Genomic DNA, 69,652 nt, shown 5'->3' on the forward strand with positions numbered 1-69,652 from the left:
TCCGAAGCCAAGCGCCGGTGGCCGGCGTCTTTCGGCTGAAGCAGCGCTTCGGAGCGTACGGCTGCCGCTCCGCTGTTTGGTGCGCGAAGCAGCCGCTTCTCCTGCTCCGGGAGCCGGACAGAGCGGTAGATTGTACGAGGGCGAAGAACGTTGCCGCAGGAAGACGACATTGTGTGCACAGCCTTGCGACTGCTAGACGACGGTGGCTAAAGCTCCCTGCCTTTTCAATGCACTGCTGGCATGCTTTATTGAAGGTGTTCCGAGACAACTTTCCTGGGTTTTGACTTCGTCCTGATGCAGCCCCTCCTGGGAAATTGGTGCTCGTCCCAGAAGGCTCGAGATGCAGAAAACTCGATGGCAGCTGCAGAAATGAGGGACTCTGTTGAAGTGTGGAGAAGCAAGAACGTAGACAGCGCCTTGTGTTTGGGAGTCAGCAGCTGCTGGACTTCTGCGATTGCTTTCACTGTGCACTGAATGCCAGGACGGCACGTGCACGCTGAAACAACGAGCTGGGCAAGAGTAATCGAAAGATCACGGCCGTCAGAAAACAGCTTATATATTGCCCTGGAAAGAGCAATGTTTTTGGAGTTTGCAATAAAATCGTGTTTCTGGGCAAGGGAGGCATAAGTGCGCTGCGCTCCTAAGCTATCTCCCTGCGAGACACACTGCCAAAGCTTTTCGCTAGGATGCAGTCTAGTGCAGACGCACACTACGGCTCTCGGCTGCTGTCCGAAGCCAAGCGCCGGTGGCCGGCGTCTTTCGGCTGAAGCAGCGCTTCGGAGCGTACGGCTGCCGCTCCGCTGTTGTGTGCGCGAAGCAGCCGCTTCTCCTGCTCCGGGAGCCGGACAGAGCGGTAGCTTGTACGAGGGCGAAGAACGTTGCCGCAGGGAGACGACATTGTGTGCACAGCCTTGCGACTGCTAGAGGACGGTGGCTAAAGCTACCTGCCTTTTCAATGCACTGCTGGCATGCTTTATTGAAGGTGTTCCGAGACAACTTTCCTGGGTTTTGACTTCGTCCTGATGCAGCCCCTCCTGGGAAATTGGTGCTCGTCCCAGAAGGCTCGAGATGCAGAAAACTCGATGGCAGCTGCAGAAATGAAGGACTCTGTTGAAGTGTGGAGAAGCAAGAACGTAGACAGCGCCTTGTGTTTGGGAGTCAGCAGCTGCTGGACTTTTGCGATTGCTTTCACTGTGCACTGAATGCCAGGACGGCACGTGCACGCTGAAACAACGAGCTGGGCAAGAGTAATCGAAAGATCACGGCCGTCAGAAAACAGCTTATATATTGCCCTGGAAAGAGCAATGTTTTTGGAGTTTGCAATAAAATCGTGTTTCTGGGCAAGGGAGGCATAAGTGCGCTGCGCTCCTAAGCTATCTCCCTGCGAGACACACTGCCAAAGCTTTTCGCTATGATGCAGTCTAGTGCAGACGCACACTACGGCTCTCGGCTGCTGTCCGAAGCCAAGCGCCGGTGGCCGGCGTCTTTCGGCTGAAGCAGCGCTTCGGAGCGTACGGCTGCCGCTCCGCTGTTGTGTGCGCGAAGCAGCCGCTTCTCCTGCTCCGGGAGCCGGACAGAGCGGTAGCTTGTACGAGGGCGAAGAACGTTGCCGCAGGGAGACGACATTGTGTGCACAGCCTTGCGACTGCTAGAGGACGGTGGCTAAAGCTCCCTGCCTTTTCAATGCACTGCTGGCATGCTTTATTGAAGGTGTTCCGAGACAACTTTCCTGGGTTTGACTTCGTCCTGATGCAGCCCCTCCTGGGAAATTGGTGCTCGTCCCAGAAGGCTCGAGATGCAGAAAACTCGATGGCAGCTGCAGAAATGAAGGACTCTGTTGAAGTGTGGAGAAGCAAGAACGTAGACAGCGCCTTGTGTTTGGGAGTCAGCAGCTGCTGGACTTTTGCGATTGCTTTCACTGTGCTCTTAATGCCAGGAAGGCAGTGCACGCTGCAACAACCAGCTGGGCAAGAGTGGGCAGAAGAGAACGGGCGTCAGACAGCAGCTTACATAGTACCATGGAAAGAGCAGTGTTTTTGGAGTGTGCAGCAAATCCGTGTTTCTGGACAAGGGAGGCATAAGCGCGCTGCGCTCCTAAGGTATCTCCCTGCGAGACACACTGTCAAAGCTTTTCGCTATGATGCAGTCTAGTGCAGACGTACACTACGGCTCTCCGGTGCTGTCCGAAGCGAAGCGCCGGTGGCCGGCGTCTTTCGGCTGAAGCAGCGCTTCGGAGCGTACGGCTGCCGCTCCGCTGCTGTGTGCGCGAAGCAGCCGCTTCTCCTGCTCCGGGAGCCGGACAGAGCGGTAGCTTGTACGAGGGCGAAGAACGTTGCCGCAGGGAGACGACATTGTGTGCACAGCCTTGCGACTGCTAGAGGACGGTGGCTAAAGCTCCCTGCCTTTTCAATGCACTGCTGGCATGCTTTATTGAAGGTGTTCCGAGACAACTTTCCTGGGTTTTGACTTCGTCCTGATGCAGCCCCTCCTGGGAAATTGGTGCTCGTCCCAGAAGGCTCGAGATGCAGAAAACTCGATGGCAGCTGCAGAAATGAAGGGCTGCGTTGAGTTGTCGAGAAGCAAGAACGTAGACAGCGCCTTGTGTTTGGGAGTCAGCAGCTGCTGGACTTTTGCGATTGCTTTCACTGTGCTCTAAATGCCAGGACAGCATGTGCACGTTAAAACAACGAGCTGGGCAAGAGCAGGGAGAGAGCACGGCCATCAGAGAGCATCTGGCATCTTGCCCTGGAAAGGGCAGTGTTTTTAGTGTGTGCTGTAAAATCGTGTTTCTGGGCAAGGGAGGCATAAGTGCGCTGCGCTCCTAAGCTATCTCCCTGCGAGACACACTGCCAAAGCTTTTCGCTATGATGCAGTCTAGTGCAGACGCACACTACGGCTCTCCGGAGCTGTCCGAAGCCAAGCGCCGGTGGCCGGCGTCTTTCGGCTGAAGCAGCGCTTCGGAGCGTACGGCTGCCGCTCCACTGTTGTGTGCGCGAAGCAGCCGCTTCTCCTGCTCCGGGAGCCGGACAGAGCGGTAGCTTGTACGAGGGCGAAGAACGTTGCCGCAGGGAGACGACATTGTGTGCACAGCCTTGCGACTGCTAGAGGACGGTGGCTAAAGCTCCCTGCCTTTTCAATGCACTGCTGGCATGCTTTATTGAAGGTGTTCCGAGACAACTTTCCTGGGTTTTGACTTCGTCCTGATGCAGCCCCTCCTGGGAAATTGGTGCTCGTCCCAGAAGGCTCGAGATGCAGAAAACTCGATGGCAGCTGCAGAAATGAAGGACTCTGTTGAAGTGTGGAGAAGCAAGAACGTAGACAGCGCCTTGTGTTTGGGAGTCAGCAGCTGCTGGACTTTTGCGATTGCTTTCACTGTGCACTGAATGCCAGGACGGCACGTGCACGCTGAAACAACGAGCTGGGCAAGAGTAATCGAAAGATCACGGCCGTCAGAAAACAGCTTATATATTGCCCTGGAAAGAGCAATGTTTTTGGAGTTTGCAATAAAATCGTGTTTCTGGACAAGGGAGGCATAAGTGCGCTGCGCTCCTAAGCTATCTCCCTGCGAGACACACTGCCAAAGCTTTTCGCTATGATGCAGTCTAGTGCAGACGCACACTACGGCTCTCGGCTGCTGTCCGAAGCTAAGCGCCGGTGGCCGGCGACTTTCGGCTGAAGCAGCGCTTCGGAGCGTACGGCTGCCGCTCCGCTGCTGTGTGCGTGAAGCAGCCGCTTCACCTGCTCCGGGAGCCGGACAGAGCGGTAGCTTGTACGGGGGCGAAGAACGTTGCCGCAGAGCACCGGGCTTCTGCGCACACCCTAAGGACTGCTAGAGGACGGTGGTGGCCGCTCGCCTGCCTCTTCAATTCCCTTCTAGCATCCTTATGGAAGGTGTTCCAGGACAAATTCCCTGAGTTTAGAATTCCTCCTGATGCAGCCCCTCCTGGGAAACTCGTGCTCGTCCTCTGAGTCTCCGACATGCAGAGACCTCGATGGCAGCTGCAGAAATGAAGGGCTGCGTTGAGTTGTCGAGAAGCAAGAACATAGCCAGTGCCTTGTGTTTGGGAGTCAGCAGCTGCTGGACTTTTGCGATTGCTTTCACTGTGCACTGAATGCCAGGACGGCATGTGCACGTTAAAACAACGAGCTGGGCAAGAGTAATCGAAAGATCACGGCCGTCAGAAAACAGCTTATATATTGCCTTGGAAAGAGCAATGTTTTTGGAGTTTGCAATAAAATCGTGTTTCTGGACAAGGGAGGCATAAGTGCGCTGCGCTCCTAAGCTATCTCCCTGCGAGACACACTGCCAAAGCTTTTCGCTATGATGCAGTCTAGTGTAGACGCACACTACGGCTATCCGGAGCTGTCCGAAGCCAAGCGCCGGTGGCCGGCGTCTTTCGGCTGAAGCAGCGCTTCGGAGCGTAGGGCTGCCGCTCCGCTGTTGTGTGCGCGAAGCAGCCGCTTCTCCTGCTCCGGGAGCCGGACAGAGCGGTAGATTGTACGAGGGCGAAGAACGTTGCCGCAGGAAGACGACATTGTGTGCACAGCCTTGCGACTGCTAGACGACGGTGGCTAAAGCTCCCTGCCTTTTCAATGCACTGCTGGCATGCTTTATTGAAGGTGTTCCGAGACAACTTTCCTGGGTTTTGACTTCGTCCTGATGCAGCCCCTCCTGGGAAATTGGTGCTCGTCCCAGAAGGCTCGAGATGCAGAAAACTCGATGGCAGCTGCAGAAATGAGGGACTCTGTTGAAGTGTGGAGAAGCAAGAACGTAGACAGCGCCTTGTGTTTGGGAGTCAGCAGCTGCTGGACTTCTGCGATTGCTTTCACTGTGCACTGAATGCCAGGACGGCACGTGCACGCTGAAACAACGAGCTGGGCAAGAGTAATCGAAAGATCACGGCCGTCAGAAAACAGCTTATATATTGCCCTGGAAAGAGCAATGTTTTTGGAGTTTGCAATAAAATCGTGTTTCTGGGCAAGGGAGGCATAAGTGCGCTGCGCTCCTAAGCTATCTCCCTGCGAGACACACTGCCAAAGCTTTTCGCTAGGATGCAGTCTAGTGCAGACGCACACTACGGCTCTCGGCTGCTGTCCGAAGCCAAGCGCCGGTGGCCGGCGTCTTTCGGCTGAAGCAGCGCTTCGGAGCGTACGGCTGCCGCTCCGCTGTTGTGTGCGCGAAGCAGCCGCTTCTCCTGCTCCGGGAGCCGGACAGAGCGGTAGCTTGTACGAGGGCGAAGAACGTTGCCGCAGGGAGACGACATTGTGTGCACAGCCTTGCGACTGCTAGAGGACGGTGGCTAAAGCTACCTGCCTTTTCAATGCACTGCTGGCATGCTTTATTGAAGGTGTTCCGAGACAACTTTCCTGGGTTTTGACTTCGTCCTGATGCAGCCCCTCTTGGGAAATTGGTGCTCATCCGAGAAGGCTCGAGATACAGAAAACTCGATGGCAGCTGCAGAAATGAAGGGCTGCGTTGAGTTGTCGAGAAGCAAGAACGTAGACAAGCGCCTTGTGTTTGGGAGTCAGCAGCTGCTGGACTTTTGCGATTGCTTTCACTGTGCTCTTAATGCCAGGACGGCATGTGCACGTTAAAACAACGAGCTGGGCAAGAGCAGGGAGAGAGCACGGCCATCAGAGAGCATCTGGCATCTTGCCCTGGAAAGGGCAGTGTTTTTAGCGTGTGCTGTAAAATCGTGTTTCTGGGCAAGGGAGGCATAAGTGCGCTGCGCTCCTAAGCTATCTCCCTGCGAGACACACTGCCAAAGCTTTTCGCTATGATGCAGTCTAGTGCAGACGCACACTACGGCTCTCCGGTGCTGTCCGAAGCCAAGCGCCGGTGGCCGGCGTCTTTCGGCTGAAGCAGCGCTTCGGAGCGTAGGGCTGCCGCTCCGCTGTTGTGTGCGCGAAGCAGCCGCTTCTCCTGCTCCGGGAGCCGGACAGAGCGGTAGCTTGCACGAGGGCGAAGAACGTTGCCGCAGGGAGACGACATTGTGTGCACAGCCTTGCGACTGCTAGACGACGGTGGCTAAAGCTCCCTGCCTTTTCAATGCACTGCTGGCATGCTTTATTGAAGGTGTTCCGAGACAACTTTCCTGGGTTTTGACTTCGTCCTGATGCAGCCCCTCCTGGGAAATTGGTGCTCGTCCCAGAAGGCTCGAGATGCAGAAAACTCGATGGCAGCTGCAGAAATGAAGGACTCTGTTGAAGTGTGGAGAAGCAAGAACGTAGACAGCGCCTTGTGTTTGGGAGTCAGCAGCTGCTGGACTTTTGCGATTGCTTTCACTGTGCACTGAATTCCAGGAAGGCACGTGCACTCTGCAACAACGAGCTGCGCAAGAGTAATCGAAAGATCACGGCCGTCAGAAAGCAGCTTATATATTGCCCTGGGAAGAGTACTGTTTTTGGAGTGTGCAGTAAAATCGTTTTTCTGGACAAGGGAGGCATAAGTGCGCTGCGCTCCTAAGCTATCTCCCTGCGAGACACAATGCCAAAGCTTTTCGCTATGATTCAGTCTAGTGCAGACGCACACTACGGCTCTCCGGAGCTGTCCGAAGCCAAGCGCCGGTGGCCGGCGTCTTTCGGCTGAAGCAGCGCTTCGGAGCGTAGGGCTGCCGCTCCGCTGTTGTGTGCGCGAAGCAGCCGCTTCTCCTGCTCCGGGAGCCGGACAGAGCGGTAGCTTGCACGAGGGCGAAGAACGAAGCCGCAGAGCACCGGGCTTCTGCGCGCACCCTAAGGACTGCTAGAGGACGGTGGTGGCCGCTCGCCTGCCTCTTCAATTCCATTCTAGCATCCTTATGGAAGGTGTTCCAGGGCAAATTCCCTGAGTTTTGAATTCTTCCTGATGCAGCCCCTCGTGGGAAACTCGTGCTCGTCCTCTGAGTCTCCGACATGCAGAGACCTCGATGGCAACTGCAGAAATGAAGGGCTGCGTTGAGTCGTCGAGTAGCAAGAACATAGCCAGCGCCTTGTGTTTGGGAGTCAGCAGCTGCTGGACTTTTGCGATTGCTTTCACTGTGCACTGAATTCCAGGACGGCATGTGCACGTTACAACAACGAGCTGGGCAAGAGTAGGAAGGGAGCACGGGCATCAGAGAGCATCTGGCATATTGCCCTGGGAAGAGTACTGTTTTTGGAGTGTGCAGTAAAATCGTGTTTCTGGACAAGGGAGGCATAAGTGCGCTGCGCTCCTAAGCTATCTCCCTGCGAGACACACTGCCAAAGCTTTTCGCTATGATGCAGTCTAGTTGCAGACGCACACTACGGCTCTCCGGAGCTGTCCGAAGCCAAGCGCCGGTGGCCGGCGTCTTTCGGCTGAAGCAGCGCTTCGGAGCGTAGGGCTGCCGCTCCGCTGTTGTGTGCGCGAAGCAGCCGCTTCTCCTGCTCCGGGAGCCGGACAGAGCGGTAGCTTGCACGAGGGCGAAGAACGAAGCCGCAGAGCACCGGGCTTCTGCGCGCACCCTAAGGACTGCTAGAGGACGGTGGTGGCCGCTCGCCTGCCTCTTCAATTCCATTCTAGCATCCTTATGGAAGGTGCTCCAGGGCAAATTCGCTGAGTTTTGAATTCCTCCTGATGCAGCCCCTCGTGGGAAACTCGTGCTCGTCCTCTCAGTCTCCGACATGCAGAGACCTCGATGGCAACTGCAGAAATGAAGGGCTGCGTTGAGTCGTCGAGTAGCAAGAACATAGCCAGCGCCTTGTGTTTGGGAGTCAGCAGCTGCTGGACTTTTGCGATTGCTTTCACTGTGCACTGAATGCCAGGACGGCATGTGCACGTTACAACAACGAGCTGGGCAAGAGTAGGAAGGGGGCACGGGCATCAGAGAACATCTGGCATATTGCCCTGGGAAGAGTACTGTTTTTGGAGTGTGCAGTAAAATCGTGTTTCTGGACAAGGGAGGCATAAGTGCGCTGCGCTCCTAAGCTATCTCCCTGCGAGACACACTGCCAAAGCTTTTCGCTATGATGCAGTCTAGTGCAGACGCACACTACGTCTCTCCGGAGCTGTCCGAAGCCAAGCGCCGGTGGCCGGCGTCTTTCGGCTGAAGCAGCGCTTCGGAGCGAAGGGCTGCCGCTCCGCTGTTGTGTGCGCGAAGCAGCCGCTTCTCCTGCTCCGGGAGCCGGACAGAGCGGTAGCTTGCACGAGGGCGAAGAACGTTGCCGCAGGCAGACGACATTGTGTGCACAGCCTTGCGACTGCTAGACGACGGTGGCTAAAGCTACCTGCCTTTTCAATGCACTGCTGGCATGCTTTATTGAAGGTGTTCCGAGACAACTTTCCTGGGTTTTGACTTCGTCCTGATGCAGCCCCTCCTGGGAAATTGGTGCTCGTCCCAGAAGGCTCGAGATGCAGAAAACTCGATGGCAGCTGCAGAAATGAAGGACTCTGTTGAAGTGTGGAGAAGCAAGAACATAGCCAGCGCCTTGTGTTTGGGAGTCAGCAGCTGCTGGACTTTTGCGATTGCTTTCACTGTGCACTGAATGCCAGGACGGCACGTGCACGTTAAAACAACGAGCTGCGCAAGAGTAATCGAAAGATCACGGCCGTCAGAAAGCAGCTTATATATTGCCCTCGAAGAGTACTGTTTTTGGAGTGTGCAGTAAAATCGTGTTTCTGGACAAGGGAGGCATAAGTGCGCTGCGCTCCTAAGCTATCTCCCTGCGAGACACACTGCCAAAGCTTTTCGCTATGATGCAGTCTAGTTGCAGACGCACACTACGGCTCTCCGGAGCTGTCCGAAGCCAAGCGCCGGTGGCCGGCGTCTTTCGGCTGAAGAAGCGCTTCGGAGCGTACGGCTGCCGCTCCGCTGTTGTGTGCGCGAAGCAGCCGCTTCTCCTGCTCCGGGAGCCGGACAGAGCGGTAGCTTGCACGAGGGCGAAGAACGAAGCCGCAGAGCACCGGGCTTCTGCGCGCACCCTAAGGACTGCTAGAGGACCGTGGTGGCCGCTCGCCTGCCTCTTCAATTCTTTTCTAGCATCCTTATGGAAGGTGTTCCAGGGCAAATTCCCTGAGTTTTGAATTCCTCCTGATGCAGCCCCTCGTGGGAAACTCGTGCTCGTCCTCTCAGTCTCCGACATGCAGAGACCTCGATGGCAACTGCAGAAATGAAGGGCTGCGTTGAGTCGTCGAGTAGCAAGAACATAGCCAGCGCCTTGTGTTTGGGAGTCAGCAGCTGCTGGACTTTTGCGATTGCTTTCACTGTGCACTGAATTCCAGGACGGCATGTGCACGTTACAACAACGAGCTGGGCAAGAGTAGGAAGGGAGCACGGGCATCAGAGAGCATCTGGCATATTGCCCTGGGAAGAGTACTGTTTTTGGAGTGTGCAGTAAAATCGTGTTTCTGGACAAGGGAGGCATAAGTGCGCTGCGCTCCTAAGCTATCTCCCTGCGAGACACACTGCCAAAGCTTTTCGCTATGATGCAGTCTAGTGCAGACGCACACTACGGCTCTCCGGAGCTGTCCGAAGCCAAGCGCCGGTGGCCGGCGTCTTTCGGCTGAAGCAGCGCTTCGGAGCGAAGGGCTGCCGCTCCGCTGTTGTGTGCGCGAAGCAGCCGCTTCTCCTGCTCCGGGAGCCGGACAGAGCGGTAGCTTGCACGAGGGCGAAGAACGTTGCCGCAGGCAGACGACATTGTGTGCACAGCCTTGCGACTGCTAGACGACGGTGGCTAAAGCTCCCTGCCTTTTCAATGCACTGCTGGCATGCTTTATTGAAGGTGTTCCGAGACAACTTTCCTGGGTTTTGACTTCGTCCTGATGCAGCCCCTCCTGGGAAATTGGTGCTCGTCCCAGAAGGCTCGAGATGCAGAAAACTCGATGGCAGCTGCAGAAATGAAGGACTCTGTTGAAGTGTGGTGAAGCAAGAACAAAGCCAGCGCCTTGTGTTTGGGAGTCAGCAGCTGCTGGACTTTTGCGATTGCTTTCACTGTGCTCTTAATGCCAGGAAGGCACGTGCACGCTGCAACAACCAGCTGGGCAAGAGTGGGCAGAAGAGAACGGGCGTCAGACAGCAGCTTACATAGTACCATGGAAAGAGCAGTGTTTTTGGAGTGTGCAGCAAATCCGTGTTTCTGGACAAGGGAGGCATAAGTGCGCTGCGCTCCTAAGGTATCTCCCTGCGAGACACACTGTCAAAGCTTTTCGCTATGATGCAGTCTAGTGCAGACGTACACTACGGCTCTCCGGTGCTGTCCGAAGCGAAGCGCCGGTGGCCGGCGTCTTTCGGCTGAAGCAGCGCTTCGGAGCGTACGGCTGCCGCTCCGCTGCTGTGTGCGCGAAGCAGCCGCTTCTCCTGCTCCGGGAGCCGGACAGAGCGGTAGCTTGTACGAGGGCGAAGAACGTTGCCGCAGGGAGACGACATTGTGTGCACAGCCTTGGCAATTCTGGAGGACGGTGGCTAAAGCTCCCTGCCTTTTCAATGCACTGCTGGCATGCTTTATTGAAGGTGTTCCGAGACAACTTTCCTGGGTTTTGACTTCGTCCTGATGCAGCCCCTCCTGGGAAATTGGTGCTCGTCCCAGAAGGCTCGAGATGCAGAAAACTCGATGGCAGCTGCAGAAATGAAGGACTCTGTTGAAGTGTGGAGAAGCAAGAACGTAGACAGCGCCTTGTGTTTGGGAGTCAGCAGCTGCTGGACTTTTGCGATTGCTTTCACTGTGCACTGAATGCCAGGACGGCACGTGCACGCTGAAACAACGAGCTGGGCAAGAGTAATCGAAAGATCACGGCCGTCAGAAAAGAGCTTATATATTGCCCTGGAAAGAGCAATGTTTTTGGAGTTTGCAATAAAATCGTGTTTCTGGGCAAGGGAGGCATAAGTGCGCTGCGCTCCTAAGCTATCTCCCTGCGAGACACACTGCCAAAGCTTTTCGCTAGGATGCAGTCTAGTGCAGACGCACACTACGGCTCTCCGGTGCTGTCCGAAGCCAAGCGCCGGTGGCTGGCGTCTTTCGGCTGAAGCAGCGCTTCGGAGCGTACGGCTGCCGCTCCGCTGCTGTGTGCGTGAAGCAGCCGCTTCTCCTGCTCCGGGAGCCGGACAGAGCGGTAGCTTGTACGGGGGCGAAGAACGAAGCCGCAGAGCACCGGGCTTCTGCGCACACCCTAAGGACTGCTAGAGGACGGTGGTGGCCGCTCGCCTGCCTCTTCAATTCCTTTCTAGCATCCTTATGGAAGGTGTTCCAGGACAAATTCCCTGAGTTTAGAATTCCTCCTGATGCAGCCCCTCCTGGGAAACTCGTGCTCGTCCTCTGAGTCTCCGACATGCAGAGACCTCGATGGCAGCTGCAGAAATGAAGGGCTGCGTTGAGTTGTCGAGAAGCAAGAACATAGCCAGCGCCTTGTGTTTGGGAGTCAGCAGCTGCTGGACTTTTGCGATTGCTTTCACTGTGCACTGAATGCCAGGACGGCATGTGCACGTTAAAACAACGAGCTGGGCAAGAGTAATCGAAAGATCACGGCCGTCAGAAAACAGCTTATATATTGCCTTGGAAAGAGCAATGTTTTTGGAGTTTGCAATAAAATCGTGTTTCTGGACAAGGGAGGCATAAGTGCGCTGCACTCCTAAGCTATCTCCCTGCGAGACACACTGCCAAAGCTTTTCGCTAGGATGCAGTCTAGTGCAGACGCACACTACGGCTCTCCGGAGCTGTCCGAAGCCAAGCGCCGGTGGCCGGCGTCTTTCGGCTGAAGCAGCGCTTCGGAGCGTAGGGCTGCCGCTCCGCTGTTGTGTGCGCGAAGCAGCCGCTTCTCCTGCTCCGGGAGCCGGACAGAGCGGTAGATTGTACGAGGGCGAAGAACGTTGCCGCAGGAAGACGACATTGTGTGCACAGCCTTGCGACTGCTAGAGGACGGTGGCTAAAGCTCCCTGCCTTTTCAATGCACTGCTGGCATGCTTTATTGAAGGTGTTCCGAGACAACTTTCCTGGGTTTTGACTTCGTCCTGATGCAGCCCCTCCTGGGAAATTGGTGCTCGTCCCAGAAGGCTCGAGATGCAGAAAACTCGATGGCAGCTGCAGAAATGAAGGACTCTGTTGAAGTGTGGAGAAGCAAGAACGTAGACAGCGCCTTGTGTTTGGGAGTCAGCAGCTGCTGGACTTTTGCGATTGCTTTCACTGTGCACTGAATGCCAGGACGGCACGTGCACGCTGAAACAACGAGCTGGGCAAGAGTAATCGAAAGATCACGGCCGTCAGAAAACAGCTTATATATTGCCCTGGAAAGAGCAATGTTTTTGGAGTTTGCAATAAAATCGTGTTTCTGGGCAAGGGAGGCATAAGTGCGCTGCGCTCCTAAGCTATCTCCCTGCGAGACACACTGCCAAAGCTTTTCGCTATGATGCAGTCTAGTGCAGACGCACACTACGGCTCTCGGCTGCTGTCCGAAGCCAAGCGCCGGTGGCCGGCGTCTTTCGGCTGAAGCAGCGCTTCGGAGCGTACGGCTGCCGCTCCGCTGTTGTGTGCGTGAAGCAGCCGCTTCTCCTGCTCCGGGAGCCGGACAGAGCGGTAGCTTGTACGAGGGCGAAGAACGTTGCCGCAGGGAGACGACATTGTGTGCACAGCCTTGCGACTGCTAGAGGACGGTGGCTAAAGCTCCCTGCCTTTTCAATGCACTGCTGGCATGCTTTATTGAAGGTGTTCCGAGACAACTTTCCTGGGTTTGACTTCGTCCTGATGCAGCCCCTCCTGGGAAATTGGTGCTCGTCCCAGAAGGCTCGAGATGCAGAAAACTCGATGGCAGCTGCAGAAATGAAGGACTCTGTTGAAGTGTGGAGAAGCAAGAACGTAGACAGCGCCTTGTGTTTGGGAGTCAGCAGCTGCTGGACTTTTGCGATTGCTTTCACTGTGCTCTTAATGCCAGGAAGGCAGTGCACGCTGCAACAACCAGCTGGGCAAGAGTGGGCAGAAGAGAACGGGCGTCAGACAGCAGCTTACATAGTACCATGGAAAGAGCAGTGTTTTTGGAGTGTGCAGCAAATCCGTGTTTCTGGACAAGGGAGGCATAAGCGCGCTGCGCTCCTAAGGTATCTCCCTGCGAGACACACTGTCAAAGCTTTTCGCTATGATGCAGTCTAGTGCAGACGTACACTACGGCTCTCCGGTGCTGTCCGAAGCGAAGCGCCGGTGGCCGGCGTCTTTCGGCTGAAGCAGCGCTTCGGAGCGTACGGCTGCCGCTCCGCTGCTGTGTGCGCGAAGCAGCCGCTTCTCCTGCTCCGGGAGCCGGACAGAGCGGTAGCTTGTACGAGGGCGAAGAACGTTGCCGCAGGGAGACGACATTGTGTGCACAGCCTTGGCAATTCTGGAGGACGGTGGCTAAAGCTCCCTGCCTTTTCAATGCACTGCTGGCATGCTTTATTGAAGGTGTTCCGAGACAACTTTCCTGGGTTTTGACTTCGTCCTGATGCAGCCCCTCCTGGGAAATTGGTGCTCGTCCCAGAAGGCTCGAGATGCAGAAAACTCGATGGCAGCTGCAGAAATGAAGGGCTGCGTTGAGTTGTCGAGAAGCAAGAACGTAGACAGCGCCTTGTGTTTGGGAGTCAGCAGCTGCTGGACTTTTGCGATTGCTTTCACTGTGCTCTAAATGCCAGGACGGCATGTGCACGTTAAAACAACGAGCTGGGCAAGAGCAGGGAGAGAGCACGGCCATCAGAGAGCATCTGGCATCTTGCCCTGGAAAGGGCAGTGTTTTTAGTGTGTGCTGTAAAATCGTGTTTCTGGGCAAGGGAGGCATAAGTGCGCTGCGCTCCTAAGCTATCTCCCTGCGAGACACACTGCCAAAGCTTTTCGCTATGATGCAGTCTAGTGCAGACGCACACTACGGCTCTCCGGAGCTGTCCGAAGCCAAGCGCCGGTGGCCGGCGTCTTTCGGCTGAAGCAGCGCTTCGGAGCGTACGGCTGCCGCTCCACTGTTGTGTGCGCGAAGCAGCCGCTTCTCCTGCTCCGGGAGCCGGACAGAGCGGTAGCTTGTACGGGGGCGAAGAACGTTGCCGCAGAGCACCGGGCTTCTGCGCACACCCTAAGGACTGCTAGAGGACGGTGGTGGCCGCTCGCCTGCCTCTTCAATTCCCTTCTAGCATCCTTATGGAAGGTGTTCCAGGACAAATTCCCTGAGTTTAGAATTCCTCCTGATGCAGCCCCTCCTGGGAAACTCGTGCTCGTCCTCTGAGTCTCCGACATGCAGAGACCTCGATGGCAGCTGCAGAAATGAAGGGCTGCGTTGAGTTGTCGAGAAGCAAGAACATAGCCAGTGCCTTGTGTTTGGGAGTCAGCAGCTGCTGGACTTTTGCGATTGCTTTCACTGTGCACTGAATGCCAGGACGGCATGTGCACGTTAAAACAACGAGCTGGGCAAGAGTAATCGAAAGATCACGGCCGTCAGAAAACAGCTTATATATTGCCTTGGAAAGAGCAATGTTTTTGGAGTTTGCAATAAAATCGTGTTTCTGGACAAGGGAGGCATAAGTGCGCTGCGCTCCTAAGCTATCTCCCTGCGAGACACACTGCCAAAGCTTTTCGCTAGGATGCAGTCTAGTGTAGACGCACACTACGGCTATCCGGAGCTGTCCGAAGCCAAGCGCCGGTGGCCGGCGTCTTTCGGCTGAAGCAGCGCTTCGGAGCGTACGGCTGCCGCTCCGCTGTTTGGTGCGCGAAGCAGCCGCTTCTCCTGCTCCGGGAGCCGGACAGAGCGGTAGATTGTACGAGGGCGAAGAACGTTGCCGCAGGAAGACGACATTGTGTGCACAGCCTTGCGACTGCTAGACGACGGTGGCTAAAGCTCCCTGCCTTTTCAATGCACTGCTGGCATGCTTTATTGAAGGTGTTCCGAGACAACTTTCCTGGGTTTTGACTTCGTCCTGATGCAGCCCCTCCTGGGAAATTGGTGCTCGTCCCAGAAGGCTCGAGATGCAGAAAACTCGATGGCAGCTGCAGAAATGAGGGACTCTGTTGAAGTGTGGAGAAGCAAGAACGTAGACAGCGCCTTGTGTTTGGGAGTCAGCAGCTGCTGGACTTCTGCGATTGCTTTCACTGTGCACTGAATGCCAGGACGGCACGTGCACGCTGAAACAACGAGCTGGGCAAGAGTAATCGAAAGATCACGGCCGTCAGAAAACAGCTTATATATTGCCCTGGAAAGAGCAATGTTTTTGGAGTTTGCAATAAAATCGTGTTTCTGGGCAAGGGAGGCATAAGTGCGCTGCGCTCCTAAGCTATCTCCCTGCGAGACACAATGCCAAAGCTTTTCGCTAGGATGCAGTCTAGTGCAGACGCACACTACGGCTCTCGGCTGCTGTCCGAAGCCAAGCGCCGGTGGCCGGCGTCTTTCGGCTGAAGCAGCGCTTCGGAGCGTACGGCTGCCGCTCCGCTGTTGTGTGCGCGAAGCAGCCGCTTCTCCTGCTCCGGGAGCCGGACAGAGCGGTAGCTTGTACGAGGGCGAAGAACGTTGCCGCAGGGAGACGACATTGTGTGCACAGCCTTGCGACTGCTAGAGGACGGTGGCTAAAGCTACCTGCCTTTTCAATGCACTGCTGGCATGCTTTATTGAAGGTGTTCCGAGACAACTTTCCTGGGTTTTGACTTCGTCCTGATGCAGCCCCTCCTGGGAAATTGGTGCTCGTCCCAGAAGGCTCGAGATGCAGAAAACTCGATGGCAGCTGCAGAAATGAAGGACTCTGTTGAAGTGTGGAGAAGCAAGAACGTAGACAGCGCCTTGTGTTTGGGAGTCAGCAGCTGCTGGACTTTTGCGATTGCTTTCACTGTGCACTGAATGCCAGGACGGCACGTGCACGCTGAAACAACGAGCTGGGCAAGAGTAATCGAAAGATCACGGCCGTCAGAAAACAGCTTATATATTGCCCTGGAAAGAGCAATGTTTTTGGAGTTTGCAATAAAATCGTGTTTCTGGGCAAGGGAGGCATAAGTGCGCTGCGCTCCTAAGCTATCTCCCTGCGAGACACACTGCCAAAGCTTTTCGCTATGATGCAGTCTAGTGCAGACGCACACTACGGCTCTCGGCTGCTGTCCGAAGCCAAGCGCCGGTGGCCGGCGTCTTTCGGCTGAAGCAGCGCTTCGGAGCGTACGGCTGCCGCTCCGCTGTTGTGTGCGCGAAGCAGCCGCTTCTCCTGCTCCGGGAGCCGGACAGAGCGGTAGCTTGTACGAGGGCGAAGAACGTTGCCGCAGGGAGACGACATTGTGTGCACAGCCTTGCGACTGCTAGAGGACGGTGGCTAAAGCTCCCTGCCTTTTCAATGCACTGCTGGCATGCTTTATTGAAGGTGTTCCGAGACAACTTTCCTGGGTTTGACTTCGTCCTGATGCAGCCCCTCCTGGGAAATTGGTGCTCGTCCCAGAAGGCTCGAGATGCAGAAAACTCGATGGCAGCTGCAGAAATGAAGGACTCTGTTGAAGTGTGGAGAAGCAAGAACGTAGACAGCGCCTTGTGTTTGGGAGTCAGCAGCTGCTGGACTTTTGCGATTGCTTTCACTGTGCTCTTAATGCCAGGAGGGCAGTGCACGCTGCAACAACCAGCTGGGCAAGAGTGGGCAGAAGAGAACGGGCGTCAGACAGCAGCTTACATAGTACCATGGAAAGAGCAGTGTTTTTGGAGTGTGCAGCAAATCCGTGTTTCTGGACAAGGGAGGCATAAGCGCGCTGCGCTCCTAAGGTATCTCCCTGCGAGACACACTGTCAAAGCTTTTCGCTATGATGCAGTCTAGTGCAGACGTACACTACGGCTCTCCGGTGCTGTCCGAAGCGAAGCGCCGGTGGCCGGCGTCTTTCGGCTGAAGCAGCGCTTCGGAGCGTACGGCTGCCGCTCCGCTGCTGTGTGCGCGAAGCAGCCGCTTCTCCTGCTCCGGGAGCCGGACAGAGCGGTAGCTTGTACGAGGGCGAAGAACGTTGCCGCAGGGAGACGACATTGTGTGCACAGCCTTGCGACTGCTAGAGGACGGTGGCTAAAGCTCCCTGCCTTTTCAATGCACTGCTGGCATGCTTTATTGAAGGTGTTCCGAGACAACTTTCCTGGGTTTTGACTTCGTCCTGATGCAGCCCCTCCTGGGAAATTGGTGCTCGTCCCAGAAGGCTCGAGATGCAGAAAACTCGATGGCAGCTGCAGAAATGAAGGGCTGCGTTGAGTTGTCGAGAAGCAAGAACGTAGACAGCGCCTTGTGTTTGGGAGTCAGCAGCTGCTGGACTTTTGCGATTGCTTTCACTGTGCTCTAAATGCCAGGACGGCATGTGCACGTTAAAACAACGAGCTGGGCAAGAGCAGGGAGAGAGCACGGCCATCAGAGAGCATCTGGCATCTTGCCCTGGAAAGGGCAGTGTTTTTAGTGTGTGCTGTAAAATCGTGTTTCTGGGCAAGGGAGGCATAAGTGCGCTGCGCTCCTAAGCTATCTCCCTGCGAGACACACTGCCAAAGCTTTTCGCTATGATGCAGTCTAGTGCAGACGCACACTACGGCTCTCCGGAGCTGTCCGAAGCCAAGCGCCGGTGGCCGGCGTCTTTCGGCTGAAGCAGCGCTTCGGAGCGTACGGCTGCCGCTCCACTGTTGTGTGCGCGAAGCAGCCGCTTCTCCTGCTCCGGGAGCCGGACAGAGCGGTAGCTTGTACGAGGGCGAAGAACGTTGCCGCAGGGAGACGACATTGTGTGCACAGCCTTGCGACTGCTAGAGGACGGTGGCTAAAGCTCCCTGCCTTTTCAATGCACTGCTGGCATGCTTTATTGAAGGTGTTCCGAGACAACTTTCCTGGGTTTTGACTTCGTCCTGATGCAGCCCCTCCTGGGAAATTGGTGCTCGTCCCAGAAGGCTCGAGATGCAGAAAACTCGATGGCAGCTGCAGAAATGAAGGACTCTGTTGAAGTGTGGAGAAGCAAGAACGTAGACAGCGCCTTGTGTTTGGGAGTCAGCAGCTGCTGGACTTTTGCGATTGCTTTCACTGTGCACTGAATGCCAGGACGGCACGTGCACGCTGAAACAACGAGCTGGGCAAGAGTAATCGAAAGATCACGGCCGTCAGAAAACAGCTTATATATTGCCCTGGAAAGAGCAATGTTTTTGGAGTTTGCAATAAAATCGTGTTTCTGGACAAGGGAGGCATAAGTGCGCTGCGCTCCTAAGCTATCTCCCTGCGAGACACACTGCCAAAGCTTTTCGCTATGATGCAGTCTAGTGCAGACGCACACTACGGCTCTCGGCTGCTGTCCGAAGCTAAGCGCCGGTGGCCGGCGACTTTCGGCTGAAGCAGCGCTTCGGAGCGTACGGCTGCCGCTCCGCTGCTGTGTGCGTGAAGCAGCCGCTTCACCTGCTCCGGGAGCCGGACAGAGCGGTAGCTTGTACGGGGGCGAAGAACGTTGCCGCAGAGCACCGGGCTTCTGCGCACACCCTAAGGACTGCTAGAGGACGGTGGTGGCCGCTCGCCTGCCTCTTCAATTCCCTTCTAGCATCCTTATGGAAGGTGTTCCAGGACAAATTCCCTGAGTTTAGAATTCCTCCTGATGCAGCCCCTCCTGGGAAACTCGTGCTCGTCCTCTGAGTCTCCGACATGCAGAGACCTCGATGGCAGCTGCAGAAATGAAGGGCTGCGTTGAGTTGTCGAGAAGCAAGAACATAGCCAGTGCCTTGTGTTTGTTAGTCAGCAGCTGCTGGACTTTTGCGATTGCTTTCACTGTGCACTGAATGCCAGGACGGCATGTGCACGTTAAAACAACGAGCTGGGCAAGAGTAATCGAAAGATCACGGCCGTCAGAAAACAGCTTATATATTGCCTTGGAAAGAGCAATGTTTTTGGAGTTTGCAATAAAATCGTGTTTCTGGACAAGGGAGGCATAAGTGCGCTGCGCTCCTAAGCTATCTCCCTGCGAGACACACTGCCAAAGCTTTTCGCTATGATGCAGTCTAGTGTAGACGCACACTACGGCTATCCGGAGCTGTCCGAAGCCAAGCGCCGGTGGCCGGCGTCTTTCGGCTGAAGCAGCGCTTCGGAGCGTACGGCTGCCGCTCCGCTGTTTGGTGCGCGAAGCAGCCGCTTCTCCTGCTCCGGGAGCCGGACAGAGCGGTAGATTGTACGAGGGCGAAGAACGTTGCCGCAGGAAGACGACATTGTGTGCACAGCCTTGCGACTGCTAGACGACGGTGGCTAAAGCTCCCTGCCTTTTCAATGCACTGCTGGCATGCTTTATTGAAGGTGTTCCGAGACAACTTTCCTGGGTTTTGACTTCGTCCTGATGCAGCCCCTCCTGGGAAATTGGTGCTCGTCCCAGAAGGCTCGAGATGCAGAAAACTCGATGGCAGCTGCAGAAATGAGGGACTCTGTTGAAGTGTGGAGAAGCAAGAACGTAGACAGCGCCTTGTGTTTGGGAGTCAGCAGCTGCTGGACTTCTGCGATTGCTTTCACTGTGCACTGAATGCCAGGACGGCACGTGCACGCTGAAACAACGAGCTGGGCAAGAGTAATCGAAAGATCACGGCCGTCAGAAAACAGCTTATATATTGCCCTGGAAAGAGCAATGTTTTTGGAGTTTGCAATAAAATCGTGTTTCTGGGCAAGGGAGGCATAAGTGCGCTGCGCTCCTAAGCTATCTCCCTGCGAGACACACTGCCAAAGCTTTTCGCTAGGATGCAGTCTAGTGCAGACGCACACTACGGCTCTCGGCTGCTGTCCGAAGCCAAGCGCCGGTGGCCGGCGTCTTTCGGCTGAAGCAGCGCTTCGGAGCGTACGGCTGCCGCTCCGCTGTTGTGTGCGCGAAGCAGCCGCTTCTCCTGCTCCGGGAGCCGGACAGAGCGGTAGCTTGTACGAGGGCGAAGAACGTTGCCGCAGGGAGACGACATTGTGTGCACAGCCTTGCGACTGCTAGAGGACGGTGGCTAAAGCTACCTGCCTTTTCAATGCACTGCTGGCATGCTTTATTGAAGGTGTTCCGAGACAACTTTCCTGGGTTTTGACTTCGTCCTGATGCAGCCCCTCTTGGGAAATTGGTGCTCATCCGAGAAGGCTCGAGATACAGAAAACTCGATGGCAGCTGCAGAAATGAAGGGCTGCGTTGAGTTGTCGAGAAGCAAGAACGTAGACAAGCGCCTTGTGTTTGGGAGTCAGCAGCTGCTGGACTTTTGCGATTGCTTTCACTGTGCTCTTAATGCCAGGACGGCATGTGCACGTTAAAACAACGAGCTGGGCAAGAGCAGGGAGAGAGCACGGCCATCAGAGAGCATCTGGCATCTTGCCCTGGAAAGGGCAGTGTTTTTAGCGTGTGCTGTAAAATCGTGTTTCTGGGCAAGGGAGGCATAAGTGCGCTGCGCTCCTAAGCTATCTCCCTGCGAGACACACTGCCAAAGCTTTTCGCTATGATGCAGTCTAGTGCAGACGCACACTACGGCTCTCCGGTGCTGTCCGAAGCCAAGCGCCGGTGGCCGGCGTCTTTCGGCTGAAGCAGCGCTTCGGAGCGTAGGGCTGCCGCTCCGCTGTTGTGTGCGCGAAGCAGCCGCTTCTCCTGCTCCGGGAGCCGGACAGAGCGGTAGCTTGCACGAGGGCGAAGAACGTTGCCGCAGGGAGACGACATTGTGTGCACAGCCTTGCGACTGCTAGACGACGGTGGCTAAAGCTCCCTGCCTTTTCAATGCACTGCTGGCATGCTTTATTGAAGGTGTTCCGAGACAACTTTCCTGGGTTTTGACTTCGTCCTGATGCAGCCCCTCCTGGGAAATTGGTGCTCGTCCCAGAAGGCTCGAGATGCAGAAAACTCGATGGCAGCTGCAGAAATGAAGGACTCTGTTGAAGTGTGGAGAAGCAAGAACGTAGACAGCGCCTTGTGTTTGGGAGTCAGCAGCTGCTGGACTTTTGCGATTGCTTTCACTGTGCACTGAATTCCAGGAAGGCACGTGCACTCTGCAACAACGAGCTGCGCAAGAGTAATCGAAAGATCACGGCCGTCAGAAAGCAGCTTATATATTGCCCTGGGAAGAGTACTGTTTTTGGAGTGTGCAGTAAAATCGTTTTTCTGGACAAGGGAGGCATAAGTGCGCTGCGCTCCTAAGCTATCTCCCTGCGAGACACAATGCCAAAGCTTTTCGCTATGATTCAGTCTAGTGCAGACGCACACTACGGCTCTCCGGAGCTGTCCGAAGCCAAGCGCCGGTGGCCGGCGTCTTTCGGCTGAAGCAGCGCTTCGGAGCGTAGGGCTGCCGCTCCGCTGTTGTGTGCGCGAAGCAGCCGCTTCTCCTGCTCCGGGAGCCGGACAGAGCGGTAGCTTGCACGAGGGCGAAGAACGAAGCCGCAGAGCACCGGGCTTCTGCGCGCACCCTAAGGACTGCTAGAGGACGGTGGTGGCCGCTCGCCTGCCTCTTCAATTCCATTCTAGCATCCTTATGGAAGGTGTTCCAGGGCAAATTCCCTGAGTTTTGAATTCTTCCTGATGCAGCCCCTCGTGGGAAACTCGTGCTCGTCCTCTGAGTCTCCGACATGCAGAGACCTCGATGGCAACTGCAGAAATGAAGGGCTGCGTTGAGTCGTCGAGTAGCAAGAACATAGCCAGCGCCTTGTGTTTGGGAGTCAGCAGCTGCTGGACTTTTGCGATTGCTTTCACTGTGCACTGAATTCCAGGACGGCATGTGCACGTTACAACAACGAGCTGGGCAAGAGTAGGAAGGGAGCACGGGCATCAGAGAGCATCTGGCATATTGCCCTGGGAAGAGTACTGTTTTTGGAGTGTGCAGTAAAATCGTGTTTCTGGACAAGGGAGGCATAAGTGCGCTGCGCTCCTAAGCTATCTCCCTGCGAGACACACTGCCAAAGCTTTTCGCTATGATGCAGTCTAGTTGCAGACGCACACTACGGCTCTCCGGAGCTGTCCGAAGCCAAGCGCCGGTGGCCGGCGTCTTTCGGCTGAAGCAGCGCTTCGGAGCGTAGGGCTGCCGCTCCGCTGTTGTGTGCGCGAAGCAGCCGCTTCTCCTGCTCCGGGAGCCAGACAGAGCGGTAGCTTGCACGAGGGCGAAGAACGTTGCCGCAGGCAGACGACATTGTGTGCACAGCCTTGCGACTGCTAGACGACGGTGGCTAAAGCTACCTGCCTTTTCAATGCACTGCTGGCATGCTTTATTGAAGGTGTTCCAAGACAACTTTCCTGGGTTTTGACTTCGTCCTGATGCAGCCCCTCCTGGGAAATTGGTGCTCGTCCCAGAAGGCTCGAGATGCAGAAAACTCGATGGCAGCTGCAGAAATGAAGGACTCTGTTGAAGTGTGGTGAAGCAAGAACAAAGCCAGCGCCTTGTGTTTGGGAGTCAGCAGCTGCTGGACTTTTGCGATTGCTTTCACTGTGCACTGAATGCCAGGACGGCACGTGCACGTTAAAACAACGAGCTGCGCAAGAGTAATCGAAAGATCACGGCCGTCAGAAAGCAGCTTATATATTGCCCTCGAAGAGTACTGTTTTTGGAGTGTGCAGTAAAATCGTGTTTCTGGACAAGGGAGGCATAAGTGCGCTGCGCTCCTAAGCTATCTCCCTGCGAGACACACTGCCAAAGCTTTTCGCTATGATGCAGTCTAGTTGCAGACGCACACTACGGCTCTCCGGAGCTGTCCGAAGCCAAGCGCCGGTGGCCGGCGTCTTTCGGCTGAAGAAGCGCTTCGGAGCGTAGGGCTGCCGCTCCGCTGTTGTGTGCGCGAAGCAGCCGCTTCTCCTGCTCCGGGAGCCGGACAGAGCGGTAGCTTGCACGAGGGCGAAGAACGAAGCCGCAGAGCACCGGGCTTCTGCGCGCACCCGAAGGACTGCTAGAGGACCCAGGTGGCCGCTCGCCTGCCTCTTCAATTCTTTTCTAGCATCCTTATGGAAGGTGTTCCAGGGCAAATTCCCTGAGTTTTGAATTCCTCCTGATGCAGCCCCTCGTGGGAAACTCGTGCTCGTCCTCTCAGTCTCCGACATGCAGAGACCTCGATGGCAACTGCAGAAATGAAGGGCTGCGTTGAGTCGTCGAGTAGCAAGAACATAGCCAGCGCCTTGTGTTTGGGAGTCAGCAGCTGCTGGACTTTTGCGATTGCTTTCACTGTGCACTGAATTCCAGGACGGCATGTGCACGTTACAACAACGAGCTGGGCAAGAGTAGGAAGGGAGCACGGGCATCAGAGAGCATCTGGCATATTGCCCTGGGAAGAGTACTGTTTTTGGAGTGTGCAGTAAAATCGTGTTTCTGGACAAGGGAGGCATAAGTGCGCTGCGCTCCTAAGCTATCTCCCTGCGAGACACACTGCCAAAGCTTTTCGCTATGATGCAGTCTAGTGCAGACGCACACTACGGCTCTCCGGAGCTGTCCGAAGCCAAGCGCCGGTGGCCGGCGTCTTTCGGCTGAAGCAGCGCTTCGGAGCGAAGGGCTGCCGCTCCGCTGTTGTGTGCGCGAAGCAGCCGCTTCTCCTGCTCCGGGAGCCGGACAGAGCGGTAGCTTGCACGAGGGCGAAGAACGTTGCCGCAGGCAGACGACATTGTGTGCACAGCCTTGCGACTGCTAGACGACGGTGGCTAAAGCTCCCTGCCTTTTCAATGCACTGCTGGCATGCTTTATTGAAGGTGTTCCGAGACAACTTTCCTGGGTTTTGACTTCGTCCTGATGCAGCCCCTCGTGGGAAATTGGTGCTCGTCCCAGAAGGCTCGAGATGCAGAAAACTCGATGGCAGCTGCAGAAATGAAGGACTCTGTTGAAGTGTGGTGAAGCAAGAACAAAGCCAGCGCCTTGTGTTTGGGAGTCAGCAGCTGCTGGACTTTTGCGATTGCTTTCACTGTGCTCTTAATGCCAGGAAGGCACGTGCACGCTGCAACAACCAGCTGGGCAAGAGTGGGCAGAAGAGAACGGGCGTCAGACAGCAGCTTACATAGTACCATGGAAAGAGCAGTGTTTTTGGAGTGTGCAGCAAATCCGTGTTTCTGGACAAGGGAGGCATAAGTGCGCTGCGCTCCTAAGCTATCTCCCTGCGAGACACACTGCCAAAGCTTTTCGCTATGATGCAGTCTAGTGCAGACGCACACTACGGCTCTCCGGAGCTGTCCGAAGCCAAGCGCCGGTGGCCGGCGTCTTTCGGCTGAAGCAGCGCTTCGGAGCGTAGGGCTGCCGCTCCGCTGTTGTGTGCGCGAAGCAGCCGCTTCTCCTGCTCCGGGAGCCGGACAGAGCGGTAGCTTGTACGGGGGCGAAGAACGAAGCCGAAGAGCACCGGGCTTCTGCGCACACCCTAAGGACTGCTAGAGGACCCAGGTGGCCGCTCGCCTGCCTCTTCAATTCCCTTCTAGCATCCTTATGGAAGGTGTTCCAGGACAATTTTCTGGAGTTTTGAATTCCTCCTGATGCAGCCCCTCCTGGGAAACTCGTGCTCGTCCTCTCAGTCTCCGACATGCAGAGACCTCGATGGCAACTGCAGAAATGAAGGGCTGCGTTGAGTTGTCGAGAAGCAAGAACATAGCCAGCGCCTTGTGTTTGGGAGTCAGCAGCTGCTGGACTTTTGCGATTGCTTTCACTGTGCACTGAATTCCAGGAAGGCACGTGCACTCTGCAACAACGAGCTGCGCAAGAGTAATCGAAAGATCACGGCCGTCAGAAAGCAGCTTATATATTGCCCTGGGAAGAGTACTGTTTTTGGAGTGTGCAGTAAAATCGTGTTTCTGGACAAGGGAGGCATAAGTGCGCTGCGCTCCTAAGCTATCTCTCTGCGAGACACAATGCCAAAGCTTTTCGCTACGATGCAGTCTAGTGCAGACGCACACTACGGCTCTCCGGAGCTGTCCGAAGCCAAGCGCCGGTGGCCGGCGTCTTTCGGCTGAAGCAGCGCTTCGGAGCCTACGGCTGCCGCTCCGCTGCTGTGTGCGCGAAGCAGCCGCTTCTCCTGCTCCGGGAGCCGGACAGAGCGGTAGCTTGCACGAGGGCGAAGAACGAAGCCGCAGAGCACCGGGCTTCTGCGCGCACCCTAAGGACTGCTAGAGGACCGTGGTGGCCGCTCGCCTGCCTCTTCAATTCCATTCTAGCATCCTTATGGAAGGTGTTCCAGGGCAAATTCCCTGAGTTTTGAATTCCTCCTGATGCAGCCCCTCGTGGGAAACTCGTGCTCGTCCTCTCAGTCTCCGACATGCAGAGACCTCGATGGCAACTGCAGAAATGAAGGGCTGCGTTGAGTCGTCGAGTAGCAAGAACATAGCCAGCGCCTTGTGTTTGGGAGTCAGCAGCTGCTGGACTTTTGCGATTGCTTTCACTGTGCACTGAATTCCAGGACGGCATGTGCACGTTACAACAACGAGCTGGGCAAGAGTAGGAAGGGAGCACGGGCATCAGAGAGCATCTGGCATCTTGCCCTGGGAAGAGTACTGTTTTTGGAGTGTGCAGTAAAATCGTGTTTCTGGACAAGGGAGGCATAAGTGCGCTGCGCTCCTAAGCTATCTCCCTGCGAGACACACTGCCAAAGCTTTTCGCTATGATGCAGTCTAGTTGCAGACGCACACTACGGCTCTCCGGAGCTGTCCGAAGCCAAGCGCCGGTGGCCGGCGTCTTTCGGCTGAAGCAGCGCTTCGGAGCGTAGGGCTGCCGCTCCGCTGTTGTGTGCGCGAAGCAGCCGCTTCTCCTGCTCCGGGAGCCGGACAGAGCGGTAGCTTGCACGAGGGCGAAGAACGAAGCCGCAGAGCACCGGGCTTCTGCGCGCACCCTAAGGACTGCTAGAGGACCCAGGTGGCCGCTCGCCTGCCTCTTCAATTCCATTCTAGCATCCTTATGGAAGGTGTTCCAGGGCAAATTCCCTGAGTTTTGAATTCCTCCTGATGCAGCCCCTCGTGGGAAACTCGTGCTCGTCCTCTCAGTCTCCGACATGCAGAGACCTCGATGGCAACTGCAGAAATGAAGGGCTGCGTTGAGTCGTCGAGTAGCAAGAACATAGCCAGCGCCTTGTGTTTGGGAGTCAGCAGCTGCTGGACTTTTGCGATTGCTTTCACTGTGCACTGAATTCCAGGACGGCATGTGCACGTTACAACAACGAGCTGGGCAAGAGTAGGAAGGGAGCACGGGCATCAGAGAGCATCTGGCATCTTGCCCTGGGAAGAGTACTGTTTTTGGAGTGTGCAGTAAAATCGTGTTTCTGGACAAGGGAGGCATAAGTGCGCTGCGCTCCTAAGCTATCTCCCTGCGAGACACAATGCCAAAGCTTTTCGCTATGATGCAGTCTAGTGCAGACGCACACTACGGCTCTCCGGAGCTGTCCGAAGCCAAGCGCCGGTGGCCGGCGTCTTTCGGCTGAAGCAGCGCTTCGGAGCGAAGGGCTGCCGCTCCGCTGTTGTGTGCGCGAAGCAGCCGCTTCTCCTGCTCCGGGAGCCGGACAGAGCGGTAGCTTGCACGAGGGCGAAGAACGTTGCCGCAGGCAGACGACATTGTGTGCACAGCCTTGCGACTGCTAGACGACGGTGGCTAAAGCTCCCTGCCTTTTCAATGCACTGCTGGCATGCTTTGTTGAAGGTGTTCCGAGACAACTTTCCTGGGTTTTGACTTCGTCCTGATGCAGCCCCTCCTGGGAAATTGGTGCTCGTCCCAGAAGGCTCGAGATGCAGAAAACTCGATGGCAGCTGCAGAAATGAAGGACTCTGTTGAAGTGTGGTGAAGCAAGAACAAAGCCAGCGCCTTGTGTTTGGGAGTCAGCAGCTGCTGGACTTTTGCGATTGCTTTCACTGTGCTCTTAATGCCAGGAAGGCACGTGCACGCTGCAACAACCAGCTGAGCAAGAGTGGGCAGAAGAGAACGGGCGTCAGACAGCAGCTTACATAGTACCATGGAAAGAGCAGTGTTTTTGGAGTGTGCAGCAAATCCGTGTTTCTGGACAAGGGAGGCATAAGTGCGCTGCGCTCCTAAGCTATCTCTCTGCGAGACACACTGCCAAAGCTTTTCGCTATGATTCAGTCTAGTGCAGACGCACACTACGTCTCTCCGGAGCTGTCCGAAGCCAAGCGCCGGTGGCCGGCGTCTTTCGGCTGAAGCAGCGCTTCGGAGCGTAGGGCTGCTGCTCCGCTGTTGTGTGCGCGAAGCAGCCGCTTCTCCTGCTCCGGGAGCCGGACAGAGCGGTAGCTTGTACGGGGGCGAAGAACGAAGCCGAAGAGCACCGGGCTTTTGCGCACACCCGAAGGACTGCTAGAGGACCCAGGTGGCCGCTCGCCTGCCTCTTCAATTCCCTTCTAGCATCCTTATGGAAGGTGTTCCAGGACAATTTTCTGGAGTTTAGAATTCCTCCTGATGCAGCCCCTCCTGGGAAACTCGTGCTCGTCCTCTGAGTCTCCGACATGCAGAGACCTCGATGGCAACTGCAGAAATGAAGGGCTGCGTTGAGTTGTCGAGAAGCAAGAACATAGCCAGCGCCTTGTGTTTGGGAGTCAGCAGCTGCTGGACTTTTGCGATTGCTTTCACTGTGCACTGAATTCCAGGAAGGCACGTGCACTCTGCAACAACGAGCTGCGCAAGAGTAATCGAAAGATCACGGCCGTCAGAAAGCAGCTTATATATTGCCCTGGGAAGAGTACTGTTTTTGGAGTGTGCAGTAAAATCGTGTTTCTGGACAAGGGAGGCATAAGTGCGCTGCGCTCCTAAGCTATCTCCCTGCGAGACACACTGCCAAAGCTTTTCGCTACGATGCAGTCTAGTGCAGACGCACACTACGGCTCTCCGGTGCTGTCCGAAGCGAAGCGCCGGTGGCCGGCGTCTTTCGGCTGAAGCAGCGCTTCGGAGCATACGGCTGCCGCTCCGCTGCTGTGTGCGCGAAGCAGCCGCTTCTCCTGCTCCGGGATCCGGACAGAGCGGTAGATTGTACGAGGGCGAAGAACGTTGCCGCAGGAAGACGACATTGTGTGCACAGCCTTGCGACTGCTAGAGGACGGTGGCTAAAGCTCCCTGCCTTTTCAATGCACTGCTGGCATGCTTTGTTGAAGGTGTTCCAAGACAACTTTCCTGGGTTTTGACTTCGTCCTGATGCAGCCCCTCCTGGGAAATTGGTGCTCGTCCCAGAAGGCTCGAGATGCAGAAAACTCGATGGCAGCTGCAGAAATGAAGGACTCTGTTGAAGTGTGGAGAAGCAAGAACGTAGACAGCGCCTTGTGTTTGGGAGTCAGCAGCTGCTGGACTTTTGCGATTGCTTTCACTGTGCTCTTAATGCCAGGAAGGCACGTGCACGCTGCAACAACCAGCTGGGCAAGAGTGGGCAGAAGAGAACGGGCGTCAGACAGCAGCTTACATAGTACCATGGAAAGAGCAGTGTTTTTGGAGTGTGCAGCAAATCCGTGTTTCTGGACAAGGGAGGCATAAGCGCGCTGCGCTCCTAAGCTATCTCCCTGCGAGACACACTGTCAAAGCTTTTCGCTATGATGCAGTCTAGTGCAGACGTACACTACGTCTCTCCGGTGGTGTCCGAAGCGAAGCGCCGGTGGCCGGCGTCTTTCGGCTGAAGCTGCGCTTCGGAGCGTACGGCTGCCGCTCCGCTGCTGTGTGCGCGAAGCAGCCGCTTCTCCTGCTCCGGGAGCCGGACAGAGCGGTAGCTTGTACGAGGGCGAAGAACGTTGCCGCAGGGAGACGACATTGTGTGCACAGCCTTGCGACTGCTAGAGGACGGTGGCTAAAGCTCCCTGCCTTTTCAATGCACTGCTGGCATGCTTTGTTGAAGGTGTTCCGAGACAACTTTCCTGGGTTTTGACTTCGTCCTGATGCAGCCCCTCCTGGGAAATTGGTGCTCGTCCCAGAAGGCTCGAGATGCAGAAAACTCGATGGCAGCTGCAGAAATGAAGGACTCTGTTGAAGTGTGGAGAAGCAAGAACGTAGACAGCGCCTTGTGTTTGGGAGTCAGCAGCTGCTGGACTTTTGCGATTGCTTTCACTGTGCTCTTAATGCCAGGAAGGCACGTGCACGCTGCAACAACCAGCTGGGCAAGAGTGGGCAGAAGAGAACGGGCGTCAGACAGCAGCTTACATAGTACCATGGAAAGAGCAGTGTTTTTGGAGTGTGCAGCAAATCCGTGTTTCTGGACAAGGGAGGCATAAGTGCGCTGCGCTCCTAAGCTATCTCCCTGCGAGACACACTGCCAAAGCTTTTCGCTATGATGCAGTCTAGTGCAGACGTACACTACGGCTCTCCGGTGCTGTCCGAAGCGAAGCGCCGGTGGCCGGCGTCTTTCGGCTGAAGCAGCGCTTCGGAGCGTACGGCTGCCGCTCCGCTGCTGTGTGCGCGAAGCAGCCGCTTCTCCTGCTCCGGGAGCCGGACAGAGCGGTAGCTTGTACGAGGGCGAAGAACGTTGCCGCAGGGAGACGACATTGTGTGCACAGCCTTGGCAATTCTGGAGGACGGTGGCTAAAGCTCCCTGCCTTTTCAATGCACTGCTGGCATGCTTTATTGAAGGTGTTCCGAGACAACTTTCCTGGGTTTTGACTTCGTCCTGATGCAGCCCCTCCTGGGAAATTGGTGCTCGTCCCAGAAGGCTCGAGATGCAGAAAACTCGATGGCAGCTGCAGAAATGAAGGACTCTGTTGAAGTGTGGAGAAGCAAGAACGTAGACAGCGCCTTGTGTTTGGGAGTCAGCAGCTGCTGGACTTTTGCGATTGCTTTCACTGTGCACTGAATGCCAGGACGGCACGTGCACGCTGAAACAACGAGCTGGGCAAGAGTAATCGAAAGATCACGGCCGTCAGAAAACAGCTTATATATTGCCCTGGAAAGAGCAATGTTTTTGGAGTTTGCAATAAAATCCGTGTTTCTGGGCAAGGGAGGCATAAGTGCGCTGCGCTCCTAAGCTATCTCCCTGCGAGACACACTGCCAAAGCTTTTCGCTAGGATGCAGTCTAGTGCAGACGCACACTACGGCTCTTCGGTGCTGTCCGAAGCCAAGCGCCGGTGGCCGGCGTCTTTCGGCTGAAGCAGCGCTTCGGAGCGTACGGCTGCCGCTCCGCTGCTGTGTGCGCGAAGCAGCCGCTTCTCCTGCTCCGCGAGCCGGACAGAGCGGTAGCTTGTACGGGGGCGAAGAACGAAGCCGCAGAGCACCGGGCTTCTGCGCACACCCTAAGGACTGCTAGAGGACGGTGGTGGCCGCTCGCCTGCCTCTTCAATTCCTTTCTAGCATCCTTATGGAAGGTGTTCCAGGACAAATTCCCTGAGTTTAGAATTCCTCCTGATGCAGCCCCTCCTGGGAAACTCGTGCTCGTCCTCTGAGTCTCCGACATGCAGAGACCTCGATGGCAGCTGCAGAAATGAAGGGCTGCGTTGAGTTGTCGAGAAGCAAGAACATAGCCAGCGCCTTGTGTTTGGGAGTCAGCAGCTGCTGGACTTTTGCGATTGCTTTCACTGTGCACTGAATGCCAGGACGGCATGTGCACGTTAAAACAACGAGCTGGGCAAGAGTAATCGAAAGATCACGGCCGTCAGAAAACAGCTTATATATTGCCTTGGAAAGAGCAATGTTTTTGGAGTTTGCAATAAAATCGTGTTTCTGGACAAGGGAGGCATAAGTGCGCTGCACTCCTAAGCTATCTCCCTGCGAGACACACTGCCAAAGCTTTTCGCTAGGATGCAGTCTAGTGCAGACGCACACTACGGCTCTCCGGAGCTGTCCGAAGCCAAGCGCCGGTGGCCGGCGTCTTTCGGCTGAAGCAGCGCTTCGGAGCGTACGGCTGCCACTCCGCTGTTGTGTGCGCGAAGCAGCCGCTTCTCCTGCTCCGGGAGCCGGACAGAGCGGTAGATTGTACGAGGGCGAAGAACGTTGCCGCAGGAAGACGACATTGTGTGCACAGCCTTGCGACTGCTAGAGGACGGTGGCTAAAGCTCCCTGCCTTTTCAATGCACTGCTGGCATGCTTTATTGAAGGTGTTCCGAGACAACTTTCCTGGGTTTTGACTTCGTCCTGATGCAGCCCCTCCTGGGAAATTGGTGCTCGTCCCAGAAGGCTCGAGATGCAGAAAACTCAATGGCAGCTGCAGAAATGAAGGACTCTGTTGAAGTGTGGAGAAGCAAGAACGTAGACAGCGCCTTGTGTTTGGGAGTCAGCAGCTGCTGGACTTTTGCGATTGCTTTCACTGTGCTCTTAATGCCAGGAAGGCACGTGCACGCTGCAACAACCAGCTGGGCAAGAGTGGGCAGAAGAGAACGGGCGTCAGACAGCAGCTTACATAGTACCATGGAAAGAGCAGTGTTTTTGGAGTGTGCAGCAAATCCGTGTTTCTGGACAAGGGAGGCATAAGTGCGCTGCGCTCCTAAGCTATCTCTCTGCGAGACACACTGCCAAAGCTTTTCGCTATGATTCAGTCTAGTGCAGACGCACACTACGTCTCTCCGGAGCTGTCCGAAGCCAAGCGCCGGTGGCCGGCGTCTTTCGGCTGAAGCAGCGCTTCGGAGCGTAGGGCTGCTGCTCCGCTGTTGTGTGCGCGAAGCAGCCGCTTCTCCTGCTCCGGGAGCCGGACAGAGCGGTAGCTTGTACGGGGGCGAAGAACGAAGCCGAAGAGCACCGGGCTTTTGCGCACACCCGAAGGACTGCTAGAGGACCCAGGTGGCCGCTCGCCTGCCTCTTCAATTCCCTTCTAGCATCCTTATGGAAGGTGTTCCAGGACAATTTTCTGGAGTTTAGAATTCCTCCTGATGCAGCCCCTCCTGGGAAACTCGTGCTCGTCCTCTGAGTCTCCGACATGCAGAGACCTCGATGGCAACTGCAGAAATGAAGGGCTGCGTTGAGTTGTCGAGAAGCAAGAACATAGCCAGCGCCTTGTGTTTGGGAGTCAGCAGCTGCTGGACTTTTGCGATTGCTTTCACTGTGCACTGAATTCCAGGAAGGCACGTGCACTCTGCAACAACGAGCTGCGCAAGAGTAATCGAAAGATCACGGCCGTCAGAAAGCAGCTTATATATTGCCCTGGGAAGAGTACTGTTTTTGGAGTGTGCAGTAAAATCGTGTTTCTGGACAAGGGAGGCATAAGTGCGCTGCGCTCCTAAGCTATCTCCCTGCGAGACACACTGCCAAAGCTTTTCGCTACGATGCAGTCTAGTGCAGACGCACACTACGGCTCTCCGGTGCTGTCCGAAGCGAAGCGCCGGTGGCCGGCGTCTTTCGGCTGAAGCAGCGCTTCGGAGCGTACGGCTGCCGCTCCGCTGCTGTGTGCGCGAAGCAGCCGCTTCTCCTGCTCCGGGATCCGGACAGAGCGGTAGATTGTACGAGGGCGAAGAACGTTGCCGCAGGAAGACGACATTGTGTGCACAGCCTTGCGACTGCTAGAGGACGGTGGGTAAAGCTCCCTGCCTTTTCAATGCACTGCTGGCATGCTTTGTTGAAGGTGTTCCGAGACAACTTTCCTGGGTTTTGACTTCGTCCTGATGCAGCCCCTCCTGGGAAATTGGTGCTCGTCCCAGAAGGCTCGAGATGCAGAAAACTCGATGGCAGCTGCAGAAATGAAGGACTCTGTTGAAGTGTGGAGAAGCAAGAACGTAGACAGCGCCTTGTGTTTGGGAGTCAGCAGCTGCTGGACTTTTGCGATTGCTTTCACTGTGCTCTTAATGCCAGGACGGCACGTGCACGCTGCAACAACCAGCTGGGCAAGAGTGGGCAGAAGAGAACGGGCGTCAGACAGCAGCTTACATAGTACCATGGAAAGAGCAGTGTTTTTGGAGTGTGCAGCAAATCCGTGTTTCTGGACAAGGGAGGCATAAGCGCGCTGCGCTCCTAAGCTATCTCCCTGCGAGACACACTGTCAAAGCTTTTCGCTATGATGCAGTCTAGTGCAGACGTACACTACGTCTCTCCGGTGCTGTCCGAAGCGAAGCGCCGGTGGCCGGCGTCTTTCGGCTGAAGCTGCGCTTCGGAGCGTACGGCTGCCGCTCCGCTGCTGTGTGCGCGAAGCAGCCGCTTCTCCTGCTCCGGGAGCCGGACAGAGCGGTAGCTTGTACGAGGGCGAAGAACGTTGCCGCAGGGAGACGACATTGTGTGCACAGCCTTGCGACTGCTAGAGGACGGTGGCTAAAGCTCCCTGCCTTTTCAATGCACTGCTGGCATGCTTTGTTGAAGGTGTTCCGAGACAACTTTCCTGGGTTTTGACTTCGTCCTGATGCAGCCCCTCCTGGGAAATTGGTGCTCGTCCCAGAAGGCTCGAGATGCAGAAAACTCGATGGCAGCTGCAGAAATGAAGGACTCTGTTGAAGTGTGGAGAAGCAAGAACGTAGACAGCGCCTTGTGTTTGGGAGTCAGCAGCTGCTGGACTTTTGCGATTGCTTTCACTGTGCTCTTAATGCCAGAAAGGTACGTGCACGCTGCAACAACCAGCTGGGCAAGAGTGGGCAGAAGAGAACGGGCGTCAGACAGCAGCTTACATAGTACCATGGAAAGAGCAGTGTTTTTGGAGTGTGCAGCAAATCCGTGTTTCTGGACAAGGGAGGCATAAGTGCGCTGCGCTCCTAAGCTATCTCCCTGCGAGACACACTGCCAAAGCTTTTCGCTATGATGCAGTCTAGTGCAGACGTACACTACGGCTCTCCGGTGCTGTCCGAAGCGAAGCGCCGGTGGCCGGCGTCTTTCGGCTGAAGCAGCGCTTCGGAGCGTACGGCTGCCGCTCCGCTGCTGTGTGCGCGAAGCAGCCGCTTCTCCTGCTCCGGGAGCCGGACAGAGCGGTAGCTTGTACGAGGGCGAAGAACGTTGCCGCAGGGAGACGACATTGTGTGCACAGCCTTGGCAATTCTGGAGGACGGTGGCTAAAGCTCCCTGCCTTTTCAATGCACTGCTGGCATGCTTTATTGAAGGTGTTCCGAGACAACTTTCCTGGGTTTTGACTTCGTCCTGATGCAGCCCCTCCTGGGAAATTGGTGCTCGTCCCAGAAGGCTCGAGATGCAGAAAACTCGATGGCAGCTGCAGAAATGAAGGACTCTGTTGAAGTGTGGAGAAGCAAGAACGTAGACAGCGCCTTGTGTTTGGGAGTCAGCAGCTGCTGGACTTTTGCGATTGCTTTCACTGTGCACTGAATGCCAGGACGGCACGTGCACGCTGAAACAACGAGCTGGGCAAGAGTAATCGAAAGATCACGGCCGTCAGAAAACAGCTTATATATTGCCCTGGAAAGAGCAATGTTTTTGGAGTTTGCAATAAAATCGTGTTTCTGGGCAAGGGAGGCATAAGTGCGCTGCGCTCCTAAGCTATCTCCCTGCGAGACACACTGCCAAAGCTTTTCGCTAGGATGCAGTCTAGTGCAGACGCACACTACGGCTCTTCGGTGCTGTCCGAAGCCAAGCGCCGGTGGCCGGCGTCTTTCGGCTGAAGCAGCGCTTCGGAGCGTACGGCTGCCGCTCCGCTGCTGTGTGCGCGAAGCAGCCGCTTCTCCTGCTCCGCGAGCCGGACAGAGCGGTAGCTTGTACGGGGGCGAAGAACGAAGCCGCAGAGCACCGGGCTTCTGCGCACACCCTAAGGACTGCTAGAGGACGGTGGTGGCCGCTCGCCTGCCTCTTCAATTCCTTTCTAGCATCCTTATGGAAGGTGTTCCAGGACAAATTCCCTGAGTTTAGAATTCCTCCTGATGCAGCCCCTCCTGGGAAACTCGTGCTCGTCCTCTGAGTCTCCGACATGCAGAGACCTCGATGGCAGCTGCAGAAATGAAGGGCTGCGTTGAGTTGTCGAGAAGCAAGAACATAGCCAGCGCCTTGTGTTTGGGAGTCAGCAGCTGCTGGACTTTTGCGATTGCTTTCACTGTGCACTGAATGCCAGGACGGCATGTGCACGTTAAAACAACGAGCTGGGCAAGAGTAATCGAAAGATCACGGCCGTCAGAAAACAGCTTATATATTGCCTTGGAAAGAGCAATGTTTTTGGAGTTTGCAATAAAATCGTGTTTCTGGACAAGGGAGGCATAAGTGCGCTGCACTCCTAAGCTATCTCCCTGCGAGACACACTGCCAAAGCTTTTCGCTAGGATGCAGTCTAGTGCAGACGCACACTACGGCTCTCCGGAGCTGTCCGAAGCCAAGCGCCGGTGGCCGGCGTCTTTCGGCTGAAGCAGCGCTTCGGAGCGTACGGCTGCCACTCCGCTGTTGTGTGCGCGAAGCAGCCGCTTCTCCTGCTCCGGGAGCCGGACAGAGCGGTAGATTGTACGAGGGCGAAGAACGTTGCCGCAGGAAGACGACATTGTGTGCACAGCCTTGCGACTGCTAGAGGACGGTGGCTAAAGCTCCCTGCCTTTTCAATGCACTGCTGGCATGCTTTATTGAAGGTGTTCCGAGACAACTTTCCTGGGTTTTGACTTCGTCCTGATGCAGCCCCTCCTGGGAAATTGGTGCTCGTCCCAGAAGGCTCGAGATGCAGAAAACTCAATGGCAGCTGCAGAAATGAAGGACTCTGTTGAAGTGTGGAGAAGCAAGAACGTAGACAGCGCCTTGTGTTTGGGAGTCAGCAGCTGCTGGACTTTTGCGATTGCTTTCACTGTGCTCTTAATGCCAGGAAGGCACGTGCACGCTGCAACAACCAGCTGGGCAAGAGTGGGCAGAAGAGAACGGGCGTCAGACAGCAGCTTACATAGTACCATGGAAAGAGCAGTGTTTTTGGAGTGTGCAGCAAATCCGTGTTTCTGGACAAGGGAGGCATAAGTGCGCTGCGCTCCTAAGCTATCTCCCTGCGAGACACACTGTCAAAGCTTTTCGCTATGATGCAGTCTAGTGCAGACGTACACTACGGCTCTCCGGTGCTGTCCGAAGCGAAGCGCCGGTGGCCGGCGTCTTTCGGCTGAAGCAGCGCTTCGGAGCGTACGGCTGCCGCTCCGCTGCTGTGTGCGCGAAGCAGCCGCTTCTCCTGCTCCGGGAGCCGGACAGAGCGGTAGCTTGTACGAGGGCGAAGAACGTTGCCGCAGGGAGACGACATTGTGTGCACAGCCTTGGCAATTCTGGAGGACGGTGGCTAAAGCTCCCTGCCTTTTCAATGCACTGCTGGCATGCTTTATTGAAGGTGTTCCGAGACAACTTTCCTGGGTTTTGACTTCGTCCTGATGCAGCCCCTCCTGGGAAATTGGTGCTCGTCCCAGAAGGCTCGAGATGCAGAAAACTCGATGGCAGCTGCAGAAATGAAGGACTCTGTTGAAGTGTGGAGAAGCAAGAACGTAGACAGCGCCTTGTGTTTGGGAGTCAGCAGCTGCTGGACTTTTGCGATTGCTTTCACTGTGCTCTTAATGCCAGGAAGGCACGTGCACGCTGCAACAACCAGCTGGGCAAGAGTGGGCAGAAGAGAACGGGCGTCAGACAGCAGCTTACATAGTACCATGGAAAGAGCAGTGTTTTTGGAGTGTGCAGCAAATCCGTGTTTCTGGACAAGGGAGGCATAAGTGCGCTGCGCTCCTAAGCTATCTCCCTGCGAGACACACTGTCAAAGCTTTTCGCTATGATGCAGTCTAGTGCAGACGTACTCTACGGCTCTCCGGTGCTGTCCGAAGCGAAGCGCCGGTGGCCGGCGTCTTTCGGCTGAAGCAGCGCTTCGGAGCGTACGGCTGCCGCTCCGCTGCTGTGTGCGTGAAGCAGCCGCTTCACCTGCTCCGGGAGCCGGACAGAGCGGTAGCTTGTACGGGGGCGAAGAACGTTGCCGCAGAGCACCGGGCTTCTGCGCGCACCCTAAGGACTGCTAGAGGACCGTGGTGGCCGCTCGCCTGCCTCTTCAATTCCCTTCTAGCATCCTTATGGAAGGTGTTCCAGGACAAATTCCCTGAGTTTAGAATTCCTCCTGATGCAGCCCCTCCTGGGAAACTCGTGCTCGTCCTCTGAGTCTCCGACATGCAGAGACCTCGATGGCAGCTGCAGAAATGAAGGGCTGCGTTGAGTTGTCGAGAAGCAAGAACATAGCCAGTGCCTTGTGTTTGGGAGTCAGCAGCTGCTGGACTTTTGCGATTGCTTTCACTGTGCACTGAATGCCAGGACGGCATGTGCACGTTAAAACAACGAGCTGGGCAAGAGTAATCGAAAGATCACGGCCGTCAGAAAACAGCTTATATATTGCCTTGGAAAGAGCAATGTTTTTGGAGTTTGCAATAAAATCGTGTTTCTGGACAAGGGAGGCATAAGTGCGCTGCGCTCCTAAGCTATCTCCCTGCGAGACACACTGCCAAAGCTTTTCGCTAGGATGCAGTCTAGTGTAGACGCACACTACGGCTATCCGGAGCTGTCCGAAGCCAAGCGCCGGTGGCCGGCGTCTTTCGGCTGAAGCAGCGCTTCGGAGCGTACGGCTGCCGCTCCGCTGTTTGGTGCGCGAAGCAGCCGCTTCTCCTGCTCCGGGAGCCGGACAGAGCGGTAGATTGTACGAGGGCGAAGAACGTTGCCGCAGGAAGACGACATTGTGTGCACAGCCTTGCGACTGCTAGATGACGGTGGCTAAAGCTCCCTGCCTTTTCAATGCACTGCTGGCATGCTTTATTGAAGGTGTTCCGAGAAAACTTTCCTGGGTTTTGACTTCGTCCTGATGCAGCCCCTCCTGGGAAATTGGTGCTCGTCCCAGAAGGCTCGAGATGCAGAAAACTCGATGGCAGCTGCAGAAATGAGGGACTCTGTTGAAGTGTGGAGAAGCAAGAACGTAGACAGCGCCTTGTGTTTGGGAGTCAGCAGCTGCTGGACTTCTGCGATTGCTTTCACTGTGCACTGAATGCCAGGACGGCACGTGCACGCTGAAACAACGAGCTGGGCAAGAGTAATCGAAAGATCACGGCCGTCAGAAAACAGCTTATATATTGCCCTGGAAAGAGCAATGTTTTTGGAGTTTGCAATAAAATCGTGTTTCTGGGCAAGGGAGGCATAAGTGCGCTGCGCTCCTAAGCTATCTCCCTGCGAGACACACTGCCAAAGCTTTTCGCTAGGATGCAGTCTAGTGCAGACGCACACTACGGCTCTCGGCTGCTGTCCGAAGCCAAGCGCCGGTGGCCGGCGTCTTTCGGCTGAAGCAGCGCTTCGGAGCGTACGGCTGCCGCTCCGCTGTTGTGTGCGCGAAGCAGCCGCTTCTCCTGCTCCGGGAGCCGGACAGAGCGGTAGCTTGTACGAGGGCGAAGAACGTTGCCGCAGGGAGACGACATTGTGTGCACAGCCTTGCGACTGCTAGAGGACGGTGGCTAAAGCTACCTGCCTTTTCAATGCACTGCTGGCATGCTTTATTGAAGGTGTTCCGAGACAACTTTCCTGGGTTTTGACTTCGTCCTGATGCAGCCCCTCTTGGGAAATTGGTGCTCGTCCCAGAAGGCTCGAGATACAGAAAACTCGATGGCAGCTGCAGAAATGAAGGGCTGCGTTGAGTTGTCGAGAAGCAAGAACGTAGACAAGCGCCTTGTGTTTGGGAGTCAGCAGCTGCTGGACTTTTGCGATTGCTTTCACTGTGCTCTTAATGCCAGGACGGCATGTGCACGTTAAAACAACGAGCTGGGCAAGAGCAGGGAGAGAGCACGGCCATCAGAGAGCATCTGGCATCTTGCCCTGGAAAGGGCAGTGTTTTTAGCGTGTGCTGTAAAATCGTGTTTCTGGGCAAGGGAGGCATAAGTGCGCTGCGCTCCTAAGCTATCTCCCTGCGAGACACACTGCCAAAGCTTTTCGCTATGATGCAGTCTAGTGCAGACGCACACTACGGCTCTCCGGTGCTGTCCGAAGCCAAGCGCCGGTGGCCGGCGTCTTTCGGCTGAAGCAGCGCTTCGGAGCGTAGGGCTGCCGCTCCACTGTTGTGTGCGCGAAGCAGCCGCTTCTCCTGCTCCGGGAGCCGGACAGAGCGGTAGCTTGCACGAGGGCGAAGAACGTTGCCGCAGGGAGACGACATTGTGTGCACAGCCTTGCGACTGCTAGACGACGGTGGCTAAAGCTCCCTGCCTTTTCAATGCACTGCTGGCATGCTTTATTGAAGGTGTTCCGAGACAACTTTCCTGGGTTTTGACTTCGTCCTGATGCAGCCCCTCCTGGGAAATTGGTGCTCGTCCCAGAAGGCTCGAGATGCAGAAAACTCGATGGCAGCTGCAGAAATGAAGGACTCTGTTGAAGTGTGGAGAAGCAAGAACGTAGACAGCGCCTTGTGTTTGGGAGTCAGCAGCTGCTGGACTTTTGCGATTGCTTTCACTGTGCACTGAATTCCAGGAAGGCACGTGCACTCTGCAACAACGAGCTGGGCAAGAGTAATCGAAAGATCACGGCCGTCAGAAAGCAGCTTATATATTGCCCTGGGAAGAGTACTGTTTTTGGAGTGTGCAGTAAAATCGTGTTTCTGGACAAGGGAGGCATAAGTGCGCTGCGCTCCTAAGCTATCTCCCTGCGAGACACAATGCCAAAGCTTTTCGCTATGATTCAGTCTAGTGCAGACGCACACTACGGCTCTCCGGAGCTGTCCGAAGCCAAGCGCCGGTGGCCGGCGTCTTTCGGCTGAAGCAGCGCTTCGGAGCGTAGGGCTGCCGCTCCGCTGTTGTGTGCGCGAAGCAGCCGCTTCTCCTGCTCCGGGAGCCGGACAGAGCGGTAGCTTGCACGAGGGCGAAGAACGAAGCCGCAGAGCACCGGGCTTCTGCGCGCACCCTAAGGACTGCTAGAGGACCGTGGTGGCCGCTCGCCTGCCTCTTCAATTCCATTCTAGCATCCTTATGGAAGGTGTTCCAGGGCAAATTCCCTGAGTTTTGAATTCTTCCTGATGCAGCCCCTCGTGGGAAACTCGTGCTCGTCCTCTGAGTCTCCGACATGCAGAGACCTCGATGGCAACTGCAGAAATGAAGGGCTCCGTTGAGTCGTCGAGTAGCAAGAACATAGCCAGCGCCTTGTGTTTGGGAGTCAGCAGCTGCTGGACTTTTGCGATTGCTTTCACTGTGCACTGAATTCCAGGACGGCATGTGCACGTTACAACAACGAGCTGGGCAAGAGTAGGAAGGGAGCACGGGCATCAGAGAGCATCTGGCATATTGCCCTGGGAAGAGTACTGTTTTTGGAGTGTGCAGTAAAATCGTGTTTCTGGACAAGGGAGGCATAAGTGCGCTGCGCTTCTAAGCTATCTCCCTGCGAGACACACTGCCAAAGCTTTTCGCTATGATGCAGTCTAGTTGCAGACGCACACTACGGCTCTCCGGAGCTGTCCGAAGCCAAGCGCCGGTGGCCGGCGTCTTTCGGCTGAAGCAGCGCTTCGGAGCGTAGGGCTGCCGCTCCGCTGTTGTGTGCGCGAAGCAGCCGCTTCTCCTGCTCCGTGAGCCGGACAGAGCGGTAGCTTGCACGAGGGCGAAGAACGAAGCCGCAGAGCACCGGGCTTCTGCGCGCACCCTAAGGACTGCTAGAGGACGGTGGTGGCCGCTCGCCTGCCTCTTCAATTCCATTCTAGCATCCTTATGGAAGGTGTTCCAGGGCAAATTCCCTGAGTTTTGAATTCCTCCTGATGCAGCCCCTCGTGGGAAACTCGTGCTCGTCCTCTCAGTCTCCGACATGCAGAGACCTCGATGGCAACTGCAGAAATGAAGGGCTGCGTTGAGTCGTCGAGTAGCAAGAACATAGCCAGCGCCTTGTGTTTGGGAGTCAGCAGCTGCTGGACTTTTGCGATTGCTTTCACTGTGCACTGAATGCCAGGACGGCATGTGCACGTTACAACAACGAGCTGGGCAAGAGTAGGAAGGGGGGACGGGCATCAGAGAACATATGGCATATTGCCCTGGGAAGAGTACTGTTTTTGGAGTGTGCAGTAAAATCGTGTTTCTGGACAAGGGAGGCATAAGTGCGCTGCGCTCCTAAGCTATCTCCCTGCGAGACACACTGCCAAAGCTTTTCGCTATGATGCAGTCTAGTGCAGACGCACACTACGTCTCTCCGGAGCTGTCCGAAGCCAAGCGCCGGTGGCCGGCGTCTTTCGGCTGAAGCAGCGCTTCGGAGCGAAGGGCTGCCGCTCCGCTGTTGTGTGCGCGAAGCAGCCGCTTCTCCTGCTCCGGGAGCCGGACAGAGCGGTAGCTTGCACGAGGGCGAAGAACGTTGCCGCAGGCAGACGACATTGTGTGCACAGCCTTGCGACTGCTAGACGACGGTGGCTAAAGCTACCTGCCTTTTCAATGCACTGCTGGCATGCTTTATTGAAGGTGTTCCGAGACAACTTTCCTGGGTTTTGACTTCGTCCTGATGCAGCCCCTCCTGGGAAATTGGTGCTCGTCCCAGAAGGCTCGAGATGCAGAAAACTCGATGGCAGCTGCAGAAATGAAGGACTCTGTTGAAGTGTGGTGAAGCAAGAACAAAGCCAGCGCCTTGTGTTTGGGAGTCAGCAGCTGCTGGACTTTTGCGATTGCTTTCACTGTGCACTGAATGCCAGGACGGCACGTGCACGTTAAAACAACGAGCTGCGCAAGAGTAATCGAAAGATCACGGCCGTCAGAAAGCAGCTTATATATTGCCCTCGAAGAGTACTGTTTTTGGAGTGTGCAGTAAAATCGTGTTTCTGGACAAGGGAGGCATAAGTGCGCTGCGCTCCTAAGCTATCTCCCTGCGAGACACACTGCCAAAGCTTTTCGCTATGATGCAGTCTAGTTGCAGACGCACACTACGGCTCTCCGGAGCTGTCCGAAGCCAAGCGCCGGTGGCCGGCGTCTTTCGGCTGAAGAAGCGCTTCGGAGCGTAGGGCTGCCGCTCCGCTGTTGTGTGCGCGAAGCAGCCGCTTCTCCTGCTCCGGGAGCCGGACAGAGCGGTAGCTTGCACGAGGGCGAAGAACGAAGCCGCAGAGCACCGGGCTTCTGCGCGCACCCTAAGGACTGCTAGAGGACCGTGGTGGCCGCTCGCCTGCCTCTTCAATTCTTTTCTAGCATCCTTATGGAAGGTGTTCCAGGGCAAATTCCCTGAGTTTTGAATTCCTCCTGATGCAGCCCCTCGTGGGAAACTCGTGCTCGTCCTCTCAGTCTCCGACATGCAGAGACCTCGATGGCAACTGCAGAAATGAAGGGCTGCGTTGAGTCGTCGAGTAGCAAGAACATAGCCAGCGCCTTGTGTTTGGGAGTCAGCAGCTGCTGGACTTTTGCGATTGCTTTCACTGTGCACTGAATTCCAGGACGGCATGTGCACGTTACAACAACGAGCTGGGCAAGAGTAGGAAGGGAGCACGGGCATCAGAGAGCATCTGGCATATTGCCCTGGGAAGAGTACTGTTTTTGGAGTGTGCAGTAAAATCGTGTTTCTGGACAAGGGAGGCATAAGTGCGCTGCGCTCCTAAGCTATCTCCCTGCGAGACACACTGCCAAAGCTTTTCGCTATGATGCAGTCTAGTGCAGACGCACACTACGGCTCTCCGGAGCTGTCCGAAGCCAAGCGCCGGTGGCCGGCGTCTTTCGGCTGAAACAGCGCTTCGGAGCGAAGGGCTGCCGCTCCGCTGTTGTGTGCGCGAAGCAGCCGCTTCTCCTGCTCCGGGAGCCGGACAGAGCGGTAGCTTGCACGAGGGCGAAGAACGTTGCCGCAGGCAGACGACATTGTGTGCACAGCCTTGCGACTGCTAGACGACGGTGGCTAAAGCTCCCTGCCTTTTCAATGCACTGCTGGCATGCTTTATTGAAGGTGTTCCGAGACAACTTTCCTGGGTTTTGACTTCGTCCTGATGCAGCCCCTCGTGGGAAATTGGTGCTCGTCCCAGAAGGCTCGAGATGCAGAAAACTCGATGGCAGCTGCAGAAATGAAGGACTCTGTTGAAGTGTGGTGAAGCAAGAACAAAGCCAGCGCCTTGTGTTTGGGAGTCAGCAGCTGCTGGACTTTTGCGATTGCTTTCACTGTGCTCTTAATGCCAGGAAGGCACGTGCACGCTGCAACAACCAGCTGGGCAAGAGTGGGCAGAAGAGAACGGGCGTCAGACAGCAGCTTACATAGTACCATGGAAAGAGCAGTGTTTTTGGAGTGTGCAGCAAATCCGTGTTTCTGGACAAGGGAGGCATAAGTGCGCTGCGCTCCTAAGCTATCTCTCTGCGAGACACACTGCCAAAGCTTTTCGCTATGATTCAGTCTAGTGCAGACGCACACTACGGCTCTCCGGAGCTGTCCGAAGCCAAGCGCCGGTGGCCGGCGTCTTTCGGCTGAAGCAGCGCTTCGGAGCGTAGGGCTGCCGCTCCGCTGTTGTGTGCGCGAAGCAGCCGCTTCTCCTGCTCCGGGAGCCGGACAGAGCGGTAGCTTGTACGGGGGCGAAGAACGAAGCTGAAGAGCACCGGGCTTTTGCGCACACCCGAAGGACTGCTAGAGGACCCAGGTGGCCGCTCGCCTGCCTCTTCAATTCCCTTCTAGCATCCTTATGGAAGGTGTTCCAGGACAATTTTCTGGAGTTTTGAATTCCTCCTGATGCAGCCCCTCCTGGGAAACTCGTGCTCGTCCTCTCAGTCTCCGACATGCAGAGACCTCGATGGCAACTGCAGAAATGAAGGGCTGCGTTGAGTTGTCGAGAAGCAAGAACATAGCCAGCGCCTTGTGTTTGGGAGTCAGCAGCTGCTGGACTTTTGCGATTGCTTTCACTGTGCACTGAATTCCAGGAAGGCACGTGCACTCTGCAACAACGAGCTGCGCAAGAGTAATCGAAAGATCACAACCGTCAGAAAGCAGCTTATATATTGCCCTGGGAAGAGTACTGTTTTTGGAGTGTGCAGTAAAATCGTGTTTCTGGACAAGGGAGGCATAAGTGCGCTGCGCTCCTAAGCTATCTCTCTGCGAGACACAATGCCAAAGCTTTTCGCTATGATGCAGTCTAGTGCAGACGCACACTACGGCTCTCCGGAGCTGTCCGAAGCCAAGCGCCGGTGGCCGGCGTCTTTCGGCTGAAGCAGCGCTTCGGAGCCTACGGCTGCCGCTCCGCTGCTGTGTGCGCGAAGCAGCCGCTTCTCCTGCTCCGGGAGCCGGACAGAGCGGTAGCTTGCACGAGGGCGAAGAACGAAGCCGCAGAGCACCGGGCTTCTGCGCGCACCCTAAGGACTGCTAGAGGACCGTGGTGGCCGCTCGCCTGCCTCTTCAATTCCATTCTAGCATCCTTATGGAAGGTGTTCCAGGGCAAATTCCCTGAGTTTTGAATTCCTCCTGATGCAGCCCCTCGTGGGAAACTCGTGCTCGTCCTCTCAGTCTCCGACATGCAGAGACCTCGATGGCAACTGCAGAAATGAAGGGCTGCGTTGAGTCGTCGAGTAGCAAGAACATAGCCAGCGCCTTGTGTTTGGGAGTCAGCAGCTGCTGGACTTTTGCGATTGCTTTCACTGTGCACTGAATTCCAGGACGGCATGTGCACGTTACAACAACGAGCTGGGCAAGAGTAGGAAGGGAGCACGGGCATCAGAGAGCATCTGGCATCTTGCCCTGGGAAGAGTACTGTTTTTGGAGTGTGCAGTAAAATCGTGTTTCTGGACAAGGGAGGCATAAGTGCGCTGCGCTCCTAAGCTATCTCCCTGCGAGACACAATGCCAAAGCTTTTCGCTATGATGCAGTCTAGTGCAGACGCACACTACGGCTCTCCGGAGCTGTCCGAAGCCAAGCGCCGGTGGCCGGCGTCTTTCGGCTGAAGCAGCGCTTCGGAGCGAAGGGCTGCCGCTCCGCTGTTGTGTGCGCGAAGCAGCCGCTTCTCCTGCTCCGGGAGCCGGACAGAGCGGTAGCTTGCACGAGGGCGAAGAACGTTGCCGCAGGCAGACGACATTGTGTGCACAGCCTTGCGACTGCTAGACGACGGTGGCTAAAGCTACCTGCCTTTTCAATGCACTGCTGGCATGCTTTATTGAAGGTGTTCCGAGACAACTTTCCTGGGTTTTGACTTCGTCCTGATGCAGCCCCTCCTGGGAAATTGGTGCTCGTCCCAGAAGGCTCGAGATGCAGAAAACTCGATGGCAGCTGCAGAAATGAAGGACTCTGTTGAAGTGTGGTGAAGCAAGAACAAAGCCAGCGCCTTGTGTTTGGGAGTCAGCAGCTGCTGGACTTTTGCGATTGCTTTCACTGTGCTCTTAATGCCAGGAAGGCACGTGCACGCTGCAACAACCAGCTGGGCAAGAGTGGGCAGAAGAGAACGGGCGTCAGACAGCAGCTTACATAGTACCATGGAAAGAGCAGTGTTTTTGGAGTGTGCAGCAAATCCGTGTTTCTGGACAAGGGAGGCATAAGTGCGCTGCGCTCCTAAGCTATCTCTCTGCGAGACACACTGCCAAAGCTTTTCGCTATGATTCAGTCTAGTGCAGACGCACACTACGTCTCTCCGGAGCTGTCCGAAGCCAAGCGCCGGTGGCCGGCGTCTTTCAGCTGAAGCAGCGCTTCGGAGCGTAGGGCTGCCGCTCCGCTGCTGTGTGCGCGAAGCAGCCGCTTCTCCTGCTCCGGGAGCCGGACAGAGCGGTAGCTTGTACGGGGGCGAAGAACGAAGCCGAAGAGCACCGGGCTTTTGCGCACACCCGAAGGACTGCTAGAGGACCCAGGTGGCCGCTCGCCTGCCTCTTCAATTCCATTCTAGCATCCTTATGGAAGGTGTTCCAGGACAATTTTCTGGAGTTTTGAATTCCTCCTGATGCAGCCCCTCCTGGGAAACTCGTGCTCGTCCTCTGAGTCTACGACATGCAGAGACCTCGATGGCAACTGCAGAAATGAAGGGCTGCGTTGAGTTGTCGAGAAGCAAGAACATAGCCAGCGCCTTGTGTTTGGGAGTCAGCAGCTGCTGGACTTTTGCGATTGCTTTCACTGTGCACTGAATTCCAGGAAGGCACGTGCACTCTGCAACAACGAGCTGCGCAAGAGTAATCGAAAGATCACGGCCGTCAGAAAGCAGCTTATATATTGCCCTGGGAAGAGTACTGTTTTTGGAGTGTGCAGTAAAATCGTGTTTCTGGACAAGGGAGGCATAAGTGCGCTGCGCTCCTAAGCTATCTCCCTGCGAGACACACTGCCAAAGCTTTTCGCTACGATGCAGTCTAGTGCAGACGCACACTACGGCTCTCCGGTGCTGTCCGAAGCGAAGCGCCGGTGGCCGGCGTCTTTCGGCTGAAGCAGCGCTTCGGAGCGTACGGCTGCCGCTCCGCTGCTGTGTGCGCGAAGCAGCCGCTTCTCCTGCTCCGGGAGCCGGACAGAGCGGTAGCTTGTACGAGGGCGAAGAACGTTGCCGCAGGGAGACGACATTGTGTGCACAGCCTTGCGACTGCTAGAGGACGGTGGCTAAAGCTCCCTGCCTTTTCAATGCACTGCTGGCATGCTTTGTTGAAGGTGTTCCGAGACAACTTTCCTGGGTTTTGACTTCGTCCTGATGCAGCCCCTCCTGGGAAATTGGTGCTCGTCCCAGAAGGCTCGAGATGCAGAAAACTCGATGGCAGCTGCAGAAATGAAGGACTCTGTTGAAGTGTGGAGAAGCAAGAACGTAGACAGCGCCTTGTGTTTGGGAGTCAGCAGCTGCTGGACTTTTGCGATTGCTTTCACTGTGCACTGAATGCCAGGACGGCACGTGCACGCTGAAACAACGAGCTGGGCAAGAGTAATCGAAAGATCACGGCCGTCAGAAAACAGCTTATATATTGCCCTGGAAAGAGCAATGTTTTTGGAGTTTGCAATAAAATCGTGTTTCTGGGCAAGGGAGGCATAAGTGCGCTGCGCTCCTAAGCTATCTCCCTGCGAGACACACTGCCAAAGCTTTTCGCTAGGATGCAGTCTAGTGCAGACGCACACTACGGCTCTCCGGTGCTGTCCGAAGCCAAGCGCCGGTGGCCGGCGTCTTTCGGCTGAAGCAGCGCTTCGGAGCGTACGGCTGCCGCTCCGCTGCTGTGTGCGTGAAGCAGCCGCTTCTCCTGCTCCGGGAGCCGGACAGAGCGGTAGCTTGTACGGGGGCGAAGAACGAAGCCGCAGAGCACCGGGCTTCTGCGCACACCCTAAGGACTGCTAGAGGACGGTGGTGGCCGCTTGCCTGCCTCTTCAATTCCTTTCTAGCATCCTTATGGAAGGTGTTCCAGGACAAATTCCCTGAGTTTAGAATTCCTCCTGATGCAGCCCCTCCTGGGAAACTCGTGCTCGTCCTCTGAGTCTCCGACATGCAGAGACCTCGATGGCAGCTGCAGAAATGAAGGGCTGCGTTGAGTTGTCGAGAAGCAAGAACATAGCCAGCGCCTTGTGTTTGGGAGTCAGCAGCTGCTGGACTTTTGCGATTGCTTTCACTGTGCACTGAATGCCAGGACGGCATGTGCACGTTAAAACAACGAGCTGGGCAAGAGTAATCGAAAGATCACGGCCGTCAGAAAACAGCTTATATATTGCCTTGGAAAGAGCAATGTTTTTGGAGTTTGCAATAAAATCGTGTTTCTGGACAAGGGAGGCATAAGTGCGCTGCACTCCTAAGCTATCTCCCTGCGAGACACACTGCCAAAGCTTTTCGCTAGGATGCAGTCTAGTGCAGACGCACACTACGGCTCTCCGGAGCTGTCCGAAGCCAAGCGCCGGTGGCCGGCGTCTTTCGGCTGAAGCAGCGCTTCGGAGCGTACGGCTGCCACTCCGCTGTTGTGTGCGCGAAGCAGCCGCTTCTCCTGCTCCGGGAGCCGGACAGAGCGGTAGATTGTACGAGGGCGAAGAACGTTGCCGCAGGAAGACGACATTGTGTGCACAGCCTTGCGACTGCTAGAGGACGGTGGCTAAAGCTCCCTGCCTTTTCAATGCACTGCTGGCATGCTTTATTGAAGGTGTTCCGAGACAACTTTCCTGGGTTTTGACTTCGTCCTGATGCAGCCCCTCCTGGGAAATTGGTGCTCGTCCCAGAAGGCTCGAGATGCAGAAAACTCGATGGCAGCTGCAGAAATGAAGGGCTGCGTTGAGTTGTCGAGAAGCAAGAACGTAGACAGCGCCTTGTGTTTGGGAGTCAGCAGCTGCTGGACTTTTGCGATTGCTTTCACTGTGCACTGAATTCCAGGAAGGCACGTGCACTCTGCAACAACGAGCTGGGCAAGAGTAATCGAAAGATCACGGCCGTCAGAAAGCAGCTTATATATTGCCCTGGGAAGAGTACTGTTTTTGGAGTGTGCAGTAAAATCGTGTTTCTGGACAAGGGAGGCATAAGTGCGCTGCGCTCCTAAGCTATCTCCCTGCGAGACACAATGCCAAAGCTTTTCGCTATGATTCAGTCTAGTGCAGACGCACACTACGGCTCTCCGGAGCTGTCCGAAGCCAAGCGCCGGTGGCCGGCGTCTTTCGGCTGAAGCAGCGCTTCGGAGCGTAGGGCTGCCGCTCCGCTGTTGTGTGCGCGAAGCAGCCGCTTCTCCTGCTCCGGGAGCCGGACAGAGCGGTAGCTTGCACGAGGGCGAAGAACGAAGCCGCAGAGCACCGGGCTTCTGCGCGCACCCTAAGGACTGCTAGAGGACCGTGGTGGCCGCTCGCCTGCCTCTTCAATTCCATTCTAGCATCCTTATGGAAGGTGTTCCAGGGCAAATTCCCTGAGTTTTGAATTCTTCCTGATGCAGCCCCTCGTGGGAAACTCGTGCTCGTCCTCTGAGTCTCCGACATGCAGAGACCTCGATGGCAACTGCAGAAATGAAGGGCTCCGTTGAGTCGTCGAGTAGCAAGAACATAGCCAGCGCCTTGTGTTTGGGAGTCAGCAGCTGCTGGACTTTTGCGATTGCTTTCACTGTGCACTGAATTCCAGGACGGCATGTGCACGTTACAACAACGAGCTGGGCAAGAGTAGGAAGGGAGCACGGGCATCAGAGAGCATCTGGCATATTGCCCTGGGAAGAGTACTGTTTTTGGAGTGTGCAGTAAAATCGTGTTTCTGGACAAGGGAGGCATAAGTGCGCTGCGCTCCTAAGCTATCTCCCTGCGAGACACACTGCCAAAGCTTTTCGCTATGATGCAGTCTAGTTGCAGACGCACACTACGGCTCTCCGGAGCTGTCCGAAGCCAAGCGCCGGTGGCCGGCGTCTTTCGGCTGAAGCAGCGCTTCGGAGCGTAGGGCTGCCGCTCCGCTGTTGTGTGCGCGAAGCAGCCGCTTCTCCTGCTCCGTGAGCCGGACAGAGCGGTAGCTTGCACGAGGGCGAAGAACGAAGCCGCAGAGCACCGGGCTTCTGCGCGCACCCTAAGGACTGCTAGAGGACGGTGGTGGCCGCTCGCCTGCCTCTTCAATTCCATTCTAGCATCCTTATGGAAGGTGTTCCAGGGCAAATTCCCTGAGTTTTGAATTCCTCCTGATGCAGCCCCTCGTGGGAAACTCGTGCTCGTCCTCTGAGTCTCCGACATGCAGAGACCTCGATGGCAACTGCAGAAATGAAGGGCTGCGTTGAGTCGTCGAGTAGCAAGAACATAGCCAGCGCCTTGTGTTTGGGAGTCAGCAGCTGCTGGACTTTTGCGATTGCTTTCACTGTGCACTGAATGCCAGGACGGCATGTGCACGTTACAACAACGAGCTGGGCAAGAGTAGGAAGGGGGGACGGGCATCAGAGAACATATGGCATATTGCCCTGGGAAGAGTACTGTTTTTGGAGTGTGCAGTAAAATCGTGTTTCTGGACAAGGGAGGCATAAGTGCGCTGCGCTCCTAAGCTATCTCCCTGCGAGACACACTGCCAAAGCTTTTCGCTATGATGCAGTCTAGTGCAGACGCACACTACGTCTCTCCGGAGCTGTCCGAAGCCAAGCGCCGGTGGCCGGCGTCTTTCGGCTGAAGCAGCGCTTCGGAGCGAAGGGCTGCCGCTCCGCTGTTGTGTGCGCGAAGCAGCCGCTTCTCCTGCTCCGGGAGCCGGACAGAGCGGTAGATTGTACGAGGGCGAAGAACGTTGCCGCAGGCAGACGACATTGTGTGCACAGCCTTGCGACTGCTAGACGACGGTGGCTAAAGCTACCTGCCTTTTCAATGCACTGCTGGCATGCTTTATTGAAGGTGTTCCGAGACAACTTTCCTGGGTTTTGACTTCGTCCTGATGCAGCCCCTCCTGGGAAATTGGTGCTCGTCCCAGAAGGCTCGAGATGCAGAAAACTCGATGGCAGCTGCAGAAATGAAGGACTCTGTTGAAGTGTGGTGAAGCAAGAACAAAGCCAGCGCCTTGTGTTTGGGAGTCAGCAGCTGCTGGACTTTTGCGATTGCTTTCACTGTGCACTGAATGCCAGGACGGCACGTGCACGTTAAAACAACGAGCTGCGCAAGAGTAATCGAAAGATCACGGCCGTCAGAAAGCAGCTTATATATTGCCCTCGAAGAGTACTGTTTTTGGAGTGTGCAGTAAAATCGTGTTTCTGGACAAGGGAGGCATAAGTGCGCTGCGCTCCTAAGCTATCTCCCTGCGAGACACACTGCCAAAGCTTTTCGCTATGATGCAGTCTAGTTGCAGACGCACACTACGGCTCTCCGGAGCTGTCCGAAGCCAAGCGCCGGTGGCCGGCGTCTTTCGGCTGAAGAAGCGCTTCGGAGCGTAGGGCTGCCGCTCCGCTGTTGTGTGCGCGAAGCAGCCGCTTCTCCTGCTCCGGGAGCCGGACAGAGCGGTAGCTTGCACGAGGGCGAAGAACGAAGCCGCAGAGCACCGAGCTTCTGCGCGCACCCTAAGGACTGCTAGAGGACCGTGGTGGCCGCTCGCCTGCCTCTTCAATTCTTTTCTAGCATCCTTATGGAAGGTGTTCCAGGGCAAATTCCCTGAGTTTTGAATTCCTCCTGATGCAGCCCCTCGTGGGAAACTCGTGCTCGTCCTCTCAGTCTCCGACATGCAGAGACCTCGATGGCAACTGCAGAAATGAAGGGCTGCGTTGAGTCGTCGAGTAGCAAGAACATAGCCAGCGCCTTGTGTTTGGGAGTCAGCAGCTGCTGGACTTTTGCGATTGCTTTCACTGTGCACTGAATTCCAGGACGGCATGTGCACGTTACAACAACGAGCTGGGCAAGAGTAGGAAGGGAGCACGGGCATCAGAGAGCATCTGGCATATTGCCCTGGGAAGAGTACTGTTTTTGGAGTGTGCAGTAAAATCGTGTTTCTGGACAAGGGAGGCATAAGTGCGCTGCGCTCCTAAGCTATCTCCCTGCGAGACACACTGCCAAAGCTTTTCGCTATGATGCAGTCTAGTGCAGACGCACACTACGGCTCTCCGGAGCTGTCCGAAGCCAAGCGCCGGTGGCCGGCGTCTTTCGGCTGAAACAGCGCTTCGGAGCGAAGGGCTGCCGCTCCGCTGTTGTGTGCGCGAAGCAGCCGCTTCTCCTGCTCCGGGAGCCGGACAGAGCGGTAGCTTGCACGAGGGCGAAGAACGTTGCCGCAGGCAGACGACATTGTGTGCACAGCCTTGCGACTGCTAGACGACGGTGGCTAAAGCTCCCTGCCTTTTCAATGCACTGCTGGCATGCTTTATTGAAGGTGTTCCGAGACAACTTTCCTGGGTTTTGACTTCGTCCTGATGCAGCCCCTCGTGGGAAATTGGTGCTCGTCCCAGAAGGCTCGAGATGCAGAAAACTCGATGGCAGCTGCAGAAATGAAGGACTCTGTTGAAGTGTGGTGAAGCAAGAACAAAGCCAGCGCCTTGTGTTTGGGAGTCAGCAGCTGCTGGACTTTTGCGATTGCTTTCACTGTGCTCTTAATGCCAGGAAGGCACGTGCACGCTGCAACAACCAGCTGGGCAAGAGTGGGCAGAAGAGAACGGGCGTCAGACAGCAGCTTACATAGTACCATGGAAAGAGCAGTGTTTTTGGAGTGTGCAGCAAATCCGTGTTTCTGGACAAGGGAGGCATAAGTGCGCTGCGCTCCTAAGCTATCTCTCTGCGAGACACACTGCCAAAGCTTTTCGCTATGATTCAGTCTAGTGCAGACGCACACTACGGCTCTCCGGAGCTGTCCGAAGCCAAGCGCCGGTGGCCGGCGTCTTTCGGCTGAAGCAGCGCTTCGGAGCGTAGGGCTGCCGCTCCGCTGTTGTGTGCGCGAAGCAGCCGCTTCTCCTGCTCCGGGAGCCGGACAGAGCGGTAGCTTGTACGGGGGCGAAGAACGAAGCTGAAGAGCACCGGGCTTTTGCGCACACCCGAAGGACTGCTAGAGGACCCAGGTGGCCGCTCGCCTGCCTCTTCAATTCCCTTCTAGCATCCTTATGGAAGGTGTTCCAGGACAATTTTCTGGAGTTTTGAATTCCTCCTGATGCAGCCCCTCCTGGGAAACTCGTGCTCGTCCTCTCAGTCTCCGACATGCAGAGACCTCGATGGCAACTGCAGAAATGAAGGGCTGCGTTGAGTTGTCGAGAAGCAAGAACATAGCCAGCGCCTTGTGTTTGGGAGTCAGCAGCTGCTGGACTTTTGCGATTGCTTTCACTGTGCACTGAATTGCAGGAAGGCACGTGCACTCTGCAACAACGAGCTGCGCAAGAGTAATCGAAAGATCACAACCGTCAGAAAGCAGCTTATATATTGCCCTGGGAAGAGTACTGTTTTTGGAGTGTGCAGTAAAATCGTGTTTCTGGACAAGGGAGGCATAAGTGCGCTGCGCTCCTAAGCTATCTCTCTGCGAGACACAATGCCAAAGCTTTTCGCTATGATGCAGTCTAGTGCAGACGCACACTACGGCTCTCCGGAGCTGTCCGAAGCCAAGCGCCGGTGGCCGGCGTCTTTCGGCTGAAGCAGCGCTTCGGAGCCTACGGCTGCCGCTCCGCTGCTGTGTGCGCGAAGCAGCCGCTTCTCCTGCTCCGGGAGCCGGACAGAGCGGTAGCTTGCACGAGGGCGAAGAACGAAGCCGCAGAGCACCGGGCTTCTGCGCGCACCCTAAGGACTGCTAGAGGACCGTGGTGGCCGCTCGCCTGCCTCTTCAATTCCATTCTAGCATCCTTATGGAAGGTGTTCCAGGGCAAATTCCCTGAGTTTTGAATTCCTCCTGATGCAGCCCCTCGTGGGAAACTCGTGCTCGTCCTCTCAGTCTCCGACATGCAGAGACCTCGATGGCAACTGCAGAAATGAAGGGCTGCGTTGAGTCGTCGAGTAGCAAGAACATAGCCAGCGCCTTGTGTTTGGGAGTCAGCAGCTGCTGGACTTTTGCGATTGCTTTCACTGTGCACTGAATTCCAGGACGGCATGTGCACGTTACAACAACGAGCTGGGCAAGAGTAGGAAGGGAGCACGGGCATCAGAGAGCATCTGGCATCTTGCCCTGGGAAGAGTACTGTTTTTGGAGTGTGCAGTAAAATCGTGTTTCTGGACAAGGGAGGCATAAGTGCGCTGCGCTCCTAAGCTATCTCCCTGCGAGACACAATGCCAAAGCTTTTCGCTATGATGCAGTCTAGTGCAGACGCACACTACGGCTCTCCGGAGCTGTCCGAAGCCAAGCGCCGGTGGCCGGCGTCTTTCGGCTGAAGCAGCGCTTCGGAGCGAAGGGCTGCCGCTCCGCTGTTGTGTGCGCGAAGCAGCCGCTTCTCCTGCTCCGGGAGCCGGACAGAGCGGTAGCTTGCACGAGGGCGAAGAACGTTGCCGCAGGCAGACGACATTGTGTGCACAGCCTTGCGACTGCTAGACGACGGTGGCTAAAGCTACCTGCCTTTTCAATGCACTGCTGGCATGCTTTATTGAAGGTGTTCCGAGACAACTTTCCTGGGTTTTGACTTCGTCCTGATGCAGCCCCTCCTGGGAAATTGGTGCTCGTCCCAGAAGGCTCGAGATGCAGAAAACTCGATGGCAGCTGCAGAAATGAAGGACTCTGTTGAAGTGTGGTGAAGCAAGAACAAAGCCAGCGCCTTGTGTTTGGGAGTCAGCAGCTGCTGGACTTTTGCGATTGCTTTCACTGTGCTCTTAATGCCAGGAAGGCACGTGCACGCTGCAACAACCAGCTGGGCAAGAGTGGGCAGAAGAGAACGGGCGTCAGACAGCAGCTTACATAGTACCATGGAAAGAGCAGTGTTTTTGGAGTGTGCAGCAAATCCGTGTTTCTGGACAAGGGAGGCATAAGTGCGCTGCGCTCCTAAGCTATCTCTCTGCGAGACACACTGCCAAAGCTTTTCGCTATGATTCAGTCTAGTGCAGACGCACACTACGTCTCTCCGGAGCTGTCCGAAGCCAAGCGCCGGTGGCCGGCGTCTTTCAGCTGAAGCAGCGCTTCGGAGCGTAGGGCTGCCGCTCCGCTGCTGTGTGCGCGAAGCAGCCGCTTCTCCTGCTCCGGGAGCCGGACAGAGCGGTAGCTTGTACGGGGGCGAAGAACGAAGCCGAAGAGCACCGGGCTTTTGCGCACACCCGAAGGACTGCTAGAGGACCCAGGTGGCCGCTCGCCTGCCTCTTCAATTCCATTCTAGCATCCTTATGGAAGGTGTTCCAGGACAATTTTCTGGAGTTTTGAATTCCTCCTGATGCAGCCCCTCCTGGGAAACTCGTGCTCGTCCTCTGAGTCTACGACATGCAGAGACCTCGATGGCAACTGCAGAAATGAAGGGCTGCGTTGAGTTGTCGAGAAGCAAGAACATAGCCAGCGCCTTGTGTTTGGGAGTCAGCAGCTGCTGGACTTTTGCGATTGCTTTCACTGTGCACTGAATTCCAGGAAGGCACGTGCACTCTGCAACAACGAGCTGCGCAAGAGTAATCGAAAGATCACGGCCGTCAGAAAGCAGCTTATATATTGCCCTGGGAAGAGTACTGTTTTTGGAGTGTGCAGTAAAATCGTGTTTCTGGACAAGGGAGGCATAAGTGCGCTGCGCTCCTAAGCTATCTCCCTGCGAGACACACTGCCAAAGCTTTTCGCTACGATGCAGTCTAGTGCAGACGCACACTACGGCTCTCCGGTGCTGTCCGAAGCGAAGCGCCGGTGGCCGGCGTCTTTCGGCTGAAGCAGCGCTTCGGAGCGTACGGCTGCCGCTCCGCTGCTGTGTGCGCGAAGCAGCCGCTTCTCCTGCTCCGGGAGCCGGACAGAGCGGTAGCTTGTACGAGGGCGAAGAACGTTGCCGCAGGGAGACGACATTGTGTGCACAGCCTTGCGACTGCTAGAGGACGGTGGCTAAAGCTCCCTGCCTTTTCAATGCACTGCTGGCATGCTTTGTTGAAGGTGTTCCGAGACAACTTTCCTGGGTTTTGACTTCGTCCTGATGCAGCCCCTCCTGGGAAATTGGTGCTCGTCCCAGAAGGCTCGAGATGCAGAAAACTCGATGGCAGCTGCAGAAATGAAGGACTCTGTTGAAGTGTGGAGAAGCAAGAACGTAGACAGCGCCTTGTGTTTGGGAGTCAGCAGCTGCTGGACTTTTGCGATTGCTTTCACTGTGCACTGAATGCCAGGACGGCACGTGCACGCTGAAACAACGAGCTGGGCAAGAGTAATCGAAAGATCACGGCCGTCAGAAAACAGCTTATATATTGCCCTGGAAAGAGCAATGTTTTTGGAGTTTGCAATAAAATCGTGTTTCTGGGCAAGGGAGGCATAAGTGCGCTGCGCTCCTAAGCTATCTCCCTGCGAGACACACTGCCAAAGCTTTTCGCTAGGATGCAGTCTAGTGCAGACGCACACTACGGCTCTCCGGTGCTGTCCGAAGCCAAGCGCCGGTGGCCGGCGTCTTTCGGCTGAAGCAGCGCTTCGGAGCGTACGGCTGCCGCTCCGCTGCTGTGTGCGTGAAGCAGCCGCTTCTCCTGCTCCGGGAGCCGGACAGAGCGGTAGCTTGTACGGGGGCGAAGAACGAAGCCGCAGAGCACCGGGCTTCTGCGCACACCCTAAGGACTGCTAGAGGACGGTGGTGGCCGCTTGCCTGCCTCTTCAATTCCTTTCTAGCATCCTTATGGAAGGTGTTCCAGGACAAATTCCCTGAGTTTAGAATTCCTCCTGATGCAGCCCCTCCTGGGAAACTCGTGCTCGTCCTCTGAGTCTCCGACATGCAGAGACCTCGATGGCAGCTGCAGAAATGAAGGGCTGCGTTGAGTTGTCGAGAAGCAAGAACATAGCCAGCGCCTTGTGTTTGGGAGTCAGCAGCTGCTGGACTTTTGCGATTGCTTTCACTGTGCACTGAATGCCAGGACGGCATGTGCACGTTAAAACAACGAGCTGGGCAAGAGTAATCGAAAGATCACGGCCGTCAGAAAACAGCTTATATATTGCCTTGGAAAGAGCAATGTTTTTGGAGTTTGCAATAAAATCGTGTTTCTGGACAAGGGAGGCATAAGTGCGCTGCACTCCTAAGCTATCTCCCTGCGAGACACACTGCCAAAGCTTTTCGCTAGGATGCAGTCTAGTGCAGACGCACACTACGGCTCTCCGGAGCTGTCCGAAGCCAAGCGCCGGTGGCCGGCGTCTTTCGGCTGAAGCAGCGCTTCGGAGCGTACGGCTGCCACTCCGCTGTTGTGTGCGCGAAGCAGCCGCTTCTCCTGCTCCGGGAGCCGGACAGAGCGGTAGATTGTACGAGGGCGAAGAACGTTGCCGCAGGAAGACGACATTGTGTGCACAGCCTTGCGACTGCTAGAGGACGGTGGCTAAAGCTCCCTGCCTTTTCAATGCACTGCTGGCATGCTTTATTGAAGGTGTTCCGAGACAACTTTCCTGGGTTTTGACTTCGTCCTGATGCAGCCCCTCCTGGGAAATTGGTGCTCGTCCCAGAAGGCTCGAGATGCAGAAAACTCGATGGCAGCTGCAGAAATGAAGGGCTGCGTTGAGTTGTCGAGAAGCAAGAACGTAGACAGCGCCTTGTGTTTGGGAGTCAGCAGCTGCTGGACTTTTGCGATTGCTTTCACTGTGCTCTTAATGCCAGGAAGGCACGTGCACGCTGCAACAACCAGCTGGGCAAGAGTGGGCAGAAGAGAACGGGCGTCAGACAGCAGCTTACATAGTACCATGGAAAGAGCAGTGTTTTTGGAGTGTGCAGCAAATCCGTGTTTCTGGACAAGGGAGGCATAAGTGCGCTGCGCTCCTAAGCTATCTCCCTGCGAGACACACTGTCAAAGCTTTTCGCTATGATGCAGTCTAGTGCAGACGTACACTACGGCTCTCCGGTGCTGTCCGAAGCGAAGCGCCGGTGGCCGGCGTCTTTCGGCTGAAGCAGCGCTTCGGAGCGTACGGCTGCCGCTCCGCTGCTGTGTGCGCGAAGCAGCCGCTTCTCCTGCTCCGGGAGCCGGACAGAGCGGTAGCTTGTACGAGGGCGAAGAACGTTGCCGCAGGGAGACGACATTGTGTGCACAGCCTTGCGACTGCTAGAGGACGGTGGCTAAAGCTCCCTGCCTTTTCAATGCACTGCTGGCATGCTTTGTTGAAGGTGTTCCGAGACAACTTTCCTGGGTTTTGACTTCGTCCTGATGCAGCCCCTCCTGGGAAATTGGTGCTCGTCCCAGAAGGCTCGAGATGCAGAAAACTCGATGGCAGCTGCAGAAATGAAGGACTCTGTTGAAGTGTGGAGAAGCAAGAACGTAGACAGCGCCTTGTGTTTGGGAGTCAGCAGCTGCTGGACTTTTGCGATTGCTTTCACTGTGCTCTTAATGCCAGGAAGGCACGTGCACGCTGCAACAACCAGCTGGGCAAGAGTGGGCAGAAGAGAACGGGCGTCAGACAGCAGCTTACATAGTACCATGGAAAGAGCAGTGTTTTTGGAGTGTGCAGCAAATCCGTGTTTCTGGACAAGGGAGGCATAAGTGCGCTGCGCTCCTAAGCTATCTCCCTGCGAGACACACTGTCAAAGCTTTTCGCTATGATGCAGTCTAGTGCAGACGTACACTACGGCTCTCCGGTGCTGTCCGAAGCGAAGCGCCGGTGGCCGGCGTCTTTCGGCTGAAGCAGCGCTTCGGAGCGTACGGCTGCCGCTCCGCTGCTGTGTGCGCGAAGCAGCCGCTTCTCCTGCTCCGGGAGCCGGACAGAGCGGTAGCTTGTACGAGGGCGAAGAACGTTGCCGCAGGGAGACGACATTGTGTGCACAGCCTTGGCAATTCTGGAGGACGGTGGCTAAAGCTCCCTGCCTTTTCAATGCACTGCTGGCATGCTTTATTGAAGGTGTTCCGAGACAACTTTCCTGGGTTTTGACTTCGTCCTGATGCAGCCCCTCCTGGGAAATTGGTGCTCGTCCCAGAAGGCTCGAGATGCAGAAAACTCGATGGCAGCTGCAGAAATGAAGGACTCTGTTGAAGTGTGGAGAAGCAAGAACGTAGACAGCGCCTTGTGTTTGGGAGTCAGCAGCTGCTGGACTTTTGCGATTGCTTTCACTGTGCTCTTAATGCCAGGAAGGCACGTGCACGCTGCAACAACCAGCTGGGCAAGAGTGGGCAGAAGAGAACGGGCGTCAGACAGCAGCTTACATAGTACCATGGAAAGAGCAGTGTTTTTGGAGTGTGCAGCAAATCCGTGTTTCTGGACAAGGGAGGCATAAGTGCGCTGCGCTCCTAAGGTATCTCCCTGCGAGACACACTGCCAAAGCTTTTCGCTATGATGCAGTCTAGTGCAGACGTACACTACGGCTCTCCGGTGCTGTCCGAAGCGAAGCGCCGGTGGCCGGCGTCTTTCGGCTGAAGCAGCGCTTCGGAGCGTACGGCTGCCGCTCCGCTGCTGTGTGCGCGAAGCAGCCGCTTCTCCTGCTCCGGGAGCCGGACAGAGCGGTAGCTTGTACGAGGGCGAAGAACGTTGCCGCAGGGAGACGACATTGTGTGCACAGCCTTGGCAATTCTGGAGGACGGTGGCTAAAGCTCCCTGCCTTTTCAATGCACTGCTGGCATGCTTTATTGAAGGTGTTCCGAGACAACTTTCCTGGGTTTTGACTTCGTCCTGATGCAGCCCCTCCTGGGAAATTGGTGCTCGTCCCAGAAGGCTCGAGATGCAGAAAACTCGATGGCAGCTGCAGAAATGAAGGACTCTGTTGAAGTGTGGAGAAGCAAGAACGTAGACAGCGCCTTGTGTTTGGGAGTCAGCAGCTGCTGGACTTTTGCGATTGCTTTCACTGTGCTCTTAATGCCAGGAAGGCACGTGCACGCTGCAACAACCAGCTGGGCAAGAGTGGGCAGAAGAGAACGGGCGTCAGACAGCAGCTTACATAGTACCATGGAAAGAGCAGTGTTTTTGGAGTGTGCAGCAAATCCGTGTTTCTGGACAAGGGAGGCATAAGTGCGCTGCGCTCCTAAGCTATCTCCCTGCGAGACACACTGTCAAAGCTTTTCGCTATGATGCAGTCTAGTGCAGACGTACACTACGGCTCTCCGGTGCTGTCCGAAGCGAAGCGCCGGTGGCCGGCGTCTTTCGGCTGAAGCAGCGCTTCGGAGCGTACGGCTGCCGCTCCGCTGCTGTGTGCGTGAAGCAGCCGCTTCTCCTGCTCCGGGAGCCGGACAGAGCGGTAGCTTGTACGAGGGCGAAGAACGTTGCCGCAGGGAGACGACATTGTGTGCACAGCCTTGCGACTGCTAGAGGACGGTGGCTAAAGCTCCCTGCCTTTTCAATGCACTGCTGGCATGCTTTATTGAAGGTGTTCCGAGACAACTTTCCTGGGTTTTGACTTCGTCCTGATGCAGCCCCTCCTGGGAAATTGGTGCTCGTCCCAGAAGGCTCGAGATGCAGAAAACTCGATGGCAGCTGCAGAAATGAAGGACTCTGTTGAAGTGTGGAGAAGCAAGAACGTAGACAGCGCCTTGTGTTTGGGAGTCAGCAGCTGCTGGACTTTTGCGATTGCTTTCACTGTGCTCTTAATGCCAGGAAGGCACGTGCACGCTGCAACAACCAGCTGGGCAAGAGTGGGCAGAAGAGAACGGGCGTCAGACAGCAGCTTACATAGTACCATGGAAAGAGCAGTGTTTTTGGAGTGTGCAGCAAATCCGTGTTTCTGGACAAGGGAGGCATAAGTGCGCTGCGCTCCTAAGCTATCTCCCTGCGAGACACACTGTCAAAGCTTTTCGCTATGATGCAGTCTAGTGCAGACGTACACTACGGCTCTCCGGTGCTGTCCGAAGCGAAGCGCCGGTGGCCGGCGTCTTTCGGCTGAAGCAGCGCTTCGGAGCGTACGGCTGCCGCTCCGCTGCTGTGTGCGCGAAGCAGCCGCTTCTCCTGCTCCGGGAGCCGGACAGAGCGGTAGCTTGTACGAGGGCGAAGAACGTTGCCGCAGGGAGACGACATTGTGTGCACAGCCTTGGCAATTCTGGAGGACGGTGGCTAAAGCTCCCTGCCTTTTCAATGCACTGCTGGCATGCTTTATTGAAGGTGTTCCGAGACAACTTTCCTGGGTTTTGACTTCGTCCTGATGCAGCCCCTCCTGGGAAATTGGTGCTCGTCCCAGAAGGCTCGAGATGCAGAAAACTCGATGGCAGCAGCAGAAATGAAGGACTCTGTTGAAGTGTGGAGAAGCAAGAACGTAGACAGCGCCTTGTGTTTGGGAGTCAGCAGCTGCTGGACTTTTGCGATTGCTTTCACTGTGCTCTTAATGCCAGGAAGGCACGTGCACGCTGCAACAACCAGCTGGGCAAGAGTGGGCAGAAGAGAACGGGCGTCAGACAGCAGCTTACATAGTACCATGGAAAGAGCAGTGTTTTTGGAGTGTGCAGCAAATCCGTGTTTCTGGACAAGGGAGGCATAAGTGCGCTGCGCTCCTAAGGTATCTCCCTGCGAGACACACTGCCAAAGCTTTTCGCTATGATGCAGTCTAGTGCAGACGTACACTACGGCTCTCCGGTGCTGTCCGAAGCGAAGCGCCGGTGGCCGGCGTCTTTCGGCTGAAGCAGCGCTTCGGAGCGTACGGCTGCCGCTCCGCTGCTGTGTGCGCGAAGCAGCCGCTTCTCCTGCTCCGGGAGCCGGACAGAGCGGTAGCTTGTACGAGGGCGAAGAACGTTGCCGCAGGGAGACGACATTGTGTGCACAGCCTTGGCAATTCTGGAGGACGGTGGCTAAAGCTCCCTGCCTTTTCAATGCACTGCTGGCATGCTTTATTGAAGGTGTTCCGAGACAACTTTCCTGGGTTTTGACTTCGTCCTGATGCAGCCCCTCCTGGGAAATTGGTGCTCGTCCCAGAAGGCTCGAGATGCAGAAAACTCGATGGCAGCTGCAGAAATGAAGGACTCTGTTGAAGTGTGGAGAAGCAAGAACGTAGACAGCGCCTTGTGTTTGGGAGTCAGCAGCTGCTGGACTTTTGCGATTGCTTTCACTGTGCTCTTAATGCCAGGAAGGCACGTGCACGCTGCAACAACCAGCTGGGCAAGAGTGGGCAGAAGAGAACGGGCGTCAGACAGCAGCTTACATAGTACCATGGAAAGAGCAGTGTTTTTGGAGTGTGCAGCAAATCCGTGTTTCTGGACAAGGGAGGCATAAGTGCGCTGCGCTCCTAAGGTATCTCCCTGCGAGACACACTGTCAAAGCTTTTCGCTATGATGCAGTCTAGTGCAGACGTACACTACGGCTCTCCGGTGCTGTCCGAAGCGAAGCGCCGGTGGCCGGCGTCTTTCGGCTGAAGCAGCGCTTCGGAGCGTACGGCTGCCGCTCCGCTGCTGTGTGCGCGAAGCAGCCGCTTCTCCTGCTCCGGGAGCCGGACAGAGCGGTAGCTTGTACGAGGGCGAAGAACGTTGCCGCAGGGAGACGACATTGTGTGCACAGCCTTGCGACTGCTAGAGGACGGTGGCTAAAGCTCCCTGCCTTTTCAATGCACTGCTGGCATGCTTTGTTGAAGGTGTTCCGAGACAACTTTCCTGGGTTTTGACTTCGTCCTGATGCAGCCCCTCCTGGGAAATTGGTGCTCGTCCCAGAAGGCTCGAGATGCAGAAAACTCGATGGCAGCTGCAGAAATGAAGGACTCTGTTGAAGTGTGGAGAAGCAAGAACGTAGACAGCGCCTTGTGTTTGGGAGTCAGCAGCTGCTGGACTTTTGCGATTGCTTTCACTGTGCTCTTAATGCCAGGAAGGCACGTGCACGCTGCAACAACCAGCTGGGCAAGAGTGGGCAGAAGAGAACGGGCGTCAGACAGCAGCTTACATAGTACCATGGAAAGAGCAGTGTTTTTGGAGTGTGCAGCAAATCCGTGTTTCTGGACAAGGGAGGCATAAGTGCGCTGCGCTCCTAAGGTATCTCCCTGCGAGACACACTGTCAAAGCTTTTCGCTATGATGCAGTCTAGTGCAGACGTACACTACGGCTCTCCGGTGCTGTCCGAAGCGAAGCGCCGGTGGCCGGCGTCTTTCGGCTGAAGCAGCGCTTCGGAGCGTACGGCTGCCGCTCCGCTGCTGTGTGCGCGAAGCAGCCGCTTCTCCTGCTCCGCGAGCCGGACAGAGCGGTAGCTTGTACGGGGGCGAAGAACGAAGCCGCAGAGCACCGGGCTTCTGCGCACACCCTAAGGACTGCTAGAGGACGGTGGTGGCCGCTCGCCTGCCTCTTCAATTCCTTTCTAGCATCCTTATGGAAGGTGTTCCAGGACAAATTCCCTGAGTTTAGAATTCCTCCTGATGCAGCCCCTCCTGGGAAACTCGTGCTCGTCCTCTGAGTCTCCGACATGCAGAGACCTAGATGGCAGCTGCAGAAATGAAGGGCTGCGTTGAGTTGTCGAGAAGCAAGAACATAGCCAGCGCCTTGTGTTTGGGAGTCAGCAGCTGCTGGACTTTTGCGATTGCTTTCACTGTGCACTGAATGCCAGGACGGCATGTGCACGTTAAAACAACGAGCTGGGCAAGAGTAATCGAAAGATCACGGCCGTCAGAAAACAGCTTATATATTGCCTTGGAAAGAGCAATGTTTTTGGAGTTTGCAATAAAATCGTGTTTCTGGACAAGGGAGGCATAAGTGCGCTGCACTCCTAAGCTATCTCCCTGCGAGACACACTGCCAAAGCTTTTCGCTAGGATGCAGTCTAGTGCAGACGCACACTACGGCTCTCCGGAGCTGTCCGAAGCCAAGCGCCGGTGGCCGGCGTCTTTCGGCTGAAGCAGCGCTTCGGAGCGTACGGCTGCCGCTCCGCTGCTGTGTGCGCGAAGCAGCCGCTTCTCCTGCTCCGGGAGCCGGACAGAGCGGTAGCTTGTACGAGGGCGAAGAACGTTGCCGCAGGAAGACGACATTGTGTGCACAGCCTTGGCAATTCTGGAGGACGGTGGCTAAAGCTCCCTGCCTTTTCAATGCACTGCTGGCATGCTTTATTGAAGGTGTTCCGAGACAACTTTCCTGGGTTTTGACTTCGTCCTGATGCAGCCCCTCCTGGGAAATTGGTGCTCGTCCCAGAAGGCTCGAGATGCAGAAAACTCGATGGCAGCTGCAGAAATGAAGGACTCTGTTGAAGTGTGGAGAAGCAAGAACGTAGACAGCGCCTTGTGTTTGGGAGTCAGCAGCTGCTGGACTTTTGCGATTGCTTTCACTGTGCACTGAATGCCAGGACGGCACGTGCACGCTGAAACAACGAGCTGGGCAAGAGTAATCGAAAGATCACGGCCGTCAGAAAACAGCTTATATATTGCCCTGGAAAGAGCAATGTTTTTGGAGTTTGCAATAAAATCGTGTTTCTGGGCAAGGGAGGCATAAGTGCGCTGCGCTCCTAAGCTATCTCCCTGCGAGACACACTGCCAAAGCTTTTCGCTATGATGCAGTCTAGTGCAGACGCACACTACGGCTCTCGGCTGCTGTCCGAAGCCAAGCGCCGGTGGCCGGCGTCTTTCGGCTGAAGCAGCGCTTCGGAGCGAAGGGCTGCCGCTCCGCTATTGTGTGCGCGAAGCAGCCGCTTCTCCTGCTCCGGGAGCCGGACAGAGCGGTAGCTTGTACGAGGGCGAAGAACGTTGCCGCAGGGAGACGACATTGTGTGCACAGCCTTGCGACTGCTAGAGGACGGTGGCTAAAGCTCCCTGCCTTTTCAATGCACTGCTGGCATGCTTTATTGAAGGTGTTCCGAGACAACTTTCCTGGGTTTGACTTCGTCCTGATGCAGCCCCTCCTGGGAAATTGGTGCTCGTCCCAGAAGGCTCGAGATGCAGAAAACTCGATGGCAGCTGCAGAAATGAAGGACTCTGTTGAAGTGTGGAGAAGCAAGAACGTAGACAGCGCCTTGTGTTTGGGAGTCAGCAGCTGCTGGACTTTTGCGATTGCTTTCACTGTGCTCTTAATGCCAGGAAGGCAGTGCACGCTGCAAAACCCAGCTGGGCAAGAGTGGGCAGAAGAGAACAGGCGTCAGACAGCAGCTTACATAGTACCATGGAAAGAGCAGTGTTTTTGGAGTGTGCAGCAAATCCGTGTTTCTGGACAAGGGAGGCATAAGTGCGCTGCGCTCCTAAGGTATCTCCCTGCGAGACACACTGTCAAAGCTTTTCGCTATGATGCAGTCTAGTGCAGACGTACACTACGGCTCTCCGGTGCTGTCCGAAGCGAAGCGCCGGTGGCCGGCGTCTTTCGGCTGAAGCAGCGCTTCGGAGCGTACGGCTGCCGCTCCGCTGCTGTGTGCGCGAAGCAGCCGCTTCTCCTGCTCCGGGAGCCGGACAGAGCGGTAGCTTGTACGAGGGCGAAGAACGTTGCCGCAGGGAGACGACATTGTGTGCACAGCCTTGCGACTGCTAGAGGACGGTGGCTAAAGCTCCCTGCCTTTTCAATGCACTGCTGGCATGCTTTATTGAAGGTGTTCCGAGACAACTTTCCTGGGTTTTGACTTCGTCCTGATGCAGCCCCTCCTGGGAAATTGGTGCTCGTCCCAGAAGGCTCGAGATGCAGAAAACTCGATGGCAGCTGCAGAAATGAAGGGCTGCGTTGAGTTGTCGAGAAGCAAGAACGTAGACAGCGCCTTGTGTTTGGGAGTCAGCAGCTGCTGGACTTTTGCGATTGCTTTCACTGTGCTCTTAATGCCAGGAAGGCACGTGCACGCTGCAACAACCAGCTGGGCAAGAGTGGGCAGAAGAGAACGGGCGTCAGACAGCAGCTTACATAGTACCATGGAAAGAGCAGTGTTTTTGGAGTGTGCAGCAAATCCGTGTTTCTGGACAAGGGAGGCATAAGTGCGCTGCGCTCCTAAGCTATCTCCCTGCGAGACACACTGTCAAAGCTTTTCGCTATGATGCAGTCTAGTGCAGACGTACACTACGGCTCTCCGGTGCTGTCCGAAGCGAAGCGCCGGTGGCCGGCGTCTTTCGGCTGAAGCAGCGCTTCGGAGCGTACGGCTGCCGCTCCGCTGCTGTGTGCGCGAAGCAGCCGCTTCTCCTGCTCCGGGAGCCGGACAGAGCGGTAGCTTGTACGAGGGCGAAGAACGTTGCCGCAGGGAGACGACATTGTGTGCACAGCCTTGGCAATTCTGGAGGACGGTGGCTAAAGCTCCCTGCCTTTTCAATGCACTGCTGGCATGCTTTATTGAAGGTGTTCCGAGACAACTTTCCTGGGTTTTGACTTCGTCCTGATGCAGCCCCTCCTGGGAAATTGGTGCTCGTCCCAGAAGGCTCGAGATGCAGAAAACTCGATGGCAGCTGCAGAAATGAAGGACTCTGTTGAAGTGTGGAGAAGCAAGAACGTAGACAGCGCCTTGTGTTTGGGAGTCAGCAGCTGCTGGACTTTTGCGATTGCTTTCACTGTGCTCTTAATGCCAGGAAGGCACGTGCACGCTGCAACAACCAGCTGGGCAAGAGTGGGCAGAAGAGAACGGGCGTCAGACAGCAGCTTACATAGTACCATGGAAAGAGCAGTGTTTTTGGAGTGTGCAGCAAATCCGTGTTTCTGGACAAGGGAGGCATAAGTGCGCTGCGCTTTTAAGGTATCTCCCTGCGAGACACACTGTCAAAGCTTTTCGCTATGATGCAGTCTAGTGCAGACGTACACTACGGCTCTCCGGTGCTGTCCGAAGCGAAGCGCCGGTGGCCGGCGTCTTTCGGCTGAAGCAGCGCTTCGGAGCGTACGGCTGCCGCTCCGCTGCTGTGTGCGCGAAGCAGCCGCTTCTCCTGCTCCGGGAGCCGGACAGAGCGGTAGCTTGTACGAGGGCGAAGAACGTTGCCGCAGGGAGACGACATTGTGTGCACAGCCTTGGCAATTCTGGAGGACGGTGGCTAAAGCTCCCTGCCTTTTCAATGCACTGCTGGCATGCTTTGTTGAAGGTGTTCCGAGACAACTTTCCTGGGTTTTGACTTCGTCCTGATGCAGCCCCTCCTGGGAAATTGGTGCTCGTCCCAGAAGGCTCGAGATGCAGAAAACTCGATGGCAGCTGCAGAAATGAAGGACTCTGTTGAAGTGTGGAGAAGCAAGAACGTAGACAGCGCCTTGTGTTTGGGAGTCAGCAGCTGCTGGACTTTTGCGATTGCTTTCACTGTGCTCTTAATGCCAGGAAGGCACGTGCACGCTGCAACAACCAGCTGGGCAAGAGTGGGCAGAAGAGAACGGGCGTCAGACAGCAGCTTACATAGTACCATGGAAAGAGCAGTGTTTTTGGAGTGTGCAGCAAATCCGTGTTTCTGGACAAGGGAGGCATAAGTGCGCTGCGCTCCTAAGGTATCTCCCTGCGAGACACACTGTCAAAGCTTTTCGCTATGATGCAGTCTAGTGCAGACGTACACTACGGCTCTCCGGTGCTGTCCGAAGCGAAGCGCCTGTGGCCGGCGTCTTTCGGCTGAAGCAGCGCTTCGGAGCGTACGGCTGCCGCTCCGCTGCTGTGTGCGCGAAGCAGCCGCTTCTCCTGCTCCGGGAGCCGGACAGAGCGGTAGCTTGTACGAGGGCGAAGAACGTTGCCGCAGGGAGACGACATTGTGTGCACAGCCTTGGCAATTCTGGAGGACGGTGGCTAAAGCTCCCTGCCTTTTCAATGCACTGCTGGCATGCTTTATTGAAGGTGTTCCGAGACAACTTTCCTGGGTTTTGACTTCGTCCTGATGCAGCCCCTCCTGGGAAATTGGTGCTCGTCCCAGAAGGCTCGAGATGCAGAAAACTCGATGGCAGCTGCAGAAATGAAGGACTCTGTTGAAGTGTGGAGAAGCAAGAACGTAGACAGCGCCTTGTTTTTGGGAGTCAGCAGCTGCTGGACTTTTGCGATTGCTTTCACTGTGCTCTTAATGCCAGGAAGGCACGTGCACGCTGCAACAACCAGCTGGGCAAGAGTGGGCAGAAGAGAACGGGCGTCAGACAGCAGCTTACATAGTACCATGGAAAGAGCAGTGTTTTTGGAGTGTGCAGCAAATCCGTGTTTCTGGACAAGGGAGGCATAAGTGCGCTGCGCTCCTAAGCTATCTCCCTGCGAGACACACTGTCAAAGCTTTTCGCTATGATGCAGTCTAGTGCAGACGTACACTACGGCTCTCCGGTGCTGTCCGAAGCGAAGCGCCGGTGGCCGGCGTCTTTCGGCTGAAGCAGCGCTTCGGAGCGTACGGCTGCCGCTCCGCTGCTGTGTGCGCGAAGCAGCCGCTTCTCCTGCTCCGGGAGCCGGACAGAGCGGTAGCTTGTACGAGGGCGAAGAACGTTGCCGCAGGGAGACGACATTGTGTGCACAGCCTTGGCAATTCTGGAGGACGGTGGCTAAAGCTCCCTGCCTTTTCAGTGCACTGCTGGCATGCTTTATTGAAGGTGTTCCGAGACAACTTTCCTGGGTTTTGACTTCGTCCTGATGCAGCCCCTCCTGGGAAATTGGTGCTCGTCCCAGAAGGCTCGAGATGCAGAAAACTCGATGGCAGCTGCAGAAATGAAGGACTCTGTTGAAGTGTGGAGAAGCAAGAACGTAGACAGCGCCTTGTGTTTGGGAGTCAGCAGCTGCTGGACTTTTGCGATTGCTTTCACTGTGCACTGAATTCCAGGAAGGCACGTGCACTCTGCAACAACGAGCTGCGCAAGAGTAATCGAAAGATCACGGCCGTCAGAAAGCAGCTTATATATTGCCCTGGGAAGAGTACTGTTTTTGGAGTGTGCAGTAAAATCGTGTTTCTGGACAAGGGAGGCATAAGTGCGCTGCGCTCCTAAGCTATCTCCCTGCGAGACACACTGCCAAAGCTTTTCGCTATGATGCAGTCTAGTTGCAGACGCACACTACGGCTCTCCGGAGCTGTCCGAAGCCAAGCGCCGGTGGCCGGCGTCTTTCGGCTGAAGCAGCGCTTCGGAGCGTAGGGCTGCCGCTCCGCTGTTGTGTGCGCGAAGCAGCCGCTTCTCCTGCTCCGGGAGCCGGACAGAGCGGTAGCTTGCACGAGGGCGAGGAACGAAGCCGCAGAGCACCGGGCTTCTGCGCGCACCCTAAGGACTGCTAGAGGACGGTGGTGGCCGCTCGCCTGCCTCTTCAATTCCATTCTAGCATCCTTATGGAAGGTGTTCCAGGGCAAATTCGCTGAGTTTTGAATACCTCCTGATGCAGCCCCTCGTGGGAAACTCGTGCTCGTCCTCTCAGTCTCCGACATGCAGAGACCTCGATGGCAACTGCAGAAATGAAGGGCTGCGTTGAGTCGTCGAGTAGCAAGAACATAGCCAGCGCCTTGTGTTTGGGAGTCAGCAGCTGCTGGACTTTTGCGATTGCTTTCACTGTGCACTGAATGCCAGGACGGCATGTGCACGTTACAACAACGAGCTGGGCAAGAGTAGGAAGGGGGCACGGGCATCAGAGAACATCTGGCATATTGCCCTGGGAAGAGTACTGTTTTTGGAGTGTGCAGTAAAATCGTGTTTCTGGACAAGGGAGGCATAAGTGCGCTGCGCTCCTAAGCTATCTCCCTGCGAGACACACTGCCAAAGCTTTTCGCTATGATGCAGTCTAGTGCAGACGCACACTACGTCTCTCCGGAGCTGTCCGAAGCCAAGCGCCGGTGGCCGGCGTCTTTCGGCTGAAGCAGCGCTTCGGAGCGAAGGGCTGCCGCTCCGCTGTTGTGTGCGCGAAGCAGCCGCTTCTCCTGCTCCGGGAGCCGGACAGAGCGGTAGCTTGCACGAGGGCGAAGAACGTTGCCGCAGGCAGACGACATTGTGTGCACAGCCTTGCGACTGCTAGACGACGGTGGCTAAAGCTCCCTGCCTTTTCAATGCACTGCTGGCATGCTTTATTGAAGGTGTTCCGAGACAACTTTCCTGGGTTTTGACTTCGTCCTGATGCAGCCCCTCCTGGAAAATTGGTGCTCGTCCCAGAAGGCTCGAGATGCAGAAAACTCGATGGCAGCTGCAGAAATGAAGGACTCTGTTGAAGTGTGGTGAAGCAAGAACAAAGCCAGCGCCTTGTGTTTGGGAGTCAGCAGCTGCTGGACTTTTGCGATTGCTTTCACTGTGCACTGAATGCCAGGACGGCACGTGCACGTTAAAACAACGAGCTGCGCAAGAGTAATCGAAAGATCACGGCCGTCAGAAAGCAGCTTATATATTGCCCTCGAAGAGTACTGTTTTTGGAGTGTGCAGTAAAATCGTGTTTCTGGACAAGGGAGGCATAAGTGCGCTGCGCTCCTAAGCTATCTCCCTGCGAGACACACTGCCAAAGCTTTTCGCTATGATGCAGTCTAGTTGCAGACGCACACTACGGCTCTCCGGAGCTGTCCGAAGCCAAGCGCCGGTGGCCGGCGTCTTTCGGCTGAAGAAGCGCTTCGGAGCGTAGGGCTGCCGCTCCGCTGTTGTGTGCGCGAAGCAGCCGCTTCTCCTGCTCCGGGAGCCGGACAGAGCGGTAGCTTGCACGAGGGCGAAGAACGAAGCCGCAGAGCACCGGGCTTCTGCGCGCACCCTAAGGACTGCTAGAGGACCGTGGTGGCCGCTCGCCTGCCTCTTCAATTCTTTTCTAGCATCCTTATGGAAGGTGTTCCAGGGCAAATTCGCTGAGTTTTGAATTCCTCCTGATGCAGCCCCTCGTGGGAAACTCGTGCTCATCCTCTCAGTCTCCGACATGCAGAGACCTCGATGGCAACTGCAGAAATGAAGGGCTGCGTTGAGTCGTCGAGTAGCAAGAACATAGCCAGCGCCTTGTGTTTGGGAGTCAGCAGCTGCTGGACTTTTGCGATTGCTTTCACTGTGCACTGAATTC

This window comes from Lonchura striata, chromosome 8 (genome assembly GCF_050655825.1).
Source record: "Lonchura striata isolate lonStrDom1 chromosome 8, ASM5065582v1, whole genome shotgun sequence".
Taxonomy (NCBI): Eukaryota; Metazoa; Chordata; class Aves; order Passeriformes; family Estrildidae; genus Lonchura; species Lonchura striata.